At 45.1% G+C, this 71658-nt stretch overlaps 3 protein-coding genes across 4 annotated transcripts; all 3 read right to left on the reverse strand.

The window, feature by feature from the left end:
• Positions 1 to 26156: 26156 nt before the first annotated feature.
• On the reverse strand, positions 26157 to 28953 carry LOC124675576 (surfeit locus protein 2-like). Of its 2 annotated transcripts, none has more exons than XM_047211653.1 (5): positions 28661 to 28953; positions 28274 to 28371; positions 27527 to 27811; positions 26532 to 26595; positions 26157 to 26452 (listed from the first exon to the last, which is right to left on the reverse strand). In XM_047211653.1, the coding sequence occupies exons 1-5, from the start codon at positions 28951 to 28953 to the stop codon at positions 26374 to 26376; spliced, it is 819 nt and encodes a 272-aa protein (XP_047067609.1). In that variant the 3' UTR covers positions 26157 to 26373. The 2 variants fall into 2 exon arrangements, with proteins under 2 accessions (XP_047067609.1, XP_047067608.1); XM_047211652.1 differs by having other exon boundaries at positions 26157 to 26455.
• Positions 28954 to 29637: 684 nt separating this feature from the next.
• LOC124671850 (SWI/SNF complex subunit SWI3A homolog) lies at positions 29638 to 35645 on the reverse strand. The gene is made up of 7 exons (XM_047208171.1): positions 35564 to 35645; positions 34916 to 35451; positions 31731 to 32219; positions 31483 to 31646; positions 31328 to 31380; positions 30400 to 30554; positions 29638 to 30215 (listed from the first exon to the last, which is right to left on the reverse strand). Exons 1-7 carry the CDS (start codon positions 35643 to 35645, stop codon positions 30015 to 30017), a joined length of 1680 nt encoding a protein of 559 aa, XP_047064127.1. The 3' UTR covers positions 29638 to 30014.
• Positions 35646 to 46552: 10907 nt separating this feature from the next.
• On the reverse strand, positions 46553 to 50551 carry LOC124676431 (eukaryotic translation initiation factor 4B1-like). Its single transcript, XM_047212498.1, has 3 exons — positions 49271 to 50551; positions 47500 to 47904; positions 46553 to 46864 (listed from the first exon to the last, which is right to left on the reverse strand). Exons 1-3 carry the CDS (start codon positions 50425 to 50427, stop codon positions 46840 to 46842), a joined length of 1587 nt encoding a protein of 528 aa, XP_047068454.1. The 5' UTR covers positions 50428 to 50551; the 3' UTR covers positions 46553 to 46839.
• Positions 50552 to 71658: the final 21107 nt, after the last annotated feature.

The following is a 71658-nucleotide window of genomic DNA, read 5'->3' on the forward strand; positions in this document are numbered from 1 at the left end:
TTGAAGTTCTAAGGTTGTCTGGTAAATGAATCGTTTCTCTTGTTATCTTGCGCTCACTGTGCATTTATAGGTATACCAGTTGTTTTTCTACTGACTGTATCGAACTGATGAGACATCATATGGGTATTTTGTCAAAATAGGTGTACTGAGCATGACACTAATCCTAATTTTTGCATAACTTCTAATATTAAGTTGCCTACTAGATAGAATTAAGTCTGTTTGATGCTGCTAAATTACAACTGTGCAAACTACATCACATGCGCTGACCAATGATTGTTGTAGCGAGCCAAGTCACTGCCACCTACTAATCATTCTCGTTTTGTTCATGGTGGCTTTGGTATGATGGCTAGTCCCTTTCCTGCCACAACCCATTTTTTGTGTGTAGGTTCTGATTTTTACGAGCTAAATGATTGGTATGTGCTGACTGAGAAATATAGCGTTAAATGATTGGTTTAGATGACGAAGTTAATTAGCAGCGGCAACCAGCTGGTTGTTCTTTTCACTGTCCCTCTTTGTAAGAACACGATGTTGAGATTATAATGCTATTTGCTCTTTTTCTGGGGGTAATTGTTTTTCTTTGATTCACTATCGCTTTTCCTAATTAAGTTGTCTTGTGATCGTAGTTAAGTTGCTTTCGGCACAAAACTAAGCTGATTAGCCAGATTGCCTAAGTTGCATTTTGACTTTCTACATGGTGGAATTGTTTTGCTTTGATTCACTGCCCCTTTGTCCTAATTAAGTTGTCTTGTCACCGTACTTAAGTTGATTTCAACATTGAACTAAGTTCATTAGTCAGATTGCCTAAGTTGCTTCCCACTTTCTCCTAAGTTGCTTCCCACTTTCTCCTAAGTTGCTTATCCCGTTTCGTTAAGTTGACTAACCACTTCAGTTTAAGTTGCTTTACACTTTTATCCTAGGTTGTTTATCCCGTTTCATTAAGGTGATTAACGAATTTAGTCTAAGTTATTGTACACTGCCTCCTAAGTTGCTTATCTCATTTCATTAAGTTCATTAATGACTTTATCTTAGGTTGTTTTCTAATTTGCCTTAAGTTTTCTATCCCTTTTCATTAAAATGATTAGCCAATTTAGCTTAAGTTTATTTCCACTTTATCCTAAATTGCACATTCCGTTTAATTAAGTTGATTTGTCACTTTAGCTTAAGTTGCTTCCCACTATATCCTAAGTTCCATATCCTGTTTCATTGAGTTGATTATCTAATATTGTTGGTACTAATAAGGTGGTGGAATTTCAATATATCTCGGCATTGTTGTTCTTGTTGCAAGGACCTGGAACTTTTAATTTACCTAATAAGGTGTCTTGGGTTTGTTCTTTGTTGCATTCACCTGGCATCTATGAATACAACTTAGTCGCCGCACAATTTTTGTGTTTCTTGTTGTCAAAGGACCTAGGATTTCCCATGTAAGTAATTAGTTGTCCAAGGTTTGATCCTTGTATCTGGTATATGTTCACACAATTAGGTTCATGTCAGGGACTTCTTTCTTATGTGTAACACATGTGTGCTAAGTTGCATACGTGCTATTTCTAAGTTGTATACCCCCTATTGTTAAGTTGCATACCGACTGTTCTTAACTGGCATTCCCATGATGATTAAGTTACATCCATTGTCTAATGCAGTTTCACCATTTCTAAGTTGTATATCACCACTACTAAGTTGGCTAGAAATATTAGGGTAAAACTGCATACCACCATCGTGAACTTGCATGTCCCTGCGTCTAAGTTGCATACCGTTAATACTAAGTCAACAACAATGATTTGTTCTAAGTTGCGTATTATTTGGTATATATGAAACTCGTATATTGTTGGTACTAATTTGGCTACCTCGAAAACCAACTTGCCAACGATAATATTGGTATTGTGAAGTTGTGGACTATTATTTTTGAGTTGAGTATCTCGAAAATTAACTTGCATACAAAATATAGAAATATAGTGAGTTTGCCTATAAACGTGCCTAAGTCGTATACTGGTAGTACTAAGTCGGCTGACATCACTCTTGTATGGTTGCGTACTTTGTTTGTGGAGTTGCATATAGCCGCCCTTAAGTTGTTTACTGTTTTGCTATTAAGTTGTATTTTCATTCCTACTAAGTTGTCTCGTTACCAATGCTACAAAAAACTATTGTGGGCAAGTAGTAGTGTAATGTTGCAAGCCTCAATAATATGAAGTTGATGGATGTTAAGTGAGTTTTCTCGGAAACTAAATTGGCTACAAAGTATAAAAAAGTAATGTAAGCAACTTTGTACAAAGAGTTGCTCTGTCACAACACTAAGTTGCTTTCAAAAAAAAAGTTTGTCGAAATATATACAAATGTGATCTAGTTTTGAAGATCTCGTCGCGAGAGGCCCAACGGTGAAAACGGATCGCAATTTTGATGAAGGGTTTGAAAGTTATGACTTTTTTAAAAAAAATCACATGACATTAAATGCACGTGGGGCTGAACTTTCAATTTTCAGGGTGAGTGCTTGGATGGACTAACTAGCACCCGAGTGCTCCCTAGCAGTGTCCTAAAGAAAATACATCTCCTTACTTCCAACGATACACAAATGACAGTGCAAAACAAAAGCAAAATTGCCAATATATGGATGCTTCGCTAACTTTAATATAGCTCTTGTCCACTGAGCTATCTGCAAGAGCTTGCTTCTCAAACATCAGAGAGAGAGTTTTCAGCCAATTGCTTTTCCACCTATGTAGCTTTCCTTGAATGAAATTTGATTCTTTGAACAAATCTGCACATGAAGCACGAAGTGATTCACCTAGATAGCCATCACATTTATGTTAAACAGCTGATTTCTGCTTCTTGCAGTTTCTGGTTCTTGCATTGGACATGCAAAACTGTTTGCCTCGGTAAATTAAGACAGAAGAAATTAACAACCACTAAATTTAATAGGACACTGCTAGGGAGCACTCGGGTGCTAGTTAGTCCATCCAAGCACTCACCCTGAAAATTGAAAGTTCAGCCCCACGTGCATTTAATGTCATGTGATTTTTTTTTAAAAAAAGTCATAACTTTCAAACCCTTCATCAAAATTGCGACCCGTTTTCACCGTTGGGCCTCTCGCGACGAGATCTTCAAAACTAGATCACATTTGTATATATTTCGACAAACTTTTTTTTTGAAAGTAACTTAGTGTTGTGACAGAGCAACTCTTTGTACAAAGTTGCTTACATTACTTTTTTATACTTTGTAGCCAATTTAGTTTCCAGAAAACTCACTTAACATCCATCAACTTCATATTATTGAGGCTTGCAACATTACACTACTACTTGCCCACAATAGTTTTTTGTAGCATTGGTAACGAGACAACTTAGTAGGAATGAAAATACAACTTAATAGCAAAACAGTAAACAACTTAAGGGCGGCTATATGCAACTCCACAAACAAAGTACGCAACCATACAAGAGTGATGCCAGCCGACTTAGTACTACCAGTATACGACTTAGGCACGTTTATAGGCAAACTCACTATATTTCTATATTTTGTATGCAAGTTAATTTTCGAGATACTCAACTCAAAAATAATAGTCCACAACTTCACAATACCAATATTATCGTTGGAAAGTTGGTTTTCGAGGTAGCCAAATTAGTACCAACAATATACAGTTTCATATATACCAAATAATACGCAACTTAGAACAAATCATTGTTGTTGACTTAGTATTAACGGTATGCAACTTAGACGCAGGGACATGCAAGTTCACGATGGTGGTATGCAGTTTTACCCTAATATTTCTAGCCAACTTAGTAGTGGTGATATACAACTTAGAAATGGTGAAACTGCATTAGACAAGATGCAACTTAATCATCATGGGAATGCCACTTAAGAACAGTCGGTATGCAACTTAACAATAGTGGGTATACAACTTAGAAATAGCACGTATGCAACTTAGCACACATGTGTTACACATAAGAAAGAAGTCCCTGACATGAACCTAATTGTGTGAACATATACCAGATACAAGGATCAAACCTTGGACAACTAATTACTTACATGGGAAATCCTAGGTCCTTTGACAACAAGAAACACAAAAATTGTGCGGCGACTAAGTTGTATTCATAGATGCCAGGTGAATGCAACAAAGAACAAACCCAAGACACCTTATTAGGTAAATTAAAAGTTCCAGGTCCTTGCAACAAGAACAACAATGCCGAGATATATTGAAATTCCACCACCCTATTAGTACCAACAATATTAGATAATCAACTCAATGAAACAGGATATGGAACTTAGGATATAGTGGGAAGCAACTTAAGCTAAAGTGACAAATCAACTTAATTAAACGGAATGTGCAATTTAGGATAAAGTGGAAATAAACTTAAGCTAAATTGGCTAATCATTTTAATGAAAAGGGATAGAAAACTTAAGGCAAATTAGAAAACAACCTAAGATAAAGTCATTAATGAACTTAATGAAATGAGATAAGCAACTTAGGAGGCAGTGTACAATAACTTAGACTAAATTCGTTAATCACCTTAATGAAACGGGATAAACAACCTAGGATAAAAGTGTAAAGCAACTTAAACTGAAGTGGTTAGTCAACTTAAAGAAACGGGATAAGCAACTTAGGAGAAAGTGGGAAGCAACTTAGGAGAAAGTGGGAAGCAACTTAGGCAATCTGACTAATGAACTTAGTTCAATGTTGAAATCAACTTAAGTACGGTGACAAGACAACTTAATTAGGACAAAGGGGCAGTGAATCAAAGCAAAACAATTCCACCCTGTAGAAAGTCAAAATGCAACTTAGGCAATCTGGCTAATCAGCTTAGTTTTGTGCCGAAAGCAACTTAACTACGATCACAAGACAACTGAATTAGGAAAAGCGATAGTGAATCAAAGAAAAACAATTACCCCCAGAAAAAGAACAAATAGCATTATAATCTCAACATCGTGTTCTTACAAAGAGGGACAGTGAAAAGAACAACCAGCTGGTTGCCGCTGCTAATTAACTTCGTCATCTAAACCAATCATTTAACGCTATATTTCTCAGTCAGCACATACCAATCATTTAGCTCGTAAAAATCAGAACCTACACACAAAAAATGGGTTGTGGCAGGAAAGGGACTAGCCATCATACCAAAGCCACCATGAACAAAACGAGAATTATTAGTAGGTGGCAGTGACTTGGCTCGCTACAACAATCATTGGTCAGCGCGAAGGCCTGCCTCATACTGCCAGGTAGCTCTATGTGTCCTTGGTCACCTAGATTGTTGGGCATATGTGATGTAGTTTGCACAGTTGTAATTTAGCAGCATCAAACAGACTTAATTCTATCTAGTAGGCAACTTAATATTAGAAGTTATGCAAAAATTAGGATTAGTGTCATGCTCAGTACACCTATTTTGACAAAATACCCATATGATGTCTCATCAGTTCGATACAGTCAGTAGAAAAACAACTGGTATACCTATAAATGCACAAGTGAGCGCAAGATAACAAGAGAAACGATTCATTTACCAGACAACCTTAGAACTTCAAGTCTGGTGACCAAAGTGCTTCGCGACGGAGGCAACAATCATTCATGATGTACTCCTAGCTGGTATACTAGTCCAGCAAGTACGATGGATATAGCAATTCTAGCTCGTGCAGATGAACTACTAGCTGTTTGTACATATGAGCAAACGGCCACCTACAGGTACATATTTCTCCACATCGATCAGCTCAACTATGCTACTAGTAGACTAGTAGTAAGATCCAATATCGCTACAATAGCACGACCAGCTCGTCTGTATCTTTTCCTAGCGCTATACCAGCACATGAACCCAACCAACAACCATCTACCGAGCTTTGAAGAGTCAAAATGAATACCAAAATCATGGATCCAGCTAGCCCGAGAGTTGCAGCTCGTACGCGATGAGGATGAACTGATGCCCGGTGGTGGTGGTGCTGCACGAGCAGCACGACGAAGTGGTCATACTCGTTGCCTCGCTGATCACCAACACAACGAAGGGGGTGAAGGACCGGTGGAGGGGAGGAGGGGCCGGCGGAGGGGTAGATGGGCCAGTGGATGGGAGGAATAGCTCCGGGGGAAGGGCTGGCCGGCGAGGCTGGGTTGGCTTCGCAGGGACGGAGGAGATCGAGGGGAAGGGAAGGAGAATCGGCTGCGGGTGGGTGGGAGGCGCCGGGGAGAGGGGCTCGCGAGAGTTGGGGTGAGGAGATGCAGTTGGGGAGGAGAGCCTGATGTGGAAGAAGGACACGCCGAAGTTGTCGGAGACGGGCCGGCGGCGGCGCAGAGACCGGCGACGGAGGGGCTGTGATGTTTGGATTGGGAGAGCTCGGTAGAGAAGAAGGGGACACACGAGGGGAACGCGGTCGAGACAGCTACTGTTGCATTCTGTTGTCGAAACTCGAAAGTATCGTCACCCGCACGCTCCATCGGACGGACCAGAATCGAGTGCTCGCTGAGACAACCAGCACCCGAGCATTTTTTAGCACTTAGGTTTCTTTATGCCTGTTGTAGATGACCGAATTTTGTATTTGTTTTATTGTGGAGTTACCAAGTGATGTAAGGGCACTGGATTTGATTTTCTCCAAGCAATAATTTTAGGGCACTCAACTTTGATTTACTAATGAGTGGACAGATGAAATTTAGATTAGGTCTTGATTGGGCTGCCACTATACGGCGAGGAGGCGCCCCAGGGGGCGCCCCAACCACTAGTTCTGAAAACTTGTGTAGACTAATGAAGACCAAACCGTTGAATTTTTGTCAAAAAAGACCACCTGCCCCAATTCATTGACAAAAAGGACCACCTGTGACTGAAATTGGGAAAAAGGACCACCTGCTGGGTGGCGGCAGCGCCCCTAGCCGACACGTGGCGCTTGCCACCAGGGGCTGTGGCGGCAGGGCCCCGCCGCCGCACCAGGTGGCGGAACGTTAGCCGCCCTAAGTCGCCGTCCGACCGCCGTTTGTGCTGGTGGGCCATGCCGCCCCTGCGTTCGGCGTTAGCACGACGTGGAGGATGCCTCCACTCCATCCGGCGGCAGGGCCCGCCCTGCATGCAGCAGCGACAACTCACGTTGGCTAATCATGCATGCATGGTTCAATGTATCAATACATGCACATCGTCTAGTACTACTAGCTTCTGGTTGCACCATATTTTATTAACTAAGCATGTAAGACTTGCATGTAATAAACAACTAGATTAGCTACTACACATTTTATCTATCTTGATCGATGTGTACTACTAGTTGTATGCACAAACAAAACAGGTTTCAACTCCACTATTATTAACTACTTAATTTTCGTTGCATGCAAACATTAACATCTTGTATGTCATTAATTTTCGTTGATTAACCGTACTATTTGTGTTGCAGTCTCCCCCGCCCCTTTGCATGTGGTTTCACTGGATAGACCAGGAGCAGCCGAAGTGGGCACGCCGCGAGGTGGAGGAGAAACAACGGCGTGCATGGGAAAGGTTCCATGAGAAGGAGCGTTGGGAAAAGGCTGTTGCTAATGATAAAGAAGAGAGAGAGAGAGACAGATACAAAAATTAAGGGCGGAGCAAGCTCGAAATCGTGAGCTGAATCAGAAGAGGATGGATGATGAGGCTGCACGTCGGTATGCAGATGAAGAGGTGCGCAGAGAGGCCCGTGAAGCGGAAAGGAAGAGATTAAGGGAAAGAGCTGCTGAGGCGCAAGCGGCAGAAGACCGCGGCGACAAGTCCGGAAAATGGCCACGGTGGACGCAGGGCAAATAGAGTGATATATTTGTACTAACTACGTATGTTAAATTCTGTTTTACTTTGTCGTTGTATCTTAAATTCCGTTGTAGTGAGTAGCGTATTTTTGCATGTTCATGTATCTTATTTTGAAGTACTTGTTGAATAATTATTCAAAATTATAGAAATATGTCTCATACATAGGTCATACATAGATACAAATAATAGTAAAATGCCAGAGTCGTCAACATATCACGCTTGTCGATGACGGCGTGGTGATCTCTGCCTACCACCAGAAGGCGACCATGGATTTGGCACACGATGTTGGCGCAAATCTCGGCCGTACTGATTTTCCTTATTCTCTGTACGTGTCTCATTTGGTGGTGATGGAGTCTGAAATACGAACTGAGATTACCTATTTTCGCGTACTCCATCGGACTCTGCTTCATCAATCCATTTCGTAATCCATGTTTGATTACGCTGACTCCAGTCTAAACAACTCATGCCCTTATTGTCTTGTCTACAATTCAATAAATTTTATTAAATAATAAAATAGATTAATTGAAGTGCAATTCATTGTTTATATTACACTGACCGAACTTATGTATGAACATCAGCAACAAGGTGTCTCGTCGTCGCTTCAAAATCAGTGCAGCAGGTTTTCGAAATCAGTGCACCAGGGTTGGTCGGCAGGCCGGATTCCCGCTCGAGGCCTGCCTCCAAAGTCGTCGCTGATGCATGCCCGAATTTTTCTGGTTATTAATTAAAATAAGTTAAAAGATAATTTGGATAATGATTTTATTTTTGGCAGATCTTCAGTATTCAAATAAGATGTTAATGTTTGCATGCAACTAGAATTAAGTAGTTAATAATAGTGGAGTTGAAACCTGTTTTGTTTGTGCATACAACTAGTAGTACGCATCGATCAAGATAGATAAAATGTGTAGTAGCTAATCTAGCTGTTTATTACATGCAAGTCTTACATGCTTAGTTAATAAAATATGGTGCAACCAGAAGCTAGTAGTACTAGACGATGTGCATGTATTGATACATTGAACCATGCATGCATGATTAGCCAACGTGAGTTGTCGCTGCTGCATGCAGGGCGGGCCCTGCCGCCGGATGGAGCACGTCGTGCTGCCGCCGGACGCAGGGGCGGCATGGCCCACCAGCACAAACGGCGGCCGGACGGCGACTTAGGGCGGCTAACGTGCCGCCACCTGGTGCGGCAGCGGGTCCCTGCCGCCACTCCCTCCGGCGGCAAGCGCCACGTGTCGGCTGGGGGCGCTGCCGCCACCCAGCAGGTGGTTCTTTTTGCCAATTTCAGTCACAGGTGGTCCTTTTTGTCAATGAATTGGGCCAGTGGTCTCTTTTGACAAAATTTCCAAACCGTTCTCTGTTCACATCTCATTGGAATACAGGAACCGGAGGTTAATCGGGAATTACCTGCACGCGAACGCACGGCCGAGCGCCGGAGCCGCCGTTTCACTCGATGAAAAAAGCTCTAATGGCGCCACCAAATTAGTTCTCTTCTGTTGTATATGCCTTAGCTACTTGCGTCCTGGCATCACCTGCCCCTTCTCCGTCGGATCTCACCGCGGCGGACGAGAAGCCGTTCATGGCGAGCTTGGCCGAGCTCCAATCCAAGCTGGAACGCATACTCGCCCGATGGACGACCACGACGCAGCGGCGACCTCGTCGCCGTCAACCACCACCATATCACCAACCACCGCGCCCGAACATGCCCCACCTTCGGCAACCATTACGACAGCTGCGTCCACCACCACCCCGCCGGCAACCGCGCCAGTACCAGCGCCAGCAACGCCCAAGGAAGCCCCGTCCAACATAGAGCTGGCGATGGACCGTCCGCTGAAGCTCTCTGTTGTCCCTGAGCTCGCCATGCCGGTGCCGCCACGTGCTCGACAGAATGCCGAGACGTCCTTCCCAAGCAGTGCGAGGTGACCTCTGCTGCTCTAACAGGTACAGCCGTTTTCACTCTGTTGCAGAAGGTTGTAGTGAGTAAATTACATATACTTACCATTTTTGGGGCAACGGTTTTGAGTTGGTACCATCTTTGGTAATTTTAACAAGTAACTACCACTTCTGGGGCAGCATGTTTACTCTTTCTACAGAGAGCTTCTGGGTTCGAACGCTGGTAGACTTTGCGGCTTGGCGCCTGACGCATGGGGCGCTCATGAGCGGGTCTCTGAAGCCGAAAACCACGACCTGGCCCTTACTTTCTCTGAAGAGCAGCTTCTGGAGGTGATCAATGCTATGAAGACTGATACGGCACCGGGACCAGATGGGTTCCCGGTGGCCTTCTTTCAGAAGTGCTGGCCTCTCGTGAAAAATGGGGTTCTTCACATTCTAAACGACTTTATCCTGGGACGGATTGATATTTCTAGACTGAACTTCGGGGTCCTCTCTCTTATCCCCAAAGAGCCAAACGCTGACAGGATCACTCAGTACCGGCCCATTGCCTTAATAAATGTGATTTTCAAGATCATCTCCAAAGCCTTCGCAATGAAGTTGGATCCGATTGCTCACCGTACTATCAGCCATAATCAGACCGCCTTCATCAAGGGTAGGTTTATCCTCGACGGGGTGTTGGCTCTCCAAGAGATTGTGCACGAGCTTAAAGCAAAGAAACTAGGGGGTATCATACTAAAGCTCGACTTCGAAAAGGCTTATGACCGGGTTAATTGGGATTTCCTGGTCGAGGTGTTGCGGGCGAAGGGCTTTGATGCAGGGGCAGTCCATCGCCTCTCCCAGCTGGTGTCAGGGGGCCAAACGGCTATCTCCATCAATGGGGAGGTGGGTCCCTTTTTTAGGAATAAGAGGGGTGTGAGACAAGGGGATCCTCTTTCACCCCTTCTTTTTAATTTCATGGCAGAGGCTCTCTCGATCATTCTTACCTCGGCGGCGCAAGCGGGACATATCCAGGGGGTAGTGCCGCATCTGTTTCCGGGGGAATCTCTCACCTACAGTACGCAGATGACACACTGATCATGATCCAATACAATGAACAACACATCGCCAACCTCAAGTTTCTCCTCATGTGCTTCGAGGACATGTCAGGGCTAAAGATCAACTATCACAAAAGCGAGGTGATTGTCATGGGACAACCTGTGGAGGTGCAGCAGAGAGTGGCGAACATGCTGAATTGCAAGCTTGGTGCGTTCCCTTTTGTGTACCTAGGCCTACCGATTGCTGACCGGAAGCTCACCATTGATCAATGGCTCTTCCTTGTGAGGAGGCTCGGTCTTAAGGTGGAAACCTGGCTGGGTAGATTGCTGTCCTCGGGTGGACGGCTTATTCTATCCAACTCTTGCCTCGACAACCTGCCTATGTTCGCAATGGGAATGTTCTTGCTCCAGGACGGGATCCATGCTAAGTTCGATACTCTTAGGGCCAATTTTTTCTGGGAAGGGACGGGCCCCAAACGGAAATACCACCTAGTAAATTGGCCAGGAGTGTGCAGACCAAGGGAGGTGGGAGGACTAGGTCTCCTCAACTCCAAAAAGATGAACATTGCTCTAATGTTAAAATGGGTATGGAAACTCTACCAAGAGGACGAGACCATCTGGGCCAGGTTGATTAGGGCGAAATACACGGACACGGCTGACATTTTTGCTTGCAGGGGCCAAGGGGGCTCCGCATTCTGGAAGAGTCTCCATCAAATCAAGGACCTCTTCAAGATTGGGGCCAAGCATGAGGTTCGGAATGGGAATCGGACGCAGTTTTGGTTTGATAAGTGGGCGGAGGGAGGGGGAGTGTTGCGGGAACGCTTCCCCCTTATCTTCAGTATCTGCGACAACCAAAGGATCTCGGTCGCGCAGGCGTGTGCTAGGCAAGATCATCTCAGACTTAGGAGAACCCTCGACGGGCAGGGAAGAGCAGAGTGGGAGCAACTTATGACCCTTCTTGACAACACACGTCTTCTTCCAGGGCCGGACAAGATTTCTTGGACTCTTGACCCCTCGGGTGTCTACACGGTGAGCTCGATGTACTTGGCGCTGTCGCGAGGGGCCTCGGTGGCACATTTTAGGGATATTTGGGCTGCCAAAACCCCTTTAAAAGTCCGTATCTTCACCTGGCAGCTTGCTTTGGATAGGCTACCGACGAGAGAGTTGATCGCTCATCGCAAAGGACCATCGACTGGGCGATGCGCCCTTTGTGGAGAGGTTGAGTCTACCAGCCATATCTTCTTCCGGTGCTCCCTGGCAAAGGTCGGGTGGAGTGTGGTCCGACAAACACTGGGGTGCAGTTGGAATCCCACCTCCTTCCCGCAGTTTTTTGACATCCTCTCTAGTTACACGGGCCGGGTCCGGCGTGTTCTGTGGTGCTTATTCTCAGCTCTGTGCTGGACGCTGTGGCACATCCGCAATAGACATATTTTTCAAACCAAGGTGCTGCGACACCCTGCTGACCTTTTATACAAATGCTCCATTTTCTTGCAGCTGTGGTCGCCGCGGGCAAAGGCCAAGGACAGGGAAGATCTGGAGTGCCTGGGAGCAAGGCTAAGGCAGGCACACGCGGAGCTCACCGCAACTGATCAAGCGACCTCATGACGGCGGCGACCTTAGTTTCCTTGCTTATGTTATCTAGGGAGTTATGTTATCCGTGTGTTGGCTAAGCTGTATGCCGCAGCATGTATCGAACCTGAATCTGTTGGGGCTTTATTAACTTAAAGTCGGGCAAATCTTGCCTTTTATCTAAAAAGTAACAAATAGGACAATTCTTGAGTTGACACCGATTTAACCACATGGGCCCACATGTCAGAGCAAACGTCGTCAGCCAGCCGTTAGGGCACGGCCACGATCCTCATCCCGTGGGCGCGCAGCGATCTCGACGCCGTCCTCGACGGACGTGACGATGACAACTCAGCAGCAACAACAACGGGCCATCTGCGCGCGTCCGCGTCCGTTCTGCGCTCGTCCGTCCGCGCGCGCCTGCCGGCCTGCGCCAGCGTCGTCCGGCGCGGCCCCGCCTCAACTTCGCTATGCGATAGCTAGCACCATCTCCGTACGTCCGACCGTCCGTGCCGGCTGCCACGCCCGCAAGCTCCTTCGCGCCTTCGCCCGCGCCGGCGCCTGCCCCTGCGAGCTCTTGCGCGTCTTCACCCGCCCCTGCCAGCACTGCCGCCCATCCATCGAGATGACGACAACACCTCCTGCTACCAGCGACGTGTCCTGCTCAACCCGTGCCCGCGCCCGTCGCAGACCGCTGCCGCTCGCGCGCCCGTGTGCGTGCCCGTCCATTTCCTCCCGTCCAGCCCCGCTCGCCCGGCGACAGCAGCAACAGCACACAAGCAGAGATGCGCGTGCATGCAGTAGCAGTGTAGCACGCAAGCAGAGCATGCAGGCAAGCAGCAAGGAGCGGCTCTCTCCCTCACCCGCACAGGCAGCAACTCTAGCAAGCCAACAGGCAGCGTGCGCATGAGCAGAAACCATGCAGCAGCATCGCGCGCAAGCAGTAGCAGCCCCGACCGTCCGTGTTTGGCCGCGCCGCCTGGACCTCCGTGCCTAGCCCGCCCGCTCGCCGGCGTGCGCGTGCGCAGCAGCAGCGGCTCGGCCAGCGAGCAGCAGCGCCCCGGCCAAGCGAGCGAAAGCAGCAGCAACGGTGCTCGCCCGCGCGCGCACCTTGGCGGCTCTCCTCCCGCCATGCCTCTATCGGGCCGCGCCGGCGACCTCCCTCATGCTCCTCGGCGTGCAGCTCGTCCCTGCCCTTGCCCCAAATGAGGGAAGAAGTATTCCATGAACAGGGGATGAGCACAGTCGCCTATACGTCATTCGGACAAGCACGTTCGAACAGAATTAACTGAGAAGAGCCCAGCAAGGAGCAAGGTCACTTGCTGCCCTAACGGCTGGCCGGCGGGCGTTTGCTCTGGCATGTGGGTCCGAACAATTAAATCTGTGTCAACGCAAGAATTGCACTATTTGTTACTTGCTGCCCCAGAAGTGGTAGTTACTTGTTAAAATTACCAAACATGGTACTAACTCGAAACCGTTACCCCAAAAGTGGTATCTATATGTAATTTACTCGGTTGTAGTCCTACAGGCATCCTGCACAGCGACTGCTAGCTCCTTCCAGAGCGTCCACGGCAAGGCTGGTGTGCCTGTTCCAGCAGCGGGTGTGCTCTTGACTGCAATCCGTGTGCCGCCGCACCCACCCGACCTTCATGTACCAGGCTACCAGCACTAGAACACTATGATACCACCAAGGTCATGGTGGCCTCACTGCTCGGGAAGGATGCACGCATGCCTGTCCCAGAACTGGAGAAGACCCCGCTGGCCTCTATGATACTCCAGTTGCTCGGCGTCATGTCTAAGCTGCCTATGACTTGCCGTGTACATCAAAACAGGAGATATCAGGAACGGCCCATGCCATGGCCCTCCTTTGTCTGCTATTGGCGAACAACGAGTTCACTGAAGCCACTCCAAACACATCAAGGTATAGCGCTGAAACTTGTGATTGAGGATATGCAGATGGTACCTGGTTGTCTAGTGTGTAGGTATGCCCTGCCGATTTGCAATGATGGTTCAAGAAGTTGCTTCCAATGTTTGTGTACTAGTTGTCAGAAAAATGGCGGTGCAATGCTTGGATTTATCACCTTCTACTTAACTTGTTGAATGTGTACCATCCACCTGATCGATCAACCCATCAGGCCTTGATTCCCTGTATTCAAAGAGTTGCAGTGTGGGCAGCATACCTTTCTGGTCAGCTCCAGCAGATGTGTCCCGGGAAATTTGGTTTTATGAGAAAAAATCCTGTTACTGGCGCAGCCAACAAGTGCATCTAATTGGAAGTCTGCCTTTCAGTTTTGCTGGAAGCTACGAGCTGATATTCTTTGTCATTGCACTCAGTGGGTTGCAGAAAAACACTACAGGATACTTCATACACCAGGAAGAATACTTATTGCAAGCAATATGTGACATATTTGGCTGCTCTAGCTACTACATCTGTTGCCCTTGTTACTGTACTGAAGAGTTATCAGTTGTGCTGTTCGGTTTTTCATGATATTGGATCCTAGCATTACAGAGCGTGCTGAAATTATGGAGTCAAATGCAAACTCTCGTGTACTTCTAGATGCTAATGACTATAATCTGAATGATATGGGTCTCTATTGGAATGTGGGTCTGTTGATTATGCATGCTCCTGATGCTAAGATCTGTCACCAGCAACTTATGGATGCATTCACTCTGAATGTTCACAATATGTTCTCAATTATCTTGATGGTCCAGTTGACCACCATCCTTGCAAGCATTGGATATCCTTATTGACAAGAATTTGCATGCACCGTGGAGTCCTGGTGTACAAATTCTCATGTATTGCCGCTACCTGGTAATTGTTACGTGTCTTGGAATTCGCTTAGTGTCAATCTTGGAATTTGGAGATACTCTCTATGTGGTCTGGTTCAATTGCAGCTGCTGCTTCGTTGTCATGTGAAAAGAAGCAATCATCTGTGGCAATTCAGAGTTCTCTCAAACTAAACTCCAATATTTCCGGAAGCCTACTCCCATGCACATCTCAGGGGATTGTGCTGCAGCATGGGTCTTAATCCTACAACAGTTAATTGTGAAGATGTCTTGTCTATGTTGATAATGTGCAATCAAGGTGAAGTCCACCAACTACAAATGCTCTTGCGCTGCTTTGCTATATCTTATACTTCTGCGGACATCCCATGGATAATTGCATGGTCTCCATACTTTGGGTGGCCTGTATTTGGCTTTACAAACAAGCACATCTTGCTCACCAGTTCAGTTATTTACCCCCACCAAAGTTGCAACGGTGAACTTGGAGTGGCAAATTGCATGGTCTTTCCACCTAGGCAACCTAGTGCTTCACATGTCATACCAATTGTCCCATTTTGCTTCTGGCGAAATCGGTACCTTCTTGATTGGTGCTCTGACTTGGAGTATGGCCGATGTATGCATCTAAATGCATGATTATACGCTCCTCCAGTGGAATTGCTTGCTAGAATGTAAAACTTTGCTAGCGAGAACAGTTTTTTGGTGGCTCAAGTTTGCAATTCAGTGGGTGTTCTGAAGCTAGCTATGAACAAGATGACTTAGGTGTGAATCAATTTTTGCATTGGGCTATATATCATCAGGAAGCGGACTGGTCTCTTCCATGGGACCCCCTGGCGGTAATTTTCCATCGGCTTGGGGGAAAGCCGACTTTCAAGCGGGGGGTATGTCATGTACCTGGTCTATGCCATGTACTGGGCCCAGCCCAGGTCAACCAAGAGGACAAAGTCAACTCCGAAGCCAACTGGACCAAGCCTGGCCTGAACCTGGGTGTGTCCAGGGTACTGGGAGATGTCCCTATGTAATGCGGAGTCGAGGGAGTCTAGGGTCATCGATGATGAACTGAACCGTAGCAGTTGCTACTTTCCCTTCCCCTATGCTATTCTCTCTTGAATTCTCTTCTGATTGTATCCAAGTTGTATCTAAATTGATGATCTGAATCTCTGTGTGTGACGCCAGCTGCAAGGATCATTACAGCAAGCTTTACAGAGACTTTTATAATAAGCTGAGTGAATACTGACATGCAAAGACTTCTGAAAGTATTCACAGAAACTTTCATAGTGCTTTTTTCTATATATAAAAAGGACAACTTAATCCAGTGCTCGGCAAAAATACCATCAAAATTCACAGAAAAAGTTAACCTACTACCTCTAATGCAACACACCTATACTTGCTAAGATAATAGATTGCCACAAATTAAAGGACCTTGCTTCTGGGTAATCAAATCGATTCTCTCCTAATCTATTACCTTCCTATATTCTTACATGTGTAGCGCACGTGCAGGTCGCTACCAATCAGCTACATGTTGAGACATAGACTCATAGGTTATATAAGGAATTGAGCAAAAAGCGCATAAACCATTCCCGGAAAGTACAAAGAATATTATAGCTGTGTTAACACTCGGATTTTAAAGATCCTCGATTCGTTGTTGATTGCCACTTTCTGCAGTACTGAAAATACAGTCTTGCAATAACTCTATAGAATGATCTCAAGTAGTATACAGTAGAATGTTTAGGAATGAAACAAGATGATGAGCATAACTGTAGAACATGTAAGACGAATGTCTTTCTGAAGCCTAAAGGCTCTGCTTCTTATAAGTCAAATATTCTCGGCTAGGTTCGCAAAATCACCTACTATGTATGGTTGAAGTGATTTTATATAAGTATGCTAGCCTTGCAAACTCTCAAGCAAAGCCACAAATTTCAAGCAAACAATTTAGTTGATATCAGTGGAGCTATTCAGTAACCACCAACAGAAATATAATGAAAATAGTACTCAGTAACCATGCCACAAGGTCCCTCTTGCAGGATATGAATCGAGTTTATGAATCGTCCTAGAATGATCGGTGACCTTACAGCTGATGCCAGCACGCTGAACTCCTCAATGAGTTGAGCGCCATGTCTTCCCAACTCTTGTAGCACAGCTTCTGCTACTGCATCCTTCAAGAAGCATCCGATGTTTTCCTTAGCCTCGCATAGCGAGCTCAGTAGCTGAATTGTCTTCCTTTTTATGTCCAAATTAGTGTCTCCCAGAAGCATAGCTTCTGTCAGGATACGAAAGCCTCCTAACTTGGCGATTAGCACTTTGCTCTCGTAGACTTTAGCAAGGGTGGCAAGTAAATCTAAGAGCTTCAGCTTTGTGTGTCCATTAAGCCCAGTCAGTAACCGGATGAGCAGAACTGCGATTGTTTCATTGTCAGTTGCCAAAGCATACTTTCTGCGAGCAACCAGTTTTGCTGAATCTGCAAGAACGTTAATTGCACTCCATTCATTCCCAAGGACATGGCTTGAGTTCAAGAGTTGCTTCAAGATCTTTGGTATCCCTAGATTAATAAGTAGGAAACTGCGGGCCGTTCTCTGAGCCCTCGCTTTCTTCCGATTAGTTTTGGAATAGCTTTCTGTCTCCACACCAGCTTCTTGCATCCAACTTAGCTCATTCGATGGGGTTGCAGGATTCTGCACATTGAAATAAAAAGACATTCCTTAAAATTAAACAAACCAGACGCACTGAAGGATTTAGATATTTACTTTTACCCCATTTATAAACCTATCAGTAACACAAACTAATGAGTACATGTAGAACATCTAAGAAAGTCCCAAATGCAACGATTCTATGTTATCACGTATTCCTGCCTTATTTGGCAGTTTTTTCTTTTGAATGAAGGAGGAATACAGATCCCTACAAGCAGTGTTAACATCATACATAACAGTATACTGGCACACAAGCTAAGAAACAGCAGCTAGACGCTAAACCAAAATCACCATTTATAAGGCATCTAATATGGCAAAAACATAGTATTATTACAGAAAGGGAAAATGAATTTTACAAACAGTTAGCTAGTTGCAAATAAGGGGTATATATAGCTTCTGACTGCAAATCAACAATATTGCAACCAAAACCATAGTATTGATACAGAAAGGGGAACTGAATTTTAAAAACAGTTAGCTAGTTGCATATGAGGGGTATATATAGGTTCTGCCTGCAAATCAACAATATAGCAACCGAAACGGTGTTACTAAGTTGTGCCAAGCAATCTGACACCGCATTATAATACATTTCAACTGTTAGTATCATTGATCCTACCAGGCGAGAACGACAGATTGACAGCACTACATTCACATTACTAGAAGTTCCTTTGCAAATTAATCAAGGATAAACTGCCCAGTAAAACTCATCCCCAGGCCGTCAGCACCTTTGGCCCATTCATGTAGTGTATCATGCTGACATTAACAAGGTTACTTAGAATTATGTTTGTTTCAAACGTTGAAACAGATAACAATTCAAAATTCAAAAATGATTTTGATAACAATTCATCTTTCGTGTGGAATTTCTATCTCCTATGCATAGTTCTTAAGACAGTAAGCAGTCTGTTGATCAAGACTACTGCACCAATTGCACATCAAAAGCTGGGGCTCAAAATCGCAAGACCGAACTTGAACATACATCAACATGTAAAGCGGTCGCACATACATAAGACACTGTGCTTTGATACCATGCACGATATACAAATACAACATCTAAGGGAATATTTTAAGACTGAATTAAGCTGCAGCAAAATATTGGCACACTAATGGTCACTTCACCTCATGATCGAAAGTAGATATCACATACACTTGGCACTTGACAGATATTGTAAGATTACTGACCTGGAAATAGGACTTGAAAGATTGCAGTTCTTTGTTATAGAGCCAATTTGGAAGTGACTTGAGACTGAAGAATCTTTCTTTTGGTATAAGCTCTACTGGCGCACCCTCAACAATTGACAGAAGCACATGCTCTTGATGTTTGCTCTTGTCCACGGGCGGACAGGTGTGAGATCCAATTTTCTTCTGTTCTTGAGGCACATCGGCCGTTCTTGAAGCCGATACCGCTGCATCAGGGCTATGAATCTGATCGCGAGGGGCAATCTTGATGTTTGACTTGCGGGCGCGGAAACCGGTGCAGACACGGTTCTTGTTACGTAGTCTCGGCATAAGCATGATCCGCCCTGGCTCCTGGAAGTTCTTGCGGGTGTTGCTGCTCTTGCTACGTAGTCTCAGCATGACCATGGTCGCTCCTGGTTCCTGCAGGTTCTTGCTGCTCGGGAAGCTGATCTTGCTTCCGAGTCTTTGCAGAATCTCTGCAGGTTCTTGCTGCTCGGGAAGCTGATCTTTCTACCGAGTCTTTGCAGAATCTCTGCAGGTTCTTGCTGCTCGGGAAGCTGATCTTGCTTCCGAGTCTTTGCAGAATCTCTGCAGGTTCTTGCTGCTCGGGAAGCTGATCTAGCTACCGAGTCTTTGCAGGATCTCTCTGCAGATTCTTTCTGCTGGAGAAGCTGATCTTGCGAAGCAGTCTTGGCAGGATCCTTCTGCAGGGTCTTGGGTGCTCAGGCTTTTCTTGCAGCGGACCCTCGGCAGGAGTTCCGGTCCCGGATTGGAGGCGCAGAATAACTAAGTGTGGGGAAGTCTAGTTTGTGCTGGGTGTTGTGGTTCTTGGGATGGATGGCGTAGGGGTGTGGAGGAGGGGCGGGGAGGCGGTGGTGAAATATTTATAGGAGCTAACTGCAATCGCAGGGAAGGAGATATACGAGGTATCTGGGGCATGCGCGGCTGCGCCAAGCCGGGGGAAGGGTGGCGTTTGATGTAAGAATGTTGCAGGGGGGGGGAGGTAGCTTCCGGCCGTGTCAGCCGCGAACCTTATGAGGCGGGGACGCGAGCATGGTCAGGGGCGCCCCGGTAGAGCCAAAGGGATGCCGCGCCGGTGCAGTCTGCGACGGCAAGTTCCCCGCTCACGCTCCTTGTCGCGCGCGAGCGGACTCGTTGGAACAGCAGCCAAAGGGCCATCGGACGGCGGAGCGTGCAGGCGGACGGGTGCCTGAGGAAGAGCGCCAGAGAGCAGACGGGATCCCTGCGATTGAGTAGATGCGGGGCATGGCCGAACGCCACAGAGCAGAAGGGATCTCTTTCTCTGCGGTTGAGTAGAGGCGGGCCATCGCTCAGGCCGGCGGTGGCGCACCGGTCGCCTTTGGCAGTGTGGCTTGCGAGGAGAGGTGGCATTCTGGACGCAGGCGAACAGGGTACAGGGGGAGGAGGGCGAGGGGGGAAGAGATTTGGTGCAGGCGAGCGAGCTCTGTGAGAATGGTGGATTGGGATTTGGGACCGTTGGAGAAGAGAACAGCTACCACCACCTCAATTCAAAAATGCTTCTAGAAACGGCAACAGAGAGTGGTGACCACGTGTCAGCCACGCGGAAATGCAACTAGTACTCGAGTTTTTTTTTTTTTTTTGAGCTTTCTTTCCTGCACTTGTGCTGTTCGCCTTGGCTCACTATTATGAATCACTCAGAAAAAATTCAATAAAGTGGATTTAACAAATTCAATTAGATTCAGTCAACAACAAGGTTGTCAGTATCTAGATACTAGATAGTATCGCTTTCTATTTTATCATACAATCTTATCATAGTATTACTATACTTTTATTTTTATTAAAAAAATATGTATTAGTAATATATCTGAAATAAATTTAAATACATCTATATCTAAATAAAGTTGAGTCAATTACTATGGATCGGATAAAGTAATATACAAATGAGCTAACTCGACCAATACATGATACAATCATAACTAATTACGAACCCAGAAAACAAAAAAAAATGGTATAAATACATGGATAGAATTGAAGTTGCATTGTTTAAATATTGTGTTAGCCCTGAGACTATAAAATAACTTTTACTTTTCAATTTCGGAACATTAATTGATCTCTGGAAATGTGGCAGGGACCCCATATATATAGAAACATAAATTATCATGATGGCTACCATTCATTCCTATAAATTACGAGAGCCGCCCTTTCTCTTAAAGTTTCGGAGAATCGGCTGAAAAGACTCGCAATTGTCTTTGCTTGCGATTTGTGGTCCACGCCTCCTATTCTATTTGTTTTGCTTTGAATGGAAGCTCCGGTAAACCGCGGCAGCAACTCTAACTCTCATTTCACCACCACTTGTGCATACATGCGCTCCCCAGTTCCTCGAATCAAAATTGTGAGATTGGCTCGATCACAAACATCTCACCGTAGTGCTCGGATTGTCTTGAGTAAAGAAAATCACATCTTTACACCCGACTAGTTAGGACTCTCCTAAAACTGGAGGCATCCAATTAAGTCCTCTCTGTCCAACATAGTCATAGACCTTCCAGAGCAAACTTCACAAATACTGGATCAGTCTGATTTACTTTCCATCTGGTTATACACATATTTCCCTCTAATCGAGGGTTTGAAATATACTGTTTTACTTTTTCAACAGAAAATGCTCGAAACAGAACGACGGAGAAAACATAACAACGTGACTTGTAAAACCTTCTGAGAAATATTTTAGTTTTGTTTCATAAGTGGCGAGCCAAGGAATACCAATTCCTTTATCTTCACATTTTGTGCTTCACATGGCTTCGCAGATCAGGAAATGAAGGTGGATCTAATAGTTTTTTTACTTTCTATATTTGGATGCTGGTATGGATTGGTTTGACCAGATCGCTATGAATGGGACTCGGACACTGAGAGAAGTTCGCTTGTGGAAGGATCAAGAGTGCCTCTAGGGATTTGGCTAGTAGTATTTTGTTATGTCTTACGATGGAAGCCAAGATCTCCATTTCATTTTTCACTCTCGTATTCTTAACCTTTTGATTGAATAAGCAACCCGTCTGAACGCCCTTTTTCGGCTGAAAGCACAAATTCAGTCTTCCCATGGATAATTCAAGCCTACAATGGAATCTCATCAAGGGCCGACAGATAGAGCTGCTCTTGTTGATAATGGATAAAGATTGGAGTGAAGTTTCCTGGATGCTATCTCTGTTATTGTTGCCTAATGCCCCTATTCCTAAGCCAATGCGGCTTAAAACGAGCACTAATTAAATCATCATGTACCCCAACATTATGCATTGATTGTCCAATTGCTTTCGAAAAGAAGCTAGTCTTTTTTGGATTGGGAATCGAATTGAGTCCTTGTGAATGGGAAAGCCAGGTTCTAGGTAGAAAGTGATCTTTCCTTGTTGTCGAAGAAATATATGACGTTGGGAAGGGAAAGGGAGTAAAATCAAACCAATGAATGTAGCTAGTCACCCTGAAAGGAGCAAATATTCTACATCACTAGGTTAGCGGGACCTGAAGAAAGAATGTTGAGGGTCTGGCGGAAGAAAAAAGGATAAATGATTTTTGAGTTAGGCATGATGAAAGCGGGTACAATGACATTACTTAAGAAGCTATTATGTCATGTCTTGGCTTTAGCACTAAGCTTGTGAGGAAAAAACATATAACCAGTATATAATCATGCCCCGCTTCTTTTTGTTCGATGCAAATTTTACTTCAAGTGAGGCAGAAAGTGCAAAAAAAACTTAACAAAACCCGGTGAGTGAATGCTTGTGGTTTTTGAATTGGAAATGGGAAATGTTTGGCAGATAGAATTCAAAAAAATTCCACTATGTTATGTATACAATGATCGGGTTGCGTCTGGTATGCTTCTTCCATGAAATGTTTTACTTCTGATTTCTTGTTCCCAGCTTCCTTCCCCACTCATCTCCCTCACTTTCAGACAAGAAATCCAATTTGGTTCAAAGATATGTGACCGGTTTTGCTTATAAGAAGAGTGTCAACCCAGTGTTGAAAATGTAAAGATTATTTTTTGATGTTATTATGTGTTATTTACTACCTTTGACCTTTACGAGCAGGATCTTGAGTGGGTTACGTCATTTAGCCATATTATGGAAACCATTTCCCACATTCACCATCCGGACGTTTCATCCAACCCTGAAACGAGAGGTAAAGAATAGGCCACCATACGAGATAGAACCCTGTGTCAAGCTCGTAACGAAGGGGCCTTTTATCAAAAAACTCTGGATACCAAGTACACTGCTTCCTCCATCTAAACATTGCTTAAGTTATTGTTCTCACTTCTATTTGTCTCTAATTTATCTCCTAAATAAAGACCTTATTCCCTCGATGTAGAAATCAAATAGCTAATCACATTAGTGCAAGGCTTATCATTCTGAGACCCACAAAAAGTTTGTTCTGCCAGAACACAGAGGAGATGGGTTTCCCTTTTTACCAAAAGGATATTGTGATTGAATTGTTCATGTTCACGCCGGAGTATTGAGATTGTTCCGGCTGCATGCTCTAGTGTTGAAACGGGTATAATAGAACCTAGGATGTTGCCTCAAGAGGCATCTTTCCTTTATGATCTGGTGGTTCACACGCGTGCAAACGAGCGGTGGCTGCAACAGCAAGGAACGACACTGCCTGTTGTTGAGGGTTTCGTCGTCGGTTGGTGGGGATGCGAATTTGTAAAGGACTAATGAGATTGTTTCTATTGCAATGAAACCGAAATAAAAAAACACTGCCCTTTCGTATAGATCGAGACGCAATAGAGACTAGACTAGCGTTACGAAGGGCAAAGGAGACAAACATAATTTATTGCTTTTAGCCTTCATGGTGAATGGCCACCCTTTCTTTGAACCACTTCTGGTGCCAAAGACCCATCCCTCTCTCGAAGAAAGGCTCAAACCGAACGCATCTTGCTCAAACGAGGCTCAAAATAGGTGACCTAACGGTCTCACGAGAAGAATTAAGTGGTGCAGCGGTTCAGTCACCGGTTCTGGTGTTCTATTTTTTCACTTCCCTAACGGTGCGACATTCTTGCTCCGGGTTAACTCAATGTGTGATAAATTGATTCTATATAATTCTGGGCGGCAAGGCGGAAAAAAATGTGTACAGAGGGCTTCCGCAGCGAGCTAGTATGCCCAAAGCTGGCAACTTCTCCCCCCCCCCCCCTCCTACTCCCCAACCTAGAGTCTTTGCCTTCACCAAGTGTAGGTTTTCACTGGTCCTAACTAACGTTTTTAGTTGGATGTCTGGTCGTGGGAATGGTAACCTTGTCTGTTCTAGTACGAGTGATTCGATATTCATTACATCAAACAAATCACAAGTCACAAATCAAACAAATCAGCTTGACATACTGTCGTGTCCATATTTTTTAGCATGGGTGTGGGATCGTATCCCTTTTATATCGGGATAGTATGATATGTATTAGGTTGTGACTAAGATACCACTAGATTAAGATATCATGATGATATGTATCAATTAACCATAGTAGTATCGTAAAATCATAAGATACTACGATACGTATTGGAATACTAAGCGCAATTCATGGTGCAAAAACATCAGCATCAAACTTATTTTACTCTAACTCGGTGTAGAACCTGCAGCCCGTACGCATAGTTTGAGGCTACACGTTGATGCCACGTGGCGACCTAAGAATGAGAGTGAAATGCATCCATATTTCATGAAGTTGCTAGCTATGTCTAAAATATTCTCGAAACTCTTAAAATGTACGAAAACGGTCCTCAATCTTGCTTTGCACGTCTACATATGGTTCCCACAACGGCCGGCCATCGTATTTTGATGAGATGGCACTAGATTGGGACCACATTGTCGTCTCCTACCTTCGAAATTCCTAAATCGATCTACTCCACCGTTCCATGCCTTCAAACCGTATATTGAGCCACTCCTCAACGACAACTAGAAGGCGACTGGCGGAGACGACCAACGGCTAAAGATGGCAAAGATTGTGAGTGAAATGTGTCCATAGTCCTTAAACTCACTAGCTATGTCTAAAACATTTCTCAAACTCTGAAAATGCATCAATACCATCCTCAATCTTTCTATGTATGTCCATATATTGTCCTCACTACGATTGAGCCTGTATGTCGCTGATGTGGCACCAGACCGTGCCCACAACGCGTTTGAAATTCCTAAAATGAAGCTGGGAGGAACCAGTCTTATTAGGATATGCTAAATGGGTAAACTTATGACTTAAGTCTAATACTGCAAGCCCGGGTGATCCACACATGGTGGTTGGGTTTATAACCTAACCGGATGGTTCAGTTGCTGATTGATCAAGATGGAGAGTCCAGCTCAAGAGAAGATATTCAGATCCATGTGGGACAAGGTTAGGCAGATACGTGGAGTCCACTGTAAGAGGTAGTCCACGTTAGCATAAACCTTGTAGTGTCCGGGTAGGGCACCTCCATGTAAACCCTAGATCCTTGGTACCTATATAAGCTGGATCCCGGGAGCCCTCGAGGCACAACCAACTCTCATTGTAATCGCGCACGTGTTTCCCTTATATTGAATTATAGCAGCACGTAGGATCTAGCCATCATTGTGCGATCTAAATCTGGCTAACTCTTCTCTCACCGCCCCGGTAGCTCCCCGCATTTCACCCACCTCTATCTCCACGTCGTGAGGTGCCCTCTAGTTGACACCCACCGTGGGGCAAGAGGCGCCTAGAGCGTGAGTCCAGGTGGGATCCACCTTCGCGGGCATGGACGACTCCGGTGCCATCAGGCACGTCCTCTACGCCGGCAATGTTCCGGTTGGTGACAAGTTCTGGATTCCAGCTAGGAGAAGCCCCATCCATTGCACGTTTTTCTTTATTATTAGGTATAGATTTGGGAATCAGGGACCAACAGTGCACGTTTTCCTTTATTATTAGGTATTTTTCATTTATTATTAGGTATAGATTTGGGAATCGGGGACCCACAGTTATACCTGGCCATGGGCAACCCTTTCCGAAATTCCTAGGCCTAGGCCTAAAAAGTTGGCCCGATGGTCAGGCAAGGCCTAGGTAGCCCAAAAAGATGAAATACGGTAGCAGTCCGATGGGCTTCCAAGCTTTTTTACCAGGCCAGACCAGGCTTGGGCCTAGATTTTGTGTGCTGGCTTTTTTCGGCCCAGACGGAGGAACTGCCCAACAGATGCCCAGGTATACCCAGAGTGCACGTTCACGCATGTTTACCTAGTACATACAGAACAACTAAACGTGGAGACAATATTAGAAGGTGGAGATGCAATATGTCAATATGAATAATTCATATCCATCTCACGTCATAGTTGCATGGTTACGGACAGTCACAAAGTGTAGGCAACAAAACATGGTCATTACAAGTATGGCAAGCCAGCAGTATGATTGGCATTCAGAAAAAACTAACGAAATACAGGTTAAATAATACAAAATCGGCAATCGATTAGCCAACCTCAAGTCTCCCATGAAGAACAAATAAACGATGGAGTTTGTCTCTTCAGGTGAAGAAAGGGGAAACAAGTTCTAACATAACTAACATAATATTTGACTCAGGAACCAAACTTTTACTCGTCCTTTCGGGCCTTTTTCTTCCTTGTAGCAAAACTACTAGGTCCAACAGCTTCTACTGACAATCGCTTTGTCCTGCTACAAAATGGAAGGAAATATTACACCTTCTGAATGTGCCATGCATTATTCGATTGGAAGAAATGTTCGAGAATACCTTGAAGTCAGTTCCTCCGACACTTCATCATCTTTCTCGGCCATATCATCATCATCCTCATCATCTATCACATTCATTTTTCAGATCAGACACAATATTTATTGCTGGATTTTTTGTGCATAAAAACTATTTTATTTAATTAATAAAAAGTCCATTAGGAATGCCACTAAATGGTGTTGAGCAGATCCCAATGTAACTATGAGATCTTGCATAGTACATAACTTAAGGAAAGTGCTTCTTTGTGTGCCCATTATAAATTAAACAAAGGAGCTTCAAAGAGGATCATGTGATAACAGAGCAAAAAATCTCAAGCAGGGAAGAGAAAGATTGGTCAAATAAAATGGCAAATACAGTATAAATTTTAATAGTAATACTTCAGCTTCTTTTGGATATATATATTTGACAAAAACATTTAAAAAAAGAGGTGTAGATGCTGCCATCAAGAACAACTTCCTGTTAGACAAGAAAAATGAGTGTGAAAGAAAATGAACTATTAAATCAGAAATGAAAGGAATGCAAATCGGCCAATCCAACGGCCTATTTCTCTATATTGTTATTTTTCTAGAACCATGAATTGTTAGTTACTGCCCACTTAATTGGTAGTTCACTTAGTGCATATTGCCCTTGTATTAGCACTGAATGAAAAACTAGGATGAGTGGATGGGTCAGCCCAACCCGCCCAACTTCCATCCTTGCACATACTCTAGCTGTTGCATGTACTTGAACACTACATTGGCTACAAGCTTACATACTACCGAGTAGACAAATTATGTTTCTCCAAGCAATTCTGCAAAATGCGTTACTCACTACAGATGAAATGATAAATCTCTAATATAGTACCTAAAGAGAAGATATAAGAGCAATGGTTTGAACCGGATATTATTTGATTGTGATGGAGCAACAACATCTACCAAATGTGCTGTAAAGTATAGTTATAAGCATTTCAGCTTTGCACAATCAAAGCAGTTAAACATGATATAAAAGCCAACACTTACCAGATGCACCTTCATCCTCTGCAACATCATCCTTCCCCGGAGAGGATTCCCATCTGTCTTTCCCATCATCATCGTCCCAACGACATCCAACAGGAGGCTCCCAAAATTCGGGATCATCTGAATCATCCATTTCTGGTTCAGGTTCTCGTGGCAAAGAAGGGTTGACAACAGCAGCTTTCTTCTTGTCCTTCTTCTTGCTGGACTTGGATTTCTTTGCAACTTCGTTTGATTGTTCACCTTGTACTTCAGCTGTCTCACCTGATGTCAACTTTTCTTCAAGTTTTTCTGTTACAGTAGGAATAGTCGCGTTAGATGTAGGGCTTAAAAGCAATGGTTACACTGGAGATGAAAGTTTCAATAACAAGAAAAATGAAAGAATTTAAATAAGCAGGTATCTTCCCAACTATTTCCAGAACAAAGAGAATTCGTATGAAACGAAGTGCACACTGCGATTCCAGAGCAAGGTAAATAACATAATTCTACTCATATAACCATCCACAATTAATCCATAGGAAATTGTTTTGGGAAAAACACCAGCTAATCCACAATCATAGATCACGTGGGTATACAAGAATGCACCATGAAAAACAGACAGGTATATGTAAATAGTTAGGGAAAATTCATCGTGGTTCCTCAACCAGTACGGAAAAACATGAAAAACAGCATAATTCAATTTCGTGGCAACGGCATACAACGTGCCTCCAGATAGCACACTTGGGACTACAGATAGCACTGCACAAAACTTACCTAGTTTATTCAGAAACCTCTTGCCATTTACATGCTTCCAGATGTGCTCCTCCGACTTGTTTATGGTGTCCCCAGTAATGTTGCATACGAGCTTCGACCTACAGCACGAAACCAAACTCAATTCGACAGAGCCAGACCGTACAAAGGCAACGGCTAGAGCAGAGCCCAATCACAAGCACATGTATGCTTGTTTCGCGGAACATTTATGTAGCAGTTAGAACCCTAGAATCCATTTCTTAACGCTAACTAACACATAATAGCCAATCAAAACTTACCAGGGCGCAAGCAAATGAGCGAATCCATAATTCTAGGCGAAATAAGGGACAATCTATGATGGACGGACACGCGTGGGGCAAGAATGTTAGAGAGCAGAGGAGCAGTACGCACTTGTGCTCGGGGTGGGGCTTGAAGGCGTTGAGCGGCGGCTTCTTGTGCGCGACGCCGTGGTCGATGAGCGCGAGGCGGCAGGCGCGGGACCGCGCGTACGCGTCCTTCTCCCGCTCCGGCAGCTCGTGCCCCGTCTCGGCGCACCGCCACCGCCCGCCGCCGGCGTCCTTCCAGGTCGGCTGCCCCAGCAGGAAGCTGCCCTCCTTCTCCCCGCCGCCCTCGACGGAGCCCTGGGGGCTCGACGCCCCCGAGTCGGAAGCGGCGGCGGCGGCGGCCTTGGTCTTTTTCCCCATTAGGTCGTCCGCGAACCGCGAGCCTGGAGGCCGGAGAGGAGAAGAGAGAGAGGTGGTCCGCGAAGCCAGGGTTTTGCCTGTTGGGAGGGTCCAGTTTTTGGCTTCAGGAACGCATTTTGGCACGCTTCTAGCCTTCTATTGTTTCGTCCATTCGAAATTTGGACGGTCTAAAAGGCCATCTCTGAATTTTGTTCACGTAGCTGACGAACCTTTTGTTTGTCCCCTTCGAATTTCGAAATCCTGGCGTGCAAAATTGGCATCGCAAACCAAGCCTGCCTAAGAAAATTTCATCACAAAATTGTGTCAGGCTGGACTACCTCTGTCAGGCTAGCCTGAAGTGGCTATAACAAACTTTGGCTTTCGAGCAAACATCTACAAGAAAAGTTGATATGGCCACTTCTTCCAGTTAACTTCATGCTACTGTGACGGCAATCAAAGCGCGCAACAATAGTATGCTCGGTAGCCAATGAACTTTCAAAGTGTATGGACCTTTCTTTTTCTCCTTCATATTTCGAACTCAAAATTGCCGTCAGAACCAAGCCTGCTTAACAACAACTCGTCACAAGATTAGCTTGTGTCAGGCTTGGCCTATGTGGGTCAAGATCGCCTGAAGTAGCTATAACAAGCTTCACGGTATCACACAATAGCCAAAGCGCAAAACTGATTGTCTACTTCAAGCTCGCATTGCAAACTTACAGGTACAGCAACTATTTCTGCAACCAAACAACACAAGTTACACGACGGGGTCGACAATACGGACACCCCGAAACTGACGAAACATCTCTGTGCATCCCAAAGAATGAAGTCAAGTAAACGTCAACAGTTACAGCGGACCGACTATCAGCAACTCTTGCTATCTAACCTAGCAGGATGGTGGTACAACGAAGCTGCTGCCTTGTGCAATTACACGCTGGCGGTATAAGGGGGTTGTGGCAGCCCCAAGCACAACAATCCTTTACAGACCCGCCCTCCCCTGCACGCAGAATGCTGCTTTACCTACAGGGGCTACAGTCAGAGGGCGGGGCGGATCGGAGGAGGAACAGTACTCCAAGTCAGATTGGCTATGGAGCAGACTTGCTAAGGAACAGCTTTGTGAGCACTTCATCCCTCTGGATAGGCGCTCCAGTCTCAAATGCTCGCTTGAGGACCTTTAGCCAATCCTTGATGAGGGATTCCTTTATTTCCTGTATTGTGGTGTACTCCTGATCCATGATCAGTTCTAGCTCCTCAAAGTGTTTGATCTTGTACTGGATCTTTCTTAGCTGACAAACATAAGATAGATACCAAACTACCATCAGCGATTAAGCAAATACAAGTCTTGTCAAACTTGAGTAATTTGGTCACAGTATTTACCATGTAGCGCACATCTAACTTTCACCTAGAACTAGAAACCCATGATAAACTCAATGAAAATTTAAGCAGCAAAAGAGGAAAACAACAATTCACCTGAGTTTCAATTATGGACGCCATTAAAAGCTCCATCTCTCGCTCTTCCTGGTCCGCAAGCATCTTAGCACGGGCAGCAGCTACACCAACAGCTGTTCCAACAGCTGCCCTTACTTGATATGCTGTAGAAATGAACTTCTTTTCCATTTTCTTATCTGGCATGAATGATGGGCATTAGTTTGAGATGAGTAGCGCAGTCATGGATAAACATGACACTAGTACAGGCCATGAGGCTGCAAGCTCCATTCGTTTATTTTATGGAAATATCTCAGCTCGCAAATCCCAACCAGAACCTGCAGTTCACCAATCTGGCAAACTACTAATGATAAACAAGCAAACATACAAACATTATTACTCCGTGTGTCTACAGTTTTCAGATAGTTCACCAAACAAAGAAAACTAGGGGACAACCTCATCTAGTGAACCAATCCAACCTAAATGTTGCATCAGTCGATACAGGTGGTACAGGGGAGTGCCAGGTGATGTAAACAAGAGACCTCTCAAAGGCGCGATGAAACAGTTGGCATGACTAAATTCATGCTCGCCGATTTCATTCCATAAAAAAATGCCAGGGGTGTATTCTTTTGCATGTCACAGAAGCACCATCAAGTCAGTGGAACTGTGAAAGCACCACCCAGCCCTTTCATAGCCTTCATTGTGTGTGACATTTTACAATAACTCAAAATTAATAAGACATTTTACAATAACTCAAAATTAATAAGTTGGTAAACTTCAGGCCATATGTGCTGACTACAATACTATACTTGCTAGGGGTGGTCTACACAAATCTAATCCTAACATGCATCAGAAATAAATCGGATAAGATCAACATTTGTCAACAGATATAGAAAGAACTCCCCTATGATTAGTATCCAGGAATCAAATATCTACAGTAGCTCAAAAAATGTGAGAAGAAAAACTGGCCTACCAGAAACAGTTTTTCCATGCATTTCCACTTCCTGATCGCCAACATTGCAATTACTGTAAAAAAATGCCATAGCGGAATGCTTGATTAGCACCCCACAACTGAAAAGAAGACTGAAGCAACGCTGAATAGAATAACAAGTCGCAGCACATGTTTACCTCTCTTGGACACGGTTAGAAGGGAATGATTTGCCTTGGTATTCTTTCTCGCTGAGATGAAAAGCTTTCTTTGCTTGGGGGTTTTCATCCCCCAATGCTTTAATTGATGCAGCAGCTGCTGCTGCAACAACATCTGGGCTCACTGCTGTAGTCAGCAGTGCTAACTGAGGTAGTATTACCAAATATCAGTGATCTGCTAAAATCTTTAAGCAAACAAATTAGTTATATATGTTCCATTTCCTAATTACCTGCTCCATTAATGAACCAGTGGCATCTATTGAAGAACATAAGCGTCGACGCTTCGAAGGATGTTCTTCAACTAATTTATCAGCACCATCTTCCTCTCCATCAATCTGCATGCCATCAACCACTTTGGTTGACTGACTTGAAGCCTCCTTCACAATGCAGTGGTTCGTTTTGCCATCAGTTGTTTGGTTCGCCTGGAACCTACTATCAGGTTTACCATTTATGGTACCCAGCATATGTTCACCAAAAGGCAACTGAATAAGCCTAGCAATGCATTCCGATTTATTCTTTGTGCGGACATGCTGGGCAATGAGATCCCAGTCATCTCCATGTTTTAGGACACCTTCTAAAAGGAGTAGTGTCTCTGCATCTGTCCATGCACTAGAAGCATGGTTGTCAGAGTTCTCCTGTTTAACATCAGAGAATTTATTTGATTCCTCCTTACTATCACTATTGGTTTTGCAACACTTCGAACATACTTTAAAACCATCCTGAAAAGAAAATGCAGAAGCGTTAGATCACATAGTTTCCTTTCTTTTCGGCATAGCTTGATGTTTATCTGCATAATAAAATACACAACTAAATCAAATTGTAGCTGACAATTTAAGCACAACCCTCTGTTAACAAAAAGAAATACAGCACTTGGATGTATTCCATAAATAACATTTGACAGCAAGTATCCAGTGAAAAACACTGCTATGCTGCAGTTGGTTCCGGAAGAGCTTAAATCAGCAGTGCAGGACACTGGGCTAGAAAAGGTATTGAACAGTGTAGTAATTGGGCTGTAATATATGTGTTTGCGTGTAGCTGGTTCTGCCCAGTGGCCCATGTATGTACAGCACAGAGAAGCAATCAGAAAATTCCCCCACACAAATTTTCATGGTATCAGATCTACAATCACATCCCAAACCCGGTGTTGCCGGCAGCAGCTCTGTGGCTATGTTGATTTCAACGGAGCAGATAGCGAGCTGCAGCCTACAGGTGAGGCTTAGTGGTGGCTGGGTGGTGGCCGGTGGCAGCAGCATGAGGTGAACGGCAGTGGCATATCCAGCGGGGGTGCCATCGCAACCCCTCCAAAAATATAGAAGTTCTTATAGCTAATAATGATTGTACTAATCATTGCTAAATGCAAAGCCCAATAGGGAAGTTTTTAAGCTTGGCACCGCCAACAATTTCATCCTAGATTCGCCCCTGACGTGCGGAGACTCAAGAATCAAAAGCTTCAGTACAGCTGTGTGTGCCTGCTGCATTGAAGGGTGTGTGTGGGTGGGAGGAGGGATCTCACTGCAAATTCAGGCAATGCAATTGTTCCTCACGTCGAGTGGATTCAGAAGATAAATTGATGCCAAATGACATCAGAGTAGAGAGTGTCAAAAATTCTTAATTTAGTCGAGGGAAGCATTGTTTATCTTGTAGACAAAGGGGGTAGAGGATTTCGTCAAGGGGGAGGACAACTGAACTGCTGTGCCTCATCTGTCGAGTTCGGTCTCTGTTGAGATCAGCATATTTACTTGGTGTACCAGTACCTCAGACGGTCAGACCTCAGTGTCGGTTTAACCATTGTAGTTGCACCACTGAGAAAATCCAGTTGCACCACTCTGAGGGCGGGATTAATACGCCTACTGTGTAGCATACCTACAAATTGGTTGAACCAACATGCTGTTGTCGATTGCACGAATTTGGTCTTCAATTGCTAGTTTTCTGCTTGTTGGGTTTGAAGCCGGTTGTACAGGTGGTTCACCGTCAGTTGAATCGGACAATCGTTAGGGTGGGGGGAATCAAGGACTTGAGAAGGGGCTCGAGAAATTGGTTTGCATTCTCACTGCAAAGTCGGGGCAATGCAATTGTTCCTCACGTAGAGTGGAATCAGAAGATAGAATTGATGGCAAATGACATTGGATTAGAGAGTGTCAAAAATTACTTAAGTTAATCAACGAAGGCATTTTTATCCTGTAGACAAAGGGAGTAGAGGGTTTCGGCGAGGGGGGTGGACAACTGAACCGCTGTGCCTCATCTATTGGGGCTGTTTGGCTGGAATTTTCTGGCGGCTTTTGGCTTTTGACTGGATATTGTTACATGATGTTATAAGCCAAAAACCAAAATCAAAAGCACCTATTTAGGTGCTTCTGTGGCTTATAAACCGAAAGCTAAAAACCAAAATTAAGCCTAACCAAACACCCTGTTCGGTCTCTATTGAGGTCAGCATATTTACCCGTTGTGCCGTTACCACTACCTCAGACCTCAGTGTCGGTTCAACCACTGTAGTTGCACCACTGAGAAAACCTGGTTGCACCGCTCTGCAGGCAGCATTAAAACGCCTTCCGTGTAGCGTGCCTCCAAATTGGTTAAACCAATATGCTGTTGTCGATTGCACCGATTTGGTCTTCAATAGCTAGTTTCTGCCCGCTGGGTTTGAAGCCGGCTGGGCAGGTGGTTCACCGTCGGTTGAACCGGACAGTTGGCATCTTCACTGATTAAGCCTTCCAACGGCTAGTTTGAGAGGTGGAGTATAAATACTCACCTTGGCTGGCCATGGAAGGTTGTTAATTCCCTTGGAATCATTTTCTGACCTTCCCCGCACAATCCGGAGAGAGGAAATCCGTAAGCGTCTCGTCGACTACTGAGGCATTCAACGGGGTGTCACGGTTGGGGCCTACGGTTCAAGAAAAATGATAATATGGATGTTGATGGCAATTGCGATGCTGATTCGGGCAATTGCCTTAGGAGATCAATGTCAAGGATGTCCTTGTGGGAGGGAACTTTGTATCTTCAGACGAGCAAGAAGCAGCTGATGGTGTCTCGGTCTACTATTGAAGCGGTGTATAGAGGGCCAGTGTGTTTTAGTGGGATGTTATGAATGAGAGACCTTCCGTTGGAGTGAGAACCGAGCAGTGCTCGGTTGGCTAGAGCGTACGCCTATGAGCTCACCCAACAGCGTTCGAGGCGCGCAAGCTCCGCAGGTGCCTCACTTCTACCTAAACAACACACCCCCTTTAACCACGTGGTTTTAGACCTTCGATCGGAGCTGCGGCTACTAACAAAAGGACTGATAAAGCTTTGGTATGACAACAAGTTGGCAATCAACGTGTCGAACAATCGGGTTTAGCGTGACCAAACTATGCATGTGGAGATATAGACCACTCAATTCATCAACTAAAAGTTAGAAAATATGAAATTTCCGTAGTACCTTCAACGTCTCCACCTTCCCATCCTGGCACTCGTCGCCGCAGAAGCCACATATAGGGCCCTTCCCAGGCGCCCACTCCCCGAACACGTCGCTGTAGGAGGTGAGCTGCGGCAAGCGGAACACGCCCTCCCCGCTCCCTCCTCCTCCACCGAGCCTCTCCTCCAGGAAGGAGGGCGGCGGGCGCGGCGTGACCTGCAACCCCAGGGGCGCCTCTAAGACGGCGTCGGCCCCGACCCCGGGCCGCGGCGCGGCGGGGCGGGGGGAGGTGGCGGAGAAGTTGATGAGGCCGTGGGAGTCGAGGAAGCCGAAGAGCTTGCGGAGGAGCGAGGCGTCGCCGACGAGCGCCCTGCGCACCTCGGTGAAGGTGAGGCGGCGCGCCGGGTCCTCCCGGTACTTGGCGATGATGTAGTCGCGGTACTCGCGGTAGATCCGCGGGTTCCGCGACGCCGTGCCCACGCCGCTGCCGCCCGCGCCGCCGAAGAAGTCCGGCAGCGCCCGCCGCTCCGCGTCGTGGATGTCGTCCCAGCGGAACCAACCTGCGGGGCGGGGCGGGGCAGGTCAGAGGGCGCGCAATTGGTGAGGCGGCGGTCCCTAAGTAACCCTAGGAGGGTGAGGAGGAGACGAGGGGAGGGGAGGGGGGTTGCTTACTTGAGGAGGCCGGGATGGTGTAGAGCTCGCGCGCCGGGCGCGGCGGCGGCGGCGCCTCGCCGGAGGCGGCCGCCGGCGACATGGGGGGAGGGCGGGAAGAGGGGAAGGGGGTGGACGGGTCGATGCGGGAGGAGGGATCTGGGCCGTTGGATCTGGGATTAAGGGTCGGATTTTAAGGTAAGGTCCCGTGGTTTGGTTTCGGGGTCGGAGAGAGAGGGGAGGAAGGAGATGGTGTGGTCTATGGTGTGCGGCGGGCGAGTTGTGTCTGTCCGAGACGACGACCAGTATTTCGTGGTGCGGGGGGCCGGTGACAGGTGGGTTTTGGTCGTGTCTCGTCATATGGGCCTTAGTATTTATTGCGCTTCAGCTTATGTTCGGCCCAGGACACCGTTACTGCCTTTACTGTGTAATTCCTCTGTCGAATATAATTCTAGCCCCTCCTTCATTATGTCGGTCTTTTGGTTGAACTGGCTAAAGCATATGTAATTTTACATGATATCATAGCTACGAAGTCCTGAGTTTAAATTTTAGCCAACGCAATATTTAAAATAAATATTTGTGGTCTCTCTAAAAGAAATCCAAGGATACACGTCTAAAGCCCGTGCGAGATCTAAAAAAAGGGGCCACCGACCTAGACATGAGGAGAGGTGTTAAATATAATAGCCTAGCCTTCCTCCATTAGATCGACCGCTTGATTGAATTGGCTAGTGCAACAATCTTACATGGTAGAGCTACCGGGAGCCATGTACAAATGTACAATGCAAGTGCTTCATGAGTGCCTCGTTGGTACATTTTCTCAAGCACTATGCCCGCTGGATATTATTGCTCTAATGGCGTCAAACAAAGTGAGACTTCATCTGATCTAGGGCATTGTTTTGACAAATATCGATCATTTTTATAGTGTCTCCAAAAATCCTTTGCGTTATAGTTTGCATCGTCGGCAAAGTAGTCGGTATAGAGGTATGGCCCTTCGTCCTCTACTAGGGCTTAGATTTCCTTATCCCAAACTTGGAACAGCCACGTCGTGGGCCAGCCTCTTATGCTCGGCGGTTTGCATTTGTCCAAGAATAGTTAGGATCGACAAGTGCTCCTCAATATCAGCGGCAGCGGCATCCTCCTCCTCCATCAGTTGCTGGATCATCAACTCGTACTCGATGTTTGTGTCTACAATTCAACATAAAAGATCATCAATCAAACAAGCGACAGCGAGAGAGGAAAGAACTATGAAATTGCCGCCTACCAAAGCAAAAGGCCGAACACCTTGCATGTGGGGCAGATGCGAGAAGTGGTCGCCACGTTCGAGGCTCGACTCGACGAACTCAAGGCAGGGAAATGGGCGGCGGCGATGGGCGGGGAAGCACATCGTGGAAGAGGGGTGACATGGGAACCTTTTGTTCCGGCATGCGACTCCCAAGGTTTCTACTCGATAATCTATGACGGATAAGTACGAGCATAAGGTGGTCCACTCCCGTATAAGTTTGCCGACCTCCCGTGAAGATGCGTTGGTTTCTCTCCTTCCAAACATTCAGATGTCGATTTGTAGTTGCAGAGTGTCCTCCCACCAAAGATTTGTGATGTGAGACATCATGGCTGGTTGTTGTGGCTGAGTGCCCAGAGCCTAGAACAATCTTGATTTTGTCCCAGACCGCAAAAGTGAATGGATGTCGATAACACCTATAAAGTTTATCCCACAAAGATGCATTTCATGTTTTCAAGCTTAAATTTGGTGCAGCCACATCCCTCCAATTGTTCATATCCATGGATGCAAAGCAAAACGCAACCATGTCCCTACTACTATACACATAGGCAGCTCGACCACCTCTCGCATCCCACTTTGGCCGGTGAGGCCGACGGAGGGGAAGGGGAAGATGTGCTAGGGAGGAGACTCTTAAGGGGTGGAAGGAAAGAGAAAGAAAGAAAGGTGAGGTCTAGTCCTAATTGTGTAGATGTAACTCGAGAATATATCTAACTGAGTCAAGTTTAAATGGGCTTCACAAAAATTTATAGCTCTTTTGTGAGAGAAATTGTTATCACCAGAATTTGACCAAGTCAGAGGTGGGCCGCGATCAAGATGGACGTGAAGAATATATATAGAAGGAATACGTGAATCGGCGTTTTATACCAAATTGGGCTTAATTGCCCGTGTATCTGTAACATATTAGATCGCATCTTAGTTTAGAAGTTAGAATCTTACTCGTGCACGGTTTAGTGCACGCCCACATTAGAAAGTCCGCTGGACTATAAATATGTACCTAGGGTTTATGGAATAAACAACAACCAACGTTCAACCACAAACAAATCTCGGCGCATCGCCAACTCCTTCGTCTCGAGGGTTTCTACCGGTAAGCATCATGCTGCCTAGATCGCATCTTGCGATCTAGGCAGCACAAGCCTGCCTACGTTGTTCATGCGTTGCTCGTACTCGAAGCCTTTTTGATGGCGAGCAACGTAGTTATCTTAGACATGTTAGGGTTAGCATTGTTCTTCATATTACATGCTTTCGTAGTGCAACCCTTGCATGTCTAGCCGCCCTTACACCTATCTTAGGTGTAGCGACGGCACCCCGCTTGATCATAGTTTAGTAGATCTGATCCGTTACGATTGCTCCTTGTTCTACAAGGATTAGTTTAATATCTGCAATAGTTAGGCCTTACAAGGGGGCGGAGGATCCAGCGGCGTGTAGGGTGGCGTTTGCTAGTCCTAGAACGGATGTTCCAGGGATCAACCTCGTGTTGGTTTTTAGGCCCTGTCTAGGATCGGCTTACGGTCACCGTGCGCGAGCGCGAGGCCCGAACCCGAGTAGGATGATCCGATTATGCGGTGAAAACCCTAAATCGTCGTAGATCTCATTAGCTTTACCTTGATCAAGCGGGACCACCATATATTCGGACACCTCGTCCGAATCATGGGTGGATCGGCTCCTTGAGCCGATTCACGGGATAACCCGAGAGCCGATCGAGGCTCGTATTTAACGTTTACGTGTGTGCCCTGCAGGAAACTAAGCGAGGCATCATCCACACCTTCCGACCGAGGTATAGGTCGGGGGCACGCCCTTGTGATAAACATCGGTGCGTGCGACCGAGGAGGCTTTGCGGGCCGTCGCTCGGAGGGACTAGGGCCAGCCGCAGCCCTAGTTGTTCCCGGCTCTACGGTGTTGCCCGTCTCGCCCGCCGGTGGGTTTCGACGTCAACACATTCGGCACGCCCGGTGGGACAACCTTCGACATCGACAATATCGCCATCTACATCCGAGATGGCGGAAAGCACTCCGGTCAAGTACGAGGACCCGCTCGATGACCTCAAGAAGAAGCATGACGAAATCAAGGCGGTCCTCGAAGCCGAACTCATCGGCTTCTTCCACCGAACCCGCTCCCATGGCGTCGAGTGGAAGGGTTTCACACCGAAGGCGCGCTCGATGGAGTGGACTCGTCCGCTCCGTCGAAGAACGCACCGTGTCGCTGCGGCAGGAGATCAACTACATGGTGGCTCATTCGCTGCACCGCCACTACGAGAGCCCGGTGAACACCTTGAAGCGTGTCGCTCGCGCGTCGTCCGAGGAAATCATGAGTCACCGGTACTCCCCGTCGGGACCGGCTCGGGGACTTTCAAAGGAGAGATGCCGCTCCAGCCCCGGCCCGTTCGCATGGGCAGCACCGGAACTGCCGAACTCATCGGCATACGTCGTCTACAAGGATGGTGGTGATCCTAGGGACTACCAATTCCTACCCGAGCCGCCTAAGGAGATCCCGCACGGATACACGTGCGCATACGTACCAGACCGCAACGCTCGGGCACTCTCGAACCGAGGCTGCAATATCGGCGGCCTCCGGAACGGCGGGAGGAACGTCGGGAGCCGATCCGACAAGCAATCGTGGCTGGCTAAGTACGCAACCCCGACGAACCTCCAAAGCCCGGCTCCTGCGGTTGGCTTAGAACCGGAAAAGCAAGCATGGCTGGTTAAGTATGCCACCCCGGCGAATCTTCGGGGTTCGACACCTTCGACCATCACGGCGGATCAGATTTGTACAATTCGAAAGATCGGTTCGGTATGATGCCGAAAAGGAAGGCGTTCGGCTACACCAAGCCGTACCCCAACAGCTACGAACTGATCCCGCTGCCACCCAAATATCGGCTCCCGGACTTCACGAAGTTTAGTGGATCGGATGGTTCCGGCTCCATCGAGCATGTGAGCCGATATTTGGCACAGCTGGGCACGATCTCGGCGTCGGATGAGTTGCGCGTGAGGTTCTTCTCACGAGTCCCTCACAGGATCGGCTTTCGGGTGGTACACATCGCTACCACCGAACTCCATCCAAACTTGGAAGCGATTGGAAGAGCGGTTCCATGAGCGGTATCATTCGGAAGCTTCGGAGTCTAGCATTGCCGATCTAGCACAGCTACGTCGAAGCGCGGAGAAACCGTGACAGAATACATCCGAGCGCTTCGGGAATCTTAGGAACCGATGCTATTCGGTTCGTATAACCGAAAAGGAAGCGGTCGAGTTGGCGGTAGCGGGCCTTGCAACACGGCTCAAGGACATGGCCTCCCAAGCAGATTATCCCTCGCCGGCGCACGTGGTTCGAAACTTTCAGCATATGAACAGCGCCACCCGGACCTGTACCAAGACAAGTTCAAGCGTGCGGTAGCCCTGGTCGATGCGAGAGGAAGACGAAGTTCCTGCGGGAGACCAAGAAGTAGCAGATGGCTGAGTGGACTCGGGGAGGAACCCCGTGTCCCGCAAATGGGTAAAGCCACCGAGGCCCGCCCGGGGGATTTGATTTTGACGTGACCAAGACCGAGCAAATCTTCGACCTCCTACTCAAGGAAAAGCGAGTTGAAGATACCCGAAGGTCTCAAATTCCCCACGGCGCAAGAGCTGAATGGAAAGCCATATCGCAAATGGCATAACTCGCTCTCCCATGCCACCAACGACTGCGAGGTGTGGCGTCGGCACATCCAAGCGGCGATAGAGAACGGGCGTCTCGTTTTCAACCGGTACGCCATGAAGGTCGATACCCAGCCCTTCCCCGCCGTGAACATGGTGGAGTATGCTTGCCATGCGGGGTGCCGGCCGGGTTTCTGTGCAATATCAACATGGTAGATCTTGGACACCACGGCGGCAAGGATGGAGATGAGGGCAGCTGCTCTCATAGCAAAGATACGAGAGGAAGCCGCTCCACGCGATCGGCTCCGCCAAGACGGCAAGCGCTACGTCACAGAGGGAGAAGTGAAGAACATAAGATATCAGCGACCTCTCTCTGATCACCTCCTCAACAAGTATGTGGGTCAATACGACCAACGCCGACGGTCCAGCGATGATGATGAAAGAGATCGTCTGGCTAGAGAAGCCAGAAGACATCGTCGGCATAATCACGATGAGGAGGAGCACGAGCGTTGTGCCAAGGGAAAGGCAAGGGAGCAAGACAACGAGGACGAGCACCGGGATTGTCCTTTCTTCGAGCACCTGCTGGGATTCAGGAATGAGCCGATTGCCAACAATCGGCAATTGCCCGAATGCAACCGGAAGAAGAAGGAGGCAGCCAACGTGTCCGTGTTCGAGCGCTTAGGACCTCTCCCGCCACAGAGCAAACGAGCTGAGTCCCCTCGGTCGGAAGATCTCGAAGATTCGGAAGACGAGGGAGAAGAAGAAGACAGGTACCACCGGCCAAGGTGGTGCCCCGACGGACTCGAGCGGTTCCCGAAACGCGAGGTTCAACGATTGCGCGGCCCGGAAGAAGCCGAGAGGTTGTACTTGCATACATTGAGGAAAGCAAGGCCCGATCCGGCTGCGAAGGTTCGGCGAACCCTGGATGAAGAGGGTCGTCCACGGAAAATGGAGTGGCGCCCCAAGCAAAGGAAAGCCGATGATGAAACATCGGCTGGCACAAACATGGTGCTCGTTCTTCCGACGAAGCTCAGTGCTCCACGGTTACACGATATATCCAAGGTGGGCGACAACAAGAGCACCAACATGATAAGATCAGAGATTGGGCTGGTTCGGTCTACCGGCCTGAGCGAGTAGCAAGAGCACATCAATGAGCGAACGTGGCGAGGCTGATCCTTGTGATCGGCCCCAAAAAATTTATGAAGGGAACTTACAAAACCTTTCATCGAACAAGCAACATGGAGGCCGATTCCGAGCAATCGGCCAAAATTATCCTCACCCACCGTTCGCTTGGGTTCAACATATTATCCAACAGAGCCGATACCATCAACTCTCTTGACAGAATCGGCTCGGGGGGGCACCCAGGGGATAAAATACGAGGATATGCAACGGAAGCATCTCATCTTTTGGTGATGGGTATTGGAGTATGGGGGCCGATGCACCAGTCGGCCAAAAATCTGAAAATTCGAAAATTTTCGAGCACGAGCCGATGCGAGCAGACATCGACTTAAGAGGAGTAACTCGTTACGATCGGAGGGTCATGGAGCACTAATGGAAGAGAGCTCCTCAATGGAGTAGTCTAAGGGCTTGGATCCTCTCTTCAAGAACAATGCCGGGAGCAGCCCGGACGTGCGGATCGGGTCAAGGATGGATCGCATCGGATCCACCAAAGGAAAGGAGCCGATCTGGCCGGCAAGAACCGAAGAAGGCTCGGGGGCAGCTCACCTTGAAGGCTCTGCTTTGAGAAGCCGATTTATGTTCAAATCGGCTGGCTCTGCATAAGAAGCTCCCTCAGACATGATCAAGCCCAGGTCCATACAGCTAATTCGCGTATCCTCGCCTCTGTTTTGTTTTGGCTGAGACTCGGGGGGCAACAGGCCTATAGGTGCCCTGTGTTTAAGAGCCGATTGGAGTTACCTCGGTTGTTATTGCATCATGATCGTCTCAGGGAGGAACTGGGAAGGAAAAGCCGTCGTCTGGTACGAGGTTTGGACCATACTGGTGCTGCAAGAAAAGAAGAGATTGGTTCCTCAAATTAGCCGATGAATAGTCATCGGCTGCGGGACTGCAAAACGCCATGGTCGAGAAAAATAATAATAACCCGATTCGTCACTATCGGTCTTGGTGTGGCGGGCGGAAGGATGGAAATTGGATTAATGAAAGGAGAAATTGGAAGAACAATTCTCATTAATTCAAAGGAGCAGCTTTACAAGAAGAGCCGATGGCTCTCAAAAGAGGGATCTAGTGCCTAGTGCACTGCTACTCGCTAGTCCTATTCTACTAGTCGTCGCTGTCCTCATCGTCGCCGTCGTCGAGGTCGTCGGCGCTGCTCCCGAGAAGCTCCTCGCCGCTGCTGCCCCAGCCGTCGGCCGGAGCCTCCTCCTCCTCGTCATCATCATCGTCCTCGCTATCCGCCCAGCCCGCGGAAGCGCTTCGTTGGAGGATACCCAATGGAGGCGGAGGAATCATCTTCCTCCTCCTCATCTTCTTCTTCCTCGTCATCACCGTCGTCCTCGCTGTCCGCCCACATGCGTGAGCGCTTCTTCGGCGGGAGCCTGGTGGAGGGGGAGGCCTTGGTCTTCTCCGCTTCTCCCTTCTTCTCCTTGTCAGAGGAGATGGGGTGCGCCCCGGAGCGGAGATCGTCCTTTTCTTTGTTCTTCGGCAACGGTTGGAGAGAGGTGCCTGAAGCAGAGGAGGAAGAGGAAGACATGGCTGCAGGAGAGAAGGGTTTTTTGGTTTGGTGAACGGAGCAGAGCAAGGCGATGGAGTGGTGAACTGTTTGGCACAGATAAATAAAGAGAGTGTAGTGGAGATTTAATGCCATGACGGTTCTCGAGGACGTGAGGCCGGGATTGACAGTTCATACAGAGAAGCCCGGGAGGCGAGGCGTAATGATGGAAGATTCCGCGGCGAGTTCTCGCTCGCCACGACATGACCCGACGAAAGAAAGCGTAATGATTTTGGAAATGTCATTTCCAAAACCAGGGGACATGTGTTATCACCAGAATTTGACCAAGTCAGAGGTGGGCCGCGATCAAGATGGACGTGAAGAATATATATAGAAGGAATACGTGAATCGGCGTTTTATACCAAATTGGGCTTAATTGCCCGTGTATCTGTAACATATTAGATCGCATCTTAGTTTAGAAGTTAGAATCTTACTCGTGCACGGTTTAGTGCACGCCCACATTAGAAAGTCCGCTGGACTATAAATATGTACCTAGGGTTTATGGAATAAACAACAACCAACGTTCAACCACAAACAAATCTCGGCGCATCGCCAACTCCTTCGTCTCGAGGGTTTCTACCGGTAAGCATCATGCTGCCTAGATCGCATCTTGCGATCTAGGCAGCACAAGCCTGCCTACGTTGTTCATGCGTTGCTCGTATCGAAGCCTTTTTGATGGCGAGCAACGTAGTTATCTTAGACATGTTAGGGTTAGCATTGTTCTTCATATTACATGCTTTCGTAGTGCAACCCTTGCATGTCTAGCCGCCTTACACCTATCTTAGGTGTAGGGGCGGCACCCCGCTTGATCATAGTTTAGTAGATCCGATCCGTTACGATTGCTCCTTGTTCTACAAGGATTAGTTTAATATCTGCAATAGTTAGGCCTTACAAGGGGGCGGAGGATCCAGCGGCGTGTAGGGTGGCGTTTGCTAGTCCTAGAACGGATGTTCCGGGGATCAACCTCGTGTTGGTTTTTAGGCCCTGTCTAGGATCGGCTTACGGTCAACGTGCGCGAGCGCGAGGCCCGAACACTGAGTAGGATGATCCGATTATGCGGTGAAAACCCTAAATCGTCGTAGATCTCATTAGCTTTACCTTGATCAAGCAGGACCACCATATATTCGGACACCTCGTCCGAATCATGGGTGGATCGGCTCCTTGAGCCGATTCACAGGATAACCTGAGAGCCGATCGAGGCTCGTATTTAACGTTTACGTGTGTGCCCTGCAGGAAACTAAGCGAGGCATCATCCACACCTTCCCGACCGGGTATAGGTCGGGTGGCACGCCCTTGTGATAAACATCGGTGCGTGCGACCAGGAGGCTTTGCGGGCCGTCGCTCAGAGGGACTAGGGCCAGCCGCAGCCCTAGTTGTTCCCGGCTCTACGGTGTTGCCCGTCTCTGCCCGCCAGTGGGTTTCTGACGTCAACAGAAATAGACATGATTGTTGTCTTTTTTTCTAGTTTTATTAGGTAGCTCCATTGTGAGTTCTATAACCAAATCACTCACGGGGCTTTTTTTTCTTTTTGAGCACGTCGTATTAATTGATAACATTCTTACAATCATTTACAAGTTTCAACGCACAAAGAACAAATCGTCCCAATTTGTATAGCCCTTACAAAAACTAGTGATATAGTTGGCCATCATGTTTGTATCTCGCTTGATTTCAAAATCTTGACATCTTGGAGGCAAGCCATCACACCTAGGGCCTAACTATTCAAGTCAATAAATGCATACCTACCCAAAAGGGGAAGGGGAGAAGGCGTTGCACATGCAAACATTTAATTTCAAGATTTAGGGGCGTATGAAGATGAAGTCCTGACCAAAAGGCCACACAAAGCATCTCTAACACACTCAGGCGGCCAGACAAAAATTCTCGGACTGAACCAAGAGTACCTCCACTTGCATTGCACCCCGCACCACGATCCCCACGCTGCTAGAGAGCGCTATGGTATCAAAGACAACATCAAGCATTATCTTTACCTAGAGGGACGGTCCATAGCCTCATGTCCATCCTATAGCCATCTTCAAGCATTGTTGATGAGAACCTTTTGTTCGGTCCCTCTAGCCAACATTAAGGTTAAGTTGTTGGTTGGGATAACAACACAGCGGCACCACGCAAAACTCCATGGAGGCAAATAAAATTGCAACCCTAACCCTGCTACTACTATACATAAAGGCTACCCGGCCACCTCTATCATCCCCAACCTGGCTGACAGAGGGGAAGCAGAGAGGGGCCAAGGAGGAGGAGTTGACTCTTAAGGCAACGAGGAGCAAAGAGAAAGGAGGGAGAATTAGCCCTTGTTCTGTAGGTGTAACTCGTGCATATACCTGACTGAGCTGAGTTCAAATGGGCTTCGCAAAATGTTATAGCTCTTCCGCACCAGAGTTCGACATGCCCATTGTCTCTTTCTTACTAGTTTCGTTAGGCTCCATGTGATTCTGAACGCAAATCACCTAGAGACTTCTCTTTCTTTTGAGCATGTTGTACATTGGTTAAACAACATTATTCCAATCATTTACATGTTTCAACACGCAAAGCGGAACCTCATCAATCTACTTGGCCCTATTTTTCTACCCCCTAGTCGTCACACCTAGCGGCTCCCTCTTCAAGTCGACAATCGATGACCTGCCGAAAGAGGAAGAGGCGAGAAGGCGTTTCACGTACGAACAATTTTTCAAGAATTACGGGCATTTTTTTTAGGGCAGAATTACGAGCATATGAAGATAAAAGGTCAATCAAATGGTCACACAATAAAGCATATATAATTCAGCTTCTCCAGAATCAGGTGACCCAGCAAAGATTCCCATGCCGAAACATCTCCACTTGCATTGCAACCCGCACCACAATCCCCACGCTGCTAGAGAGAGGTATGCTATCAAAGCCAACATCAACATTGACCTTTACCCACAGGACGGTACATGAACTCCATGTCCATCGTATAGCCATCTTCAACCTTCATAGCCACGTTGCTGATGAGTGATGAGGGCCTTCTGTTGGTGTCCCTCCAGCCAATATTAGGGTTGTCGGTGGGTAACTATGTGATCCCTATCAGGATCAGGGGAGAGCACGACACTATGGCATGGGAATGAACAAAGATAGAGATTTCACGGTGAACTGACTACAGCTCAAGAGACGTGGCAAACTGCTGAAATAACATTGTGTCATCAGCATATGGTTTTTACTCAGCGAGAAGCAACATACATGAAAGATAGTGCTTCCAGATAGCACGGGCAGGAGAGTGAGGGAGAGAGCTACAACAGCTGGTGCCATAAGAGTGGCAAATACTAGCAAATATAACAATCACAGATGATTTAACACATGAACTGGAGAATATAAATATCCCACTTAAGCAGACGAACAACTGGCATAAGGATCCGGTAACCAAGAGTAATAGTTAGCATAAATTTTTGCAGTCTCGTTTGGACATGAAAGATGGCAAAAGAAGGAAGCAAAAGTAACCTACACCATAAAGGTGGTAACAATAGCTTCACGCTGAGTAACCTCTGTTGACAAAGGTTATCTCTAATCTTCTACTCGAACAAAATGGAGTCAAACACAACAAAAATAAAATTGCTTATTTTTTTCCCATTCTTTCAAAACAAGAAAAGGGCTGCGGACCAGAAGCTTCCTTCACAGATGATGCTCAAAACCAGGATCTTCACCATCCCTGCCTAGTTGTTGACCTGAAAAAGAAATACCAAGTAAATAAAGAGCTGCAGGCACAAACATTGATAAAATCAAATGACTCAAATGCTTGAAAGAAAAAGGTGTGATTTGGATCAGTTGTTTGTGCTTAAATAAAGCAGATCATGGTAAGCTGAGAGCTGAAGCACATATATTATGGAGGACCCACTGAAGAAGAGACATCGCAAAAAAAAATTATGCATGTGTGATGAATCAAGCTTTCTCAGTCTCTCACAAAATAAGCTGTTGGAATCAAAGTTCAGTTTGTCTTATACATGATACATATACGTATGTTATCACACTTATAACAAGATCACTATCTAAATGGTCTAGTATTCAGCTAAACATGATGAGAAATAATAGAACTGAACAGATATCTATAACTAATAGACCATCTACATCCACCAAAGCATATGCAAGATTGAGTATAAAAAACTGAAAAATCAATCTGGAAAAACAGCGCAGTAAATTTAGCAAACATGATCATTGATCAGAAGTAATAGAACTGAACAGAAATCTAAAACTAATAGGCCATCTACATCCACCAAAGCATATGCAAGATTTGAGTATAAAAAACTGGCAAATCAATGTGGAAAAACAGCGCAATAAAATTTAGCAAACAAACTGTACAAACCTGTCCGAACTTCCGCCTCCACCAAAAGAACCTCTTTCTCTGCTACCATGAAATCCCCACCTTTCTTCAACTGGTTTCGGGTATGTTTCCATACCACCGCGTGAACGGGGTCTGTCCATGTGTGCCACTGCAACATGTGGCTCCTCTGCTGAACTAGCAGGTGGAAACGATGTCACCCTGCCTGCTCCAGAACTAGGTCTTTGCCCAAATCGAGTTTTGTCATCCAACTCAACTGTAAGCAGCTCAAGCTGCTTTTCCAACTGAGATATCTTCTCAGACAAGTCTTTTGCATTCTCTGGGGGAGCTTGGTCAGAACCATCACTAGTCTTGGCCTCAATTTCTTTTAGATCCACTTTGAGAAGGGTGATTTCTTCCTTCAAAATCTTTTCTTCTTCTGACTCTGGCCTGAAAAAAATAGGGTTCACTTAAACAGAACCTAGAAGCTGAATGAATGGACTTATCAGGCATCCATTTACTGTGATGAAGCATCAGTACGAAAGCAGTAGTGTTCAGGTTAAATATAAAGAAAGGCTGCTAAAAATGTCTATGAATATAGTTTCCTAACTTATTTGAGAACGATGACAGACAACCACAGATGTGACAAGGTTAATTTATTCATACATTAGGCTTACAATTTACCAAAGTAAAGATGTGTAAAGATGATTCAATCATCATGTCTTTTAGGAGGCACCAGCCTATCACAGAACGATACCATCAAAATTATCACGGCTGATACTAAATAGCATAAAAATCAAGGCAAGAATTCTAGTGTAGGAATTATTCATTTTAAGTTAAGCCACCTTCACAGCCACAAAATCACTTGTCCTAAATCAAATAGACACTGTTTACTCTTTAAAATGTAGCGAATATAAATATCAAGGCCAACTTAAAAATAAATTAAATTCAAATAATCAACACAAACGCTCCAAATGAGACAAGAAAACTTAATTGCAAAGCGCAAAAAACATCGTTGGTCCCAGCCAGGCTGTACGTAGATCTACTTATGTCATTGGCAGAAACAGAATGCCCACACAAAAAAATTAGCAAAATAGAGATTTTTTCCTGTTGTTTAAATAAAGTCAATCAACTCCATAAAGTAGTTAGTTTAAATAAAATGCTGCACAGGTAATCTTTAACAAAAAAAAAAACTCGAGTTGCATGGTGCTAGCAGATTAACATGATGAGATTATTTATGGTTATGTTTTTCCCTACCAAAATGGCATGCTATACTTTGAGGAATATAACCAGCACGAAACTAAACCTACTCCCTTCAACCCTTACTATTTTCATATCCGCAAGAAATTGCCAACAATTAAGAGCTTATAAAATGAAAGCGACTATGCAGAAAAAGTTGAGTACCACTACATTATTGGTAAGCAAGCAAAAATATATCAAGCCATGGCATTTATTTTTCAATGTTTGATTTCAATGTAGAGTCGTCTAATTTAATCAGATCACTTCATACATTCATGATACCAAACTAACCTATGCCTAAAATTGCCTAAAGTAAACTTTACAGTTAGCATTTTGGGGTTTATTCAACAGATGTATACTAAGCATCAGAGATTTATTCAACACACTAGAAAGCGGGCAGTTTCATGCATAACATAGCCAAAGGTTTGCTCAGTGGTTTCTGAGCAAGATTATTTCTTTCATCGTTTCGTGCACGATCGTAATGTGCATTACCTATGATGACAGTACTTCAGCATTGCAATATCAAAAGACATGGTAGATGTCGAGATGCAGGCCTATACATATAAGTACAACATACCTATGAATTGCACGGTGCTCCAGCTCAAGGTCAATCTTCCTCCAATCTTTGCCCTTCTCCTGCAGCACCACTTCGCGTGGCTTGGCATCGCCGAAAGGGTTTACCTTTGGCCGCGCCCTTGGTGCCCCCTCACTCCCAACCGCCAAGACCTGCGATCCAGGGCTCCCAGGGCGGGAGGAATGCGCGCTGTTGGGCCTACTTGAGTGCGAGCTGGTAGGCCGACTGGTCTTAGTCTCGATCTCAGTCTCCATCTTTCTCCAATCCACACCCTTCTCAGCCAGCACCTGCTCACGAGGCTTGGCAGCCCCGAACGGGCTCGGCCGGCTGCGCGCGGCCTCAGCTGGTGCCTCCGCCGGCGGCGTGGCTGCAGCCGAGGGATCACGCTTCGGTGCTGGGTTGAGGTTGAGACGAGGCCTATCCCCGCTGACAGGGGCAAGGACGTTGCCACGGACCCAGCGATCCGAAGAGTCGGATGGTCCTGGCGAGTCGCGGAAAGAGGATTCACGGAAACCGCCGGCGGACGGTTCACGAAAACCGCCGCCGGTACCGAGGCTAGGGTAGCGCGACGGGAGCGGCTTCTTGTCCCGCGACCAGTTATCAATGTCGTCGGAGCGGCCGAGCGGCGACGGCCCGTTGTTGAGCCTGTCGCGGGGGCCGGAGTTGCTGGGGGTGGGCGTGAAGTTCTTGCTCTTCCCCCAGTTGTCGGACTCGTCGGCGCGGGAGGGAAGGTCGAGATCCGCGTCCCTGCTGGAGCGGCGGTCGTCGTCGAACCCGCCGCCGCGCTGGTCGGGGTAGGAGCGGAAGCCGCGGCCGCTGAGGCCGGACTCCTCCTCGGAGCGCTCCCTGGGGCCGGTGGGCAGCATCATCATCTCCTGCGGGGTGAGGCCCTTGGGCTCGGCGGGGGCGGCGCGGCGCGCGGGCGCCCCCGCCGCGCCGTAGGTGGTGAACTCCCCGAGGGAGAGCGTGGTGCCCTTGGTCTTCTTGCCCTTCTTGCCGGCGCCGGCGACGACGGCGTCCTTGAGGCTGGGGAAGCTGGCGGCGCCGCCGACGGGCGCGGGCGGCTCGGGCGCGGGGAAGGCCGCGGCGTGCTCGCGCTCCTCGTCCTCGCGCTCCGCGTCGAGCGCCCAGGCGCCGACGCCGCCCCAGGGCTTGGCCATGGCGCGCTGCTGCTGCGGTGGTGGTGCGAGATCTAGGGTTGGGTCAGTGCTCTCGGGGCGAGAGCGAAGAATCGGAAGGCGATTCGGTGGGCTGGGTCTGTCGATTGAGATTGCTTGGGTGTTGGGTGGGTGTGAGCTGTGCCTGGGTGGGTTGTGCTTTTGATTCCGTCGTGACCGGCTCCTGCTCCAGCAAGGACTCCGCCGTCGGATCAAACTCTGCTTTGGTCTGTCCACGTCTATACGCCAAAAACAACAACGTTAACGTGTCCGTTGCTGAATCTGAGATCGAGATGGAAACAAAAAACTGTTTCATATGAAACAAATTGACTAACAAATTATGTGTACTTTCATGAAAATCAATTGCACGGTTAGAAGAGCATTAGCACCCCAGCTAACCAATCCCAATTTAATATTTTGGTGACTCATTAGATAAAGATGGAACCAAAAACTGTTTCATATTTTGTACTTTCATAGTAGAGTACAAAATGTAGAGTAAGAGATATGTTTTACAAGTAAACAAAGTGCTCCTGGGCACGTCACCGGAGCGTGGTTTCTCGCTAGACATAGCATCCATCAATTCAACAATCTTCATGTGACTCGCCTACGATGGCTCAACTCAACTCGGCCAATAAAGTGCTTCTTCCGAAAAAAGAGGGGGGCGAGGACATTGTTGATTATAGAAACAATAGTTTGATACACGCTATTGCAAAAATTGTAGCCATAATGATTGCCATCTGGCTTGCCCTTCTTACAAATAAGCTTGGTTTTGTCGGTGGTGCGTCATTCGTTGGGGTGGTGGGAGCAGCTTTTGGGCTAATAAATCCGCCTAAACTCTACTCTCACACCGGTGACGACCATCGGGCGGCGTCTTAGGGTTGATGGCAACGTGTGCTAATCGATCCTTCAGATCGGCATCTTGGTCTTCTCGTCGTTCTATAGATCTGGCGAGATCATTTTCTTGGTATGTCACTGGCGTTCGTTGTTATACACGACGACGCTGACGGCCGGAGCAAGGTGGTTCTTCTGGAGCGAAGATGTTGGTCCAGAGGTGTTGGATATGTCGTTGTTCTCCAACTTCGACAATGGGAGGCGGTGTATCTTGGTCCTAGACAGCACGGGGATGTTCCCCAGTCGACATGCAACAACAACGTGTGCCTCGCTGCTTGCACTTGGACACTGCACACATATTGTCCCATTGCCGCTATACCAAGAGACTTTGGGGGTGGTCAAGGAGTGGCTCGGGCTCCCTTTCACTTGGACCCATGAGTGGACGATAGACATTTCTCTCAAAGCTTGGTGGACAAGCATGTCGCGCAAGGGTGTTCCAAATCGTAAAGATGTGGCCTCTATCACCATGCTAATTAGTTGGACGGTTTGGTAAGAGAAAAATGCAAGGACCTTACAAATCCGTGCCCCCACCATTATACTTGAGATAATTAAGAGTCAGGCAAAGCTTTGGGTCTTTGCGGGAGCGGAACTTTTCAGTGTTGTAACTTTGGGAGAGTAATCCACTATGTAAACTTGCCCTAAAGTACTTGTCAAACTCTTCTTCTTATTTAATGAATGGTGGCAAATCAGTTGCCCCTTTCAAAAATATAAGCATGCAACTAGTAGCATAGGCCCATTATGTAAGTATTGGCGAAGGAACATATTTCGGAAGAATCTTGGCATCACGGGAGAAAGCAAAGTTACATACTCGTCGCCGAATGTAAGAACTCGTAGCAAGAGAAGAGAATCAAATCTCGCTACCTAAAGAATATGCTTATCGCTATTTTTAAAAGAAATAACGGAGAACCTGTCAAACTACATGGTTTACACCAAAGCAGAACATGGGGAGGAGGATAAACGGTGAGGTGGTTTTATGAGCCCATAGTGGTCGGCCGCCATCATAGTTGTCAGATGGGTAACACTGACACTGTTGGGGCTTAAAAGATAACACGGTCGACTTGTTAGTGTGTCGGTCGACGTCAGGAGATATCAACCGCCTGCCACAGTGGATGCACATATATTGCGATGTGTCGATGAGATGGGTGGAAAGGAGGGAAGAGATGCAGGTAGGAATCGTAGAAAACACCCAGAGCGTATCACGGCTTTGAAGCAGAATAGAGTGAAATGTCTTCCATTCATAGTAGCCGATATAGAGACTGTTTTAGTAAATAATGCGCATGTACATACTGGTTCATCCGGGGGATGATGTGGCCGTCATAGATGATCAAATAGATACATATTATAGTGAGGAATACAATTATATATTACCTTCCTTTGAAGAAAGGACTACAAAAATGTTGGTAGAATTTATAGAGTGTATTAGCTCAAGTGGTATCTAAACACGATGGCGTGAAAACCGTTTACTTTCAAAATTAATTTCTCGCGATTGGATGGTATTCTCTTAATGAAGTTTTTATCGGCGGGGGTGCGACAAGCCGATGCTAAGAAGATAGAAGTTTGCACTATCATCTAGAGGGGGGGCATAGAGAGACGTAAAGAGGAGACAATTGATCGGAGGGAGAGAGAAGACGAGGAGCTACGCACGATCGACGCCATTGCACTGGAATCATTTCCCAAGAGGGAATATATGTTTCCATGTGCGGGAAGTACTAGCGGATACACACTTGCCAGCTGAGTGATCGACACCATTGCACTGGTGCATATATTCCTTTTCTCTGCTTCATTTCATCCTCTCACTTGTTCCCTTCCTCTTGTATTAAATTCCCTCCATTTGCTTGGCAGTAGAGGACATGAAACGCAATGTACATGCTCTGCACGTTCTACAGCTCCCACGAAAACTGGGTATAACTAACTGTTTAACAGTTCGTGTCACTTGTCAAATACTCAATTAGGCTAGCCCCGTTCCACTTATGTAAAGGCGAACGATTACAATATTTAGTTCCCTATGTCATCACGTCGTGAAGAACTGAGCTTTCCACGGGTGCATGCAGAGAACACATTTGACATTGGCCGGATTGCAGGATGAACTCTCCTTGCCTTTTCCAAACTAATTAACAACCGAAGGTGATGACAAAGGCGGGAGGCCCGCCGTTAGGCAAAAGGAGGCGTGAAGGGGTTGTGTTTCTGCCATGTGAGCACTTATTTTACATTCACAAAAAAGGAGCTCGATCGTGTTCTACTATCTTTTTTCTCAGATATAAGTCAGATGTGTGCACAATGGTTGGCCATCCAAACTCTGTTAAAGCAGGTTCTGAACATATATAAACCATGAATACATAAAGACATGCGCAAACACTTGTCGCTGAAAAGATACTTTCTGTTGCGGAAAAATCAGTGTAATGACTAGGAAGAAGAATGCGATAACAAATTAATTGATAGAACCATTTGATTTGTTTTCGACTAGGACTAGTTGATTGGAACTATTTGTGTGAAAGAAAAGCAGAGCACTCGCGCTGCTCCTAGGGGGCGGCACGGGCGAAACCCTAGCTACCGCCCCGCCTCCCCTCTCATGGCCTTCCTACCCGCCGCCTCGCTCTACTATTATCCTTGTTCTGAACTTTGTCATTTGTAGACCCACAAGCTTTATATGTGTTGGGGTCTACCACGCTTGACTTTGCAGGCTCGCAACCGCCATATGCCTGATGTCATACGTCATTTTAACACCGATGTTGATTTCCACGCAGACCAACTGGTCATTGGTGTCGATTTAGACGGGCCTTGATACAATGGCCATCACAAAAGAGGCGAAATCTAAGCGAAGGTTTGGATTAGACTGCTCATAGTGCAAGTAACTTCACTAATAACTAAGTGTCCAACTCATCAAATTTGCTTATGTGGCAGTGAGTTAATGAGGAGAGAGAAGGATGGAGTAACATAGCTAGTTACTGTAACATCACACTTCCCAAGATACAATGAGTCTACAAGCTAATTAATGAAGACATCTAAGATACTACTTTGATGTTACTAACCACTATGAAGGTAGTAACATAGAGTAGTAACAAGTGCATGTTACTACTCTATGTTACTTCCCACTATGACTAGTCTTATGAGCTACAGGTTTGGAAGGGAGGTTTATTGAAGCGTGTGCTGTTTAGAGACATGGTTGATCCAACAACAACAACTTTTGCATATTGTCTCTGAAGCTGGGAAAGAAAACAATGCAACGGTGGTTGTCGGTGTTTTTACCGGCAACGCTTAAATTGGGGTGTTGCACGCGTGTAGAACCGGTGGGTTTAGCACATAGGAGACAAAATTAAATTTAGACAGGTTCAGACCTTGTGAGACACGATGAAAAGACCGTACTCTTTTTTGGGGCTTTTCGTATTGAATTTGTTTTCTACGCTCGGGCTTGGTGTACGGGGCATTGTGAATTAGACTGAATGTGTGAACGCATGGCCCAAACCGGAAAGTTTTGCGGGTTTTTTTTTTTTTTTTGCATGAGATGACCATGCTATCACCGGACTTAAAAGGCAAAGTGCAAAACTTTATCAGCTACCATCACAATTTTGTGGCACGTTCGTTAAAACACACTGCATAGATAAAACGCTAGAAAATAACGGTGTCATGTAGCAAAAAATTTCTTGTATTATTATCCTTTTGCTAGTTCTAGATTAACCAAGAATTAAGTTAGTTTCAAGTCAACTCCAAAATCATTAGATTTGCATCGATATTCGAGCACATTAGAATTACACATAGGTGTGTAATTACACAAGAATATGCAATTGCACATGAAGTAAAATTAGGTGACCAAGAATTAACTTAGTTTTAAATCGACCAAGAATCCTTATTATTCGTTTTTACACTGGAGTATTCATAACTGGATTTTTATTTTCGAGTATTATGTAGATTTCGAATTTTATGGGATTGCAAACAAAGTTGCGATGTGTGTGCGATCGATCCCCGTCTGGGGCGACGCCTGGTGACATAGGCATCCCCAATGGGCCTGCCGAAGAAGATACCCATGGTTTACTAAAAGCCCATGACCCGAAGGATAAGAAGATTCGGAAGCCCAAGATACTGTTAAGAAAAGTTAGAGTTGTAATAGGAAGCATTATTCGTAATCTTGCGGGACGGGTTAGAAACCCTCCCGGACTCTATAAACCTGTATGTTACGAAACCCTCGGCTCCACCTCCTATATAAGGGGGAGTTGAGGGACAAAGAAAGAAATCGAATCATTGTCTCACAAACCCTAGTTCTTACATTGTCGAGTACTTTTCGGCTGAAACCTTCGAGATCTACTTGCCCTCTACATCCAACGAAACCCTAGTCTACTACTTGTAGGCATTGACAAGTTAATACCTTGTCAATTGGCGCCGTCTATGGGATTTAGAGGCGACAAGGAGCTGATCTCGATGGCACGCTCAAGATCGTCGACTTCGTCGACAGCAAGCAACATCATGGACAGAGGTAAACAGATCGAAACTGGTCTCGTTGATTTTGTTCCTCACCCGCCCTCCCGTTTGGATGCATATGCGTATCTGGAGGAGCCCATGGAGATGATGTTCTGAATGTTCCACTTCCGCGTCGAGAAAGAAGGAACGTATCGTCTCGAAGTTCCGATCTCGTCGGGATTATCGACGGTCGATCCCGATTTTTCAAGCTCATCATCATCCATCGAGTCAGGCGACGAGGAGACTTCATCGCCACGCTTCATCGACACCAAGGCAAGCGAGAAACTTGCCAAGATCTTCAGCGACATCTCCTTTGAGTCATCCGCGGACTCCTATATAAGCGATGACTCAAGCAACACCGACAGCTTCGATTTCATCGACAAGTCCATCTCTATTGGCAAGGTCTTCACCAATCTCTATGATGGTGTCACCAAACCAAGCAAAGTTCAGAACTCAAAATATCATCAGATCTGCGCCATCGGAGAAGCAAGTCGCGATCAGGAGGAAACAACAGAGGCTTTCGACGACTTGGGAAATCCATATGTCGATCCTTCGACCTAAGGCGAGGTTTGGGCACTAAATATGTCGGGCCTACACCACGTGTTAGAGTTCAACTTCCACAAGCAAGCATGGGATAGAGCAAGCAAGAGCTATGGATGGTTCCGAACCAATGGAGACAACCGCTACGGTCGAAGAATTACAGAGCTTACCAATATAGGCTCGCCCGAGCCGGAAGAGAATTGGAAAAACAGACAACCGCTTCCGAACGGAAGAAAAGAGGCAGCTTCCGCGTCAAGCGTGCGAAGAGCGGAGTTAAGTCGACAATCGGGAACTTCGGGAGATAGTCACGAGAAGCTCGGAGGAGAGCAAGATCTCGGCTGCAAAATATACCGTAGGCTGAAAGAGAGACTTTAATTCAAAACCTCGATATGTCTTTTATGTCAATCGACACGAGGGGGAATATCATCCCGAAAACACCGGAAGCGGGATACATGGCAACGCAAGCTTTCATCTTAGCGTCCGTGCCACCTCCCGGGGACCCGAGAGAAGCGTTGTATAACATGGCCATGGCAGGATGTGGGGCCATGGGAGCAGCATTCGCAGCCACACCTCCCGAAGGAGCTGCAAGACAAAATAGCCCGAGACCTACTGCAGCAGTGCAAAATCCACCAGAAGCAAGTGGAGTCAGAGATACGGCGGCTCAGGCCAGGGTAGATAGAGCGCGACAAGGCAGAAGAGAACATCGGCAGTCACCAGAACTCGCTGAAGAAGATATGTGTGGACTCCCGTGTTTTACGCGACGGGTCCGGAAAACTCGAGTCCCATCAGGATTTAAGTTACCCGACAGTTTCAAGAAATTTGATGGCCTACAAGATCTCGAGGATTGGCTAGTCGATTACCTTGAGACGGTAAAGCTGATAGGTGGAACCAGAGCAACAGTCATGCAGAGCATCCAAATACACCTGAGCGGAGCCGCAAGATCTTGGATAAAAAAGCTTCCTCCAGGTTCTATCGACAGCTGGGATAGCTTTCAGGATGTGTTTGTCAAGAACTTCCGATCAACCTGCAAAAAGCCGGCAACGTTAGAGGAATTGAGATCATGTCGACAAAAGCATGATGAATCAATGAGGAAGTACATTCAAAGGTGGAACATCATCAAAAACTCGGCAGAGAATATATCTGACGAGAGAGCGATAGATGCGTTTGTAGCAGGAGTTCGACGAGGCGATTTTGTGGAGGACTTGGGAAGAACCAACCCAAGGACAGTATCAGCATTAATGGAAATAGCAAACAGACGGGCAGATGGCGAGGACGCTGTACATAACAAACGACATAGGTCACCAGAGGAGGACCGCAGTCGAATTTTTCAAAATAGACGACGATTTTCTCGGCATTTTTCGAGTTACGATGCCCCTGGCCAAATATCGGCTGGGTTTCGGGGAAACAATGGAGGAAACAATAGAGATGATTATCAAAGGAGTAATGCACAGCAAGGCGACAATAGAGATGACTCTCGAAACAACAGGCAAAATAGTGGGTCGAGATTTCGTAGACCTTTTGTAACTCCCGAAGATATGATGAACGGGCCATGTCAGATGCATTTTTACCTCGACAGCAATGGGAGAAGACAGTCAGGGCATTTGCAGAAGAACTGCCGAAATTTCCAAGCAATGCTGCGAGTTGCAGGAATAGCTAATGCACAAACAGTAAATAGAAACCCCCAGGTGACAAGGTATCAACTTGTCAATGCCTACAAGTAGTAGACTAGGGTTTCGTTGGATGTAGAGGGCAAGTAGATCTCGAAGGTTTCAGCCGAAAAGTACTCGACGATGTTAAAACTAGGGTTTGTGAGACAATGATTCGATGCTTTCTTTGTCCCTCGACTCCCCCTTATATAAGAGGTGGAGCCGAGGGATTCGTATTGTACAAGTTACAGAGTCCGGGAGGGTTTCCAACTCATCCCGCAAGATTACAAACATCATCTCCTAATACAACTCTAACTTTCCTTAATATCAACTTGGGCTTCCGATTCTTCTTATTCTTCGAGTCGTGGGCCTTCAGTAAACCCCGGGTACTATCTTCGGCAGGCCCATTGGGGATGCCTATGTCAGTAGCCCCCGAGATTTTGCTTGAATCGCAGAGTCAGGGAAAATCTCCACTGTTTATATTTACTCGACAACTTTAAACTTTTCTATATTTCTTCATATGAATTTCTATATTGTACAGGGATGATGGTAGTTGGGGCTAGTTCATCTGACGGATCAGGTACTAGTTAACTGCTCTAGTGGCAATCCGCAAAAACCTACTTCAAGATCACGTCCCCGGACATGATCTCGGGATACTGGTGTAAACTTCGACGAGTGCCGCTTAAGGTCTTACCATTCTGTCGAGTCCCGAGTCATATTTATCGGGTACCTAACGCGTCCGTTAGGATTTTTCTTCGTATCTGTTGATACGGATAGAAGTAGCAAACCGACGTCAGAGATGGCGCCACGCCACTCAGAACGGATCTGGGGTCTTACCTTCGCAAAGTTTTGCGGCATTCAGAAATTGTTCGCAACTTTGGCATTCTGAGAATATATTGTCGAGTGCTTATTCGGCTGTTGGAATGGCACATTTTATTGAGTCAACGGATGACTTTATATTGCTCTCCCGATGGGAGTATATGTAGAGTTACTTTAACTCGAAATATACTCTCTTGTTCTTCTATCTTTCTTTTTTATAATTTCATCGGGCACGCGAACAGCGTTCCCGATGGGAGTAGCCCCCGAGGCTACATCCAAGGACTTGTATTTGGGTGTAGGCTCCACGCTTTATGCCGCTATATTTTCTTTCTCTCCCGAAATTTCCAAATTTCTCGGGTGCGCGAACAGCGCTCCCGATGGGAGTAGCCCCCGAGGCTATGAGCAAATATTTTGTATTTGATCATAGGCTCACACCATTTCTATTTTGTCTTTCTCGAACTTTTCATTTTTTCCAAAGTAGCCCCCGAGCATTTGGGCAAAAACTTGTATTTGATCAAAGGCTTCTCGAAATAATCATCAATCTTCTGCTGTCGCCATTCTTACAAACCTTCGTAGCCAAAATTTTATCTTGTCAAGGTGACATCATTGCTGACGATAGCCACGATCACTGTATCGGGAAAACGCGAGAACTTCTCTCCCTCTGTCTCGTGGGCCCAAATTTTTACCACGTTGACACGTCGTGCAAGTGGGGGACACACGTCCTCCGCTTTTCTTGGCGCACGTACTGTAACTCCCCCTGGGTGAAATTACTTTTTACCCCTGTTCCACGTGTACATCATCCGCCGCACACTTTTTCCATCCAACGGTACGCCGCTTCGCCGCACCTCTATTTAAGGTCCCCTTCTTCTTCCTCCAGCACTTTCGCTCGCGCCGCTCCCCTGTTCTCCTCTTGCAAAAATCTCCTCTTGCGCCCCACAGTTCTGTGGTGACCCGGCATACCACTGCATGGTGTAGTATGCAAGTCTGATATAACACCAATGAAACACAGTTTCACGGGTATTATATCGCTCAGAGTGGTACAACAGAAACATATGCGGGTCCAAGGCATGTCTATAGAATTACAACATCGACTCTATTACATAAGATCAGCACAGCCTCCTACTTTACAATGAGGTAAATCTGCAAATAAACTCCAGAAGAACGACTCATAGTCTAATCCTATCACGAACTCTATTAGTAGAGTATTTAACTAGCTAAAGAGGCTAAGAATAGATTCTAGCTAAGTAGGAGCTAGGTTTAGGAAACTAGTTCCCTTCTATGGCTAAACTGGGTTATCTCCTTGATGTATGTGGTATCTGACTCCTCTGACAGGGTCCTGTTCCTTGAAGTAGTTGTTGACTCCTCGGCCTTCGAGTTGCACTGTAGGTCCTCCTTCGATGCCTCCATATCTAAGCAGGGGATTTAAGAGTGGGATGAGTACGAGCGTACTCAACAAGTTCATTATAGGAAAGAGGTGTTTAATGCACTAGCTACGGTATTAGACCAGAAAGTCTAATACCAATGCAGGTTTTCACAATCATTTCTTCAAAAGGTTGCTTTTATTCAGAAGAGCTATGTCCGTCAGCCTTCATCGGTTTACTAGAACTTCATGGAGCTCCTTTCCGGCAGCGTTCGCAGTTCCATATCCCGGAACGAGGAGTGACAGGTCACGGTTCTTTACACTCTGCAGAGGTGTGTTGCTTTACCCATAAGAGATCTTAACCTTGGTGCCAACCGGGCGCGCAACCCATTCACACTTCCTTTGGTGTGAGGCCCGGTATAAGGTCATAGCCAATCATATTCCTCCGCTACCTCGCACACCCACCCTTTTGTAAGATTGTCTTCCCCTATATCTATGGTGAGACCGACCCAGGCATTTGTTCTCCCCTATACCAATTAAGGTAGACCGTTCCGAACAATTTTTATATGCCCTGCCCTATCAACCATAGATAGACCGTTCCGGACACCTTACAATCCATCATAGATCGCATTACCGTGGGGACTTTAGGCTTCCCCAGCCCACCGCTTGTCCCTCAGGATACAAGTGTCTACGGCAAGCGCATCCGTTGATGTACAAGAGGTGGAAATACGATTGACTATTCCGTCCCACTCCAGATCTTATGGTTAACACGGGTATTACGGCACAAGAATCACTCGGCGACATTTGTTGTTTAATCCTAGATGGATATAAACCCGTGCAATGGAACCTCCACCATATCAACACAATCCATGGTTCCATTGCCCACCACATAGTCATATTCATAGTTATGAAAGTAGTGGTTTTGATTTTTATGCAATAGTGATAACCATAATACTTTGCAAGTATTTTGATAGAAATACTCAAATGACATGAGCAAGTGATGAACTTGCCTTTCTTGACTGCAAGATTATGCAGGCAAGGTCTTCGATACGTAGTAACTCCAAATTCTGAAATAGCATCATCGTCCGGTAAGGACGATGTTTAAAAGATTGGCAAGGATGCAATAATGCATAAGTATGAGATGAAATCGTTCTAAACGTGTCCTAACCCCGACGATTTAGGATTAGTGAGTGGTAATGATTGGTTTAGGGTGTGTTGTACTTTTAGAGTGATTCACATATAAGGTTCTTATTCAGGTGTGATTACTTGGTATTATAAACAGGTAGATAATAAAGCATAATAATCAGTTGAGCACAGAGAGAATGATTATTGGCATAATGTTAACAAGTAAAGAACTGTGGTCAGTTTTAGTACTATATGGCATGGTTAATGATTGATTATCATATACTTTAAAAGAATAACTTTTGAAGAACATATAATTTGATAAAGAACAAGTATGGTAATTAGGTTTGTGGGTTGCTATAATTTATTATGGTTCCAAGTAGTTTCTGGAGTAAGTATTAGATGGATCACAACAATGTTGGATTCATCGATACCTAGGGCTTGTAAGGTTGAGTTAAGCCTAGGCATTCTAAGCAAGTATTTATACATGGTTGCTATTAAGCTTGGTTCATCTTGCTGGTGATAGCTAGCTAGGGTTTATAGATCCTATAAGGCAGGGTTGATGGCTACTCATTATTTTCTTCAAAAGAATAACTTTTGAAGAACATACTTCTTAAGTACTAAGAAGTATAACAATTAAGGTTGAGGTTGTCTTGTATTAGTTATTGGATCCCTAAGTAGAGAATGGTTGGTTCCTAAATAGGATGGTTCATAAGTATCTCACACTAGTAGGGTTTAGTGGAACATGGTTATGTAATGCAAAATAGTAGATATGGTTGCTATTAGGGTTCATCACCATGGTGTGATGCTAAATAGGGATAATCAAGGATGATGAATTGAAGGATAGGAACTAGGGTTTATATTTAGGTGGTTCTACTAGATCATCTAAGTTTTAATATTATGAATAGGTGAAATACCAATTTATTAGTAATATTGCTTCTACTATCTTATGAGAACATGAATATTTATTTAGTTGCTAAATATAGCTCTATGGTAATGGTGTAACATGATCACATGTTCTAAGCTAGGGTTTAGGTTAGAATTAAATTAAGGTTCATATGTAATAATGGAACTAGGGTTCCTAATGGTTTAAGGTTTTTAGGATTCCACATAAAATTATGAACTACTATGTTATGTATAAAGGAACTAGGTTTTCTAAATCTACCATATAGTTCTTAAGATAATAACTTCACTATAAAGTTGAAGTGATTGCTAACTTTGAAATAATAATAATGGATTTAACATTATATTATTGTTAAAAGACTTAAAATATGATAAATACTATTAGGGTTTAGGGTTTTTTAACTAATGGTGGAAGTAATGATCATTTAGGATTTTTAAATGATTAAACATAACCATCTAGAAATATTTGTTGTTTTATATGGCATATTAATGTGAAGTAAAATTTAATATTTTATTTATGTGAAGAATTGAAACAAGAAATTATATGCTTTATTTTTAGGTTTTAATTGTTTAAGATTTAAAATTACTTCTTTTAATATTTAGAGGAAACTCCAAATTATTGTTCCTTTAGTTTTTAAATTATTTGTTATATATTATTATAGAGGTAATTTTCTCCTACTCACTTTTATTTATTTATTGTTATTTACTTAATTTTTAAATGATAAAATCTAATAGGGAAAGAAATAAAGAAAAAATATTGGACCAAATGGCCCAATGGTTTGGCCCAAGGCCTGGTCAACCAGGTCCGGCCCAACCTGGTTGGGTTAGGTCGAGTGGATCGGACCCGACTGGCCACCGACCCTCATCGCTCTCTCCCATCTTCCTGTCTTCTCGTTCGCACTCGCATCCTCTCGAGCTCCTGGCGATGGTGTTGCGTCGCCGCTCGTCCCCGGCCGCTCCCTCGTCCTCTTTGGCACCGGTGAGTTAGGGCTTTTGGTCGCCACGCCATGATCTACCACCTCCCCTTGGTTAATTTGATCTTCTTGATCCCTAGCGGTCATCCTCGACCCCGAATCCCTAGTTGGTCACCGACCGGTTCGACCGCCGTCGCCACTACTTCGGCCGGCTCCAGTCTTCTCCGCTCTACCTTGACCTCCTCCACAAAACCCCCATCGGCGCCATCCTCTCCACGCCCCCGCTTGCACCCCCGGAGCAATACCTAGCCGCGGGTTGGCATGGTTGCCGCCGGCCGCCATCGTCTCCTCGGCGCCTCTGGCTGCTCCCCTTCGTCGACCCCAGCTAGACCTGGTTGTGTTCGGTCTAGCTCTGGCCTCTTCGGTGGTGTGGTGCTGGTGTGGAGATGCTGATGGTGCTGTAATGTGGTGACTACTGGTGGGTGACTCGACGCCAGCAGGACGGCGTCGCCGACGCAACCCTGGCGTCCATGAACTGGTGGTGTTGTCGCTGTTCTCACTGCATCTCCGACCTCGACGCCGGTGGGACGGTGTCGTGGACGCAACCCCGGCGTTCGCTTCTTGCATGAACCCTCTATCTCACTGTGAGCTGTTATTCTCCCCTCTCTTCTATTTATGTTCGATGTACTGCCTCAGCTATCTACTTGTGGTGATTGTAGCATTGTTGTTAATTGGTGCTTAAGAGTGGTGATTTCCAGTACCTGTGCATCTACTGCTAGTTGATTTAATGTGCCCATTGATTGGTGTGCTTATAGTGGGGATTGAGAAATGTGGTTTGGGCCAGTAATGCTTAGCTCGTGGTGATCTCTTCCAGGAGCTTAATGTTATAGCTTGATTGATCTTGGTGTAGTTGGTGCAAGGATGCCTCTGTTTGGGTGATTCTTTTCATCCATAGCATGTGTGTCTGGCTGTGTTACTTTTTACTGACGGAGCTGTATATACACTATAATATGGACTGTTGTGTTAACTGAAGAAGTTCAGTGGTACTGATGTTTAATCTTAATTGAGCTCAGACATGTTGGAAAAGTAATTCATGGTTAGTACTTGTGCTGCTTGGGCAATACACGATGCTTGTTGGCTGGTGGCAATTAGATGATTGTTTTAATTATGGCTCTGATTGGAGATAACTTGGTTGGCCTGGGATTGTTCCTGGACCCCAAGTAATTCTCTGAAATTTATCTATATGAACACTCTGTTGTGGATGTGTAGGTGTGGTGCCCCTGTTTGGATGGTTTATTCATCCAGGCATAATTATCTTGGTATAATAATTTGATGTTGCATATATGGGTTGAGTTTAATCAACAAGGTAGAGATTTTGGTGCTTGAGGATTTACTTGATGGTTGGCTTGTATCTATGGATCTAGCTGCACTCATAGATGGTTTCTCTGGTTCTAAATATAAACCGATAAGAACGAGATGATATGCTTGATCTTGTAGCCTTGCCGATGATGCAAAGGCTGAGGCACAAACTTGTGATATGAACAGATACTCACATGTTGCCCCGCTGATTTCTCTGTGATGATCATGCATAGCACCACTATGCACTTCTGAGAGAATTCCTCCTTCTAATCCTCTTCAACCAGATTTGCTGCTCTTGGTAGCTTGGCTTCACGTATATTGAAATAATTATCCTTCTTGTGGTAGCCTCCACCTTCTGGCTTTTTGCTAGCTCCTAATGATCTAGTTGCCGGTCTTGGTGATTTTAGCTAGTGCAAGGATTGGATGGATGAACTGCAGAAATAAATCTGCCGGTGTGTAGCGAGTGTGGTGGCTGGTTGCTAGTGCTTTGCTTTAATACCGTTGAGCTGCTCGTTCGTAGGGTCGACAAGCACACCAATTCCGATGGGATGAGTGTGCTGCTACATACTGGTCCCCACTTGAGGGTACAAGTTACCAAGTTGGGTGCTTCCTCCCTTGTGCAAGTTATGGATGAGCATGGATAACCATCCCTATTTTCCTTTCTTTTGAGGATACCACCGTGAGCTTCCTTATTTGACTCTATAGCTAGTACTTATGTGAGCTGGCTGCTTATGACTCGGATGATTTGATTGCTTAATCACTATGATTGTTCTCTCGTAAAGTAAATGTTACTTTAATATTAATTAAGCCACTGCTTAATTAACAAGTGGATTTATAAAATATTTGCTTAAGATCATTTTGACTTTTCCATGTCAAAACTGATCACTTTAAATAAACTTGTGAGCCTTCATGATTGCTAGCTAGATTAGAGGGAAATTTTAAATAGTTGCCTTGTTGCCACAATTTATGTTGCCTTGTAATATGGATCAGCCTATCGTTGCCTCTAGTCCCTGGTTGCTTTGTTGATGAATGTTCCATGATCCAAATGACCCATTCATCCCGGATGCATTTCTTCCTGATGTTGCCTAAGAAAGAATTAATTCCCTCTAATCATCATTAGGGATCAAGAATAGTTCTTGAAACCCTCTAGCTAGCCACCAACAGTAATATTGCCTCACCAAAGGTGAAGGCAAACATTTCTAACCATGACACAATTATTTGTTTGTCTTTTGTTTTGTTTTTCTTATTGCAGGAAAAGAAAAATAAGGATTGAGAAGATGAAGATTTAGTTTTAGGGTTTTCTTTTATTCCTTTGTAATTTTCATTTCTTTTCTAGCTTGTAAGTTATTGAATAATGTTATTTGTAAAAAAGTTAACTCATTTATTTATTTGGACTGATCAAGTGTATTTACTTGTACTTATTATATTTTTATACTTGTTTAAATTTCAAATTCCAATTCAATTTATTATTTGAATTATGTCTTTCATATTTGAATTTGAATTCAAACTATTTCCCTCAAAAACATAATAAATCAACAAAGATCATGTCGAAATTTGTCTCACTCACATCGATGACTAACTCAATTCCACCGATGCAAGAGAAATCTTGATCACTTTGATATTTTTAAACAAAAACGCGAAAATTCCCCGGATTTTCTATGCATGAATGCAATGCACACATCTGTTTCCTCTATTTTTGTAACCCCATTACCTGGGATATTACAGTCTCTACCCCTTAAACTAAACTTCGTCCTCGAAGTTTGATCTCTCTCACGTTTCCGAAGTGTGGTTCTGACTTATGCAGACTTAAACTTTTCTAGTACTCCGTAATGATCTCACTGGATATAATTGAATATATCCCTTGTCCAGATTCTTCCTGGAATCCATTAGGGTTTGTCTCCGAACATTAGTTTCTTACTCCAGTTCTATGATTTTCTTCCTGGAATCTAATAATATCTGTCTTTGAACCATGGTTCTTACTTTGATTCATTGATCTATTCCAACTTTATAAGCTTGTTTCCTTTCTCATTGAAGATTCAATGATTGAGACTTCTTCTTGTCCTCGACAGCCTTAATTGAGGACTAATTGGATAACATTCTCCTATTTTGATAAAATAGGTCTTTGTTTTTCCCTTACTACCAAAACTGCAATAATGGTACTAAGTAAGGTACTTACTATGGAATTGATCATGGTGGTTTATTCCTCTAAGAATGGATTAGACTCATTTAGTCCATCCAATCATGGTTTATAGTTGATACCTATAACTATTTAGATTCATTTAGGTTCCATGAAAGGAATCTTTCATGTAGTCTCTGATTCTGGTATGGTCAAATCCCTTCAGTCTTTGACCTCCTTGAGCTATATTTGGTCTCTGATATTTCCTTCGTCCAACTTCTTTATCTTTGACTTACTTGAGCTTAAGTACTTCTGAGTAGATATTACTCACTTGCTCAAGTTATAATCCACTTCTTACGTCCTCGAGGTATGAACCTCGGCTTCTGGTCTGACCTCCTTCTGAAGGTATTGTTCAACAATCTTATGAAAATAAGATCGAACTTCCTCTCAGTTCAGACCTTCTTCTTCTATTATGCTCAAAGTATTGAGTTATTGTATATCCAACTCAATCTTTACTCTACCCCTTAGAGTTTTCTTATGGTCTTCAACTCCTTTTCTTCCAACTATTGGACTTATGATTAGAATATTGGTATAGGTCTTGTTTATAATTTATATTCCTCTAAGGTTTTGCGAAGAAACTTTGTGGTGTATCCACTCAATTGTGGACATCCAATGTGAATCCTTCGACTAAATGTTTATAGATCTAGCTATTTGGCTGACAAGATTTTTTTATTTGTTCACAAACCTTTGTTACAACTAATTAAATCGTGGACTATTTGTAATACCAACTGATACCAGCTGTGGTTATTATACCAACTGTGGCTATTTGATATCTAAAAATGGATTCTATTATAGGTTCTGATCAACTAGACGAGACATCTTCTCGCTTTATCTCGCAGCATTGCTCCTATACCAATTGTGGTATTCTGATATCAACTATGGTCTTATTAAATCTGCTATGGGTTCATAGGTCCTCTTCCTTTCTTCGAGGGTTTATTGTTGCAAGAAAACCACTGGCTGACACTATGAATATAGTATCCCAAGTGATTTTTCCATGCATCCCTCATCTATATTGACTATGGATCTGCTTGAGCTTCTCCATAATCACCAGATTTCTTACCTTCATGCTTCTTATGTACTAAAGTATTCCTCTGTTGAGGGAAAGCATGAGTGTTAATCGGTACTTCCTTCAGAGTATAGTGGTTACTTCCCACAACTTTGTTTCCTTTATTTGATGAACCTTCATCTTGTCTTCAGAATCTTCCGAATTCGTCACTTCCTCACACGAATCCCATTACCCTCTAGATCTATAACATTAAGTAAGGACTTGATATTGCAACATGCATTTGCATATCAAAGTCGAACTTCATGTATGGATCTAGTCAAACAATGAAAATCCAATAAAATCCAAGAAGATTCAGCTTTGTGCATATAATACACATCATCATAGGCCTCGAATATGATTGTTGAGTAAGACATCTCTAAACATCGGCTCGATGTGTAGTATATAACACCACATAAGATAGTTTATATTGTGATACTTAGCACATATAGTTGGCATTCTACTCTTTGTCTTGACATTTACCTGAATTGCACAATTGCAATGAGATAAACTTGAAACAAAGTGGTCTAGGATAGTTAAGGTTAACCTAATTTTCTCTGGAAGTACTACTTAACTTCCATTTTGTTGAGGACTACCTCACATGGTATCTCTAAGTTCTATCATGTCTACTCTAAACACCTATTTATTAGGATATAGCTCCTATACTTCCAAGTGTTTATACTATCATAAAACTATGGTTATGATGTGCTTGGCACACTTCTTATTGTTTTGGAACACAATTCTGGCACTATTTGTTTAGCACTAGGCTTCTTATTGTACTCCTCTTAATTAATTATAAGGTTCTAGTCCATCACATAACGATTCTCAGGTAAATCATATATGATTAGCAACCCTACTATGTAAGTAGACAAATTTTTATTCCTATCTCTCTTCCTTACCTCCCATGATTGACTCATCATGGTCTATACTACCATATCTAACTTGTATTTACCACTTACTATCAATTGTTTCACAAGTTTAGATAATTTACTTACTCATTACTTAACTTGATCTACAATTACTATTAGGATATCTTAACTATCTTCATCACTCGATATAACTCCTATTACAGCTATGGATAACTCTTACTTGACCATAACATGTGTTGGTACACATCTTCCAATAGGATAGCTTCCTTATGGTTGTATCCTCTCTTTGGACTACCATGTATTGTATACCAACTGGGGTCTACTCTTCTATTGTTTTAAGGACTTAATTGTGTACTACATGTTTGGAATTAGCTGACTAACTTTACTTTATCTTAGTAAGTTAGGTAAGAAATGTTGACTCAAGTGTGTCAGGATTATTCTCAAGTGAATATCCATCTCAAGTCATAAGAAGATTTGGTTTAACTAATACAACTTCCTGTAGACACTACCAATCCTATAGGTCTCCTTTAAAGGGTTTTAATCCTAAGGTCAAAGCATTTGCTCTGATACCAACTGTGGTGACCCGGCATACCACTGCATGGTGTAGTATGCAAGTCCGATATAACACCAATGAAACACAGCTTCACGGGTATTATATCGCTCGAGTGGTACAACGTAAACATATGCGGGTCCAAGGCATGTCTATAGAATTACAACATCGACTCTATTACATAAGATCAGCACAGCCTCCTACTTTACAATGAGGTAAATCTGCAAATAAACTCCAGAAGAACGACTCGTAGTCTAATCCTATCACGAACTCTATTAGTAGAGTATTTAACTAGCTAAAGAGGCTAAGAATAGATTCTAGCTAAGTAGGAGCTGGGTTTAGGAAACTAGTTCCCTTCTATGGCTAAACTGGGTTTTCTCCTTGATGTATGTGGTATCTGACTCCTCTGACAGGGTCCTGTTCCTTGAAGTAGTTGTTGACTCCTCGGCCTTCGAGTTGCACTGTAGGTCCTCCTTCGATGCCTCCATATCTAAGCAGGGGATTTAAGAGTGGGATGAGTACGAGCGTACTCAACAAGTTCATTATAGGAAAGAGGTGTTTAATGCACTAGCTACGGTATTAGACCGTAAAGTCTAATACCAATGCAGGTTTTCACAATCATTTCTTCAAAAGGTTGCTTTTATTCGAAGAGCTATGTCCGTCGGCCTTCACCGGTTTACTAGAACTTCATGGAGCTCCTTTCCAGTAGCGTCGCAGCTCCATATCCCGGAACAGGAGTGACAGGTCACGGTTCTTTACACTCGCAGAGGTGTGTTGCTTTACCCATAAGAGATCTTAACCTTGGTGCCAACCGGCGCGCAACCCGTTCACACTTCCTTTGGTGTGAGGCCCGGTATAAGGTCATAGCCAATCATATTCCTCCGCTACCTCGCACACCCACCCTTTTGTAAGATTGTCTTCCCCTATATCTATGGTGAGACCGACCTGGCATTTGTTCTCCCCTATACCAATTAAGGTAGACCGTTCCGAACAATTTTTATATGCCCCGCCCTATCAACCATAGATAGACCGTTCCGACACCTTACAATCCATCATAGATCGCATTACCGTGGGGACTTTAGGCTTTCCCAGCCCACCGCTTGTCCCTCAGGATACAAGTGTCTACGGCAAGCGCATCCGTTGATGTACAAGAGGTGGAAATACGATTGACTATTCCGTCCCACTCTGCATCTTATGGTTAACACGGGTATTACGGCACAAGAATCACTGGCGACATTTGTTGTTTAATCCTAGATGGATATAAACCCGTGCAATGGAACCTCCACCATATCAACACAATCCATGGTTCCATTGCCCACCACATAGTCATATTCATAGTTATGAAAGTAGTGGTTTTGATTTTTATGCAATAGTGATAACCATAATACTTTGCAAGTATTTTGATAGAAATACTCAAATGACATGAGCAAGTGATGAACTTGCCTTTCTTGACTGCAAGATTATGCAGGCAAGGTCTTCGATACGTAGTAACTCCAAATTCTGAAATAGCATCATCGTCCGGTAAGGACGATGTTTAAAAGATTGGCAAGGATGCAATAATGCATAAGTATGAGATGAAATCGTTCTAAACGTGTCCTAACCCCGACGATTTAGGATTAGTGAGTGGTAATGATTGGTTTAGGGTGTGTTGTACTTTTAGAGTGATTCACATATAAGGTTCTTATTCAGGTGTGATTACTTGGTATTATAAACAGGTAGATAATAAAGCATAATAATCAATTGAGCACAAAGAGAATGATTATTGGCATAATGTTAACAAGTAAAGAACAAGTGGTCAGCTTTTAGTACTATATGGCATGGTTAATGATTGATTATCATATACTTTAAAAGAATAACTTTTGAAGAACATATAATTTGATAAAGAACAAGTATGGTAATTAGGTTTGTGGGTTGCTATAATTTATTATGGTTCCAAGTAGTTTCTGGAGTAAGTATTAGATGGATCACAACAATGTTGGATTCATCGATACCTAGGGCTTGTAAGGTTGAGTTAAGCCTAGGCATTCTAAGCAAGTATTTATACATGGTTGCTATTAAGCTTGGTTCATCTTGCTGGTGATAGCTAGCTAGGGTTTATAGATCCTATAAGGCGGGGTTGATGGCTACTCATTATTTTCTTCAAAAGAATAACTTTTGAAGAACATACTTCTTAAGTACTAAGAAGTATAACAATTAAGGTTGAGGTTGTCTTGTATTAGTTATTGGATCCCTAAGTAGAGAATGGTTGGTTCCTAAATAGGATGGTTCATAAGTATCTCACACTAGTAGGGTTTAGTGGAACATGGTTATGTAATGCAAAATAGTAGATATGGTTGCTATTAGGGTTCATCACCATGGTGTGATGCTAAATAGGGATAATCAAGGATGATGAATTGAAGGATAGGAACTAGGGTTTATATTTAGGTGGTTCTACTAGATCATCTAAGTTTTAATATTATGAATAGGTGAAATACCAATTTATTAGTAATATTGCTTCTACTATCTTATGAGAACATGAATATTTATTTAGTTGCTAAATATAGCTCTATGGTAATGGTGTAACATGATCACATGTTCTAAGCTAGGGTTTA

Source organism: Lolium rigidum, chromosome 7 (assembly GCF_022539505.1).
Source record: "Lolium rigidum isolate FL_2022 chromosome 7, APGP_CSIRO_Lrig_0.1, whole genome shotgun sequence".
Lineage (NCBI taxonomy): Eukaryota > Viridiplantae > Streptophyta > Magnoliopsida > Poales > Poaceae > Lolium > Lolium rigidum.

What these genes read in the sequence shown, in the direction of transcription:
- LOC124675576 (XM_047211652.1), bottom strand. Translation starts at nt 28,953, where the DNA reads ATGGGGAAAAAGACCAAGGCCGCCGCCGCCGCCGCTTCCGACTCGGGG. An exon ending in GAGGTTTCTGAATAAACTAG is followed by an intron (nt 27,812 to 28,273) that starts GTAAGTTTTGTG and finishes CTACTGTAACAG; the next exon opens with AAAAACTTGAAGAAAAGTTG. An exon ending in TCGGAGGAACTGACTTCAAG is followed by an intron (nt 26,456 to 26,531) that starts GTATTCTCGAAC and finishes TCCATTTTGTAG; the next exon opens with CAGGACAAAGCGATTGTCAG.
- LOC124671850 (XM_047208171.1), bottom strand. Translation starts at nt 35,645, where the DNA reads ATGTCGCCGGCGGCCGCCTCCGGCGAGGCGCCGCCGCCGCCGCGCCCG. An exon ending in CACCATCCCGGCCTCCTCAA is followed by an intron (nt 35,452 to 35,563) that starts GTAAGCAACCCC and finishes CCCGCCCCGCAG; the next exon opens with GTTGGTTCCGCTGGGACGAC. An exon ending in GGAAGGTGGAGACGTTGAAG is followed by an intron (nt 32,220 to 34,915) that starts GTACTACGGAAA and finishes TTTTCTTTTCAG; the next exon opens with GATGGTTTTAAAGTATGTTC.
- LOC124676431 (XM_047212498.1), bottom strand. Translation starts at nt 50,427, where the DNA reads ATGGCCAAGCCCTGGGGCGGCGTCGGCGCCTGGGCGCTCGACGCGGAG. An exon ending in GAGCACCGTGCAATTCATAG is followed by an intron (nt 47,905 to 49,270) that starts GTATGTTGTACT and finishes TATTTTTTTCAG; the next exon opens with GCCAGAGTCAGAAGAAGAAA. An exon ending in GGAGGCGGAAGTTCGGACAG is followed by an intron (nt 46,865 to 47,499) that starts GTTTGTACAGTT and finishes TTTCTTTTTCAG; the next exon opens with GTCAACAACTAGGCAGGGAT.